This window comes from Cajanus cajan, chromosome 7 (genome assembly GCF_000230855.2).
Source record: "Cajanus cajan strain Asha chromosome 7, NIPB_CcT2T_4, whole genome shotgun sequence".
Taxonomy (NCBI): Eukaryota; Viridiplantae; Streptophyta; class Magnoliopsida; order Fabales; family Fabaceae; genus Cajanus; species Cajanus cajan.
In genome coordinates this window covers 19,798,715-19,870,803 of record NC_138523.1, presented here as the reverse complement: position 1 = coordinate 19,870,803, position 72,089 = coordinate 19,798,715, and the positions used below count along the sequence as shown (strand labels likewise).

Genomic DNA, 72,089 nt, shown 5'->3' with positions numbered 1-72,089 from the left:
AAGAGGTATGGCATGTGGAGGATCTTCTTCATGCTCCTCCTCCTCTCCCTCATGATGGGACCCATGGTCACTGTGATGAGATCCATGAATGTTATGGTGACGCATGAGTTCCAACATTTGCGCCATCTGCTCTTTGAGCTGTGAAAGCTCGGTCGTGAGCTTCTTGTTTTGTTCCTCTAGCGCTTCCATTTTCTTGATTTTCTTTGCGCGTGTGAGGACAGAGAGATGACCAGCCACTTTCTAAAATGAATGTTTATTCTAATTAGCTTATTTATGATATGAATACACTCTTGATGTGAGCTTGATAATCTTTCATTTTTGAGGCGCTGCCTTTTTAAGATGAAAGTTTATCACCCTCCCTAGGCTATTATCTCTCCACAACGGAGAATCTCAATAGTCACGAGTCTCTTTCACTCACATCGAGAGGGTATTAGTGAACCTATAAATGATGATGAGGATGCATGAGGTATTATTGATAATGATGCCTATGCTCCTTACTTTTATTATATTTTCACACATTGGTTTTTCCTCTCATGTCATGACATTTTCATGCATGGGGATTATTCTTTAGACCTTATCACGAGGTTATTTATTAATGCACAAACAATTGCACATAAGCATTTACACAAACAATTCACTCATCCACGAACAGTCACGAGCGAATCACGAGGTAGGGGTCTCCTGCAGAAAAGTGCATATTCAAGGAGGATCTAACTGTTCTCACTTGGTCAAAGGCCCCCAAGGTGCCCCCATTATAGGGACCCAATTCCTCTCGTCGTGGGTCGATGGAAAGTTCCAACGCACCGTCGGACTCAAGTTCATGGTTATCACCTTGAGTGATGTTTTCCGACAACGGTCTACAGGCACCTATAGACCCATTCGACAACCGGCCGTACTAACATCCACTCCCTATGGTTAATCACTCATGCCCCCGGGTATAGAGGGAACTGTTGTGTGCAAAGGTTTGTGTGCAGTTTTTATTTCAAACAATTGCGTAAATTTTAAAAATACAACAGTTATTTAAAAGCCACATAGATAAACATGTTATCATACAAACAAGGGGTAATAAAGTAATTTTAACTATTATTTGTTAAAAATAATCTGTCACTAAATGGGACTGACTCTCGAGGCTTCCCCAGTGGAGTCGCCATCTGTTGCCACCGGCCCGAAACGGGCCTCGGCGGTCGCGAAGACGGTCGAGCTCGCTTATTATTTTAGTTTTGAAAATGTATTGGATTATTAGAACGACTTGTTCTCAAACTGAGACCTTGTCGATCTTATCCAATTTATTTATTAAAAGTCTCACTAATCCATATTAATCCCAAGCGGGACCCTCCATGGATTAGTGGTTTTCGCAAAAGGAGGGTTCGTGGAGTCGCCACCAATGTTTTACTCAAAACATTGGAAAAAGGGATAAGGCAATTGATTTTATAAATCAACTTTGGCCATTACAACCAGAGTCGGGTAAGGGAGTCGGTTACGCGTGGGGAAGGTGTTAGCACCCCACAGCGCCCCTTTCGGGTTCCCTATGACAGATTATTTCTAAAATAATAGCGTAAAATTACTAAATTACCCCTATTTATTATAAGCGATTATAAATTAACTATCTACATGATGACAGTTTAAATATGCACACAGAAAGCAGTAAAAGGAAGGATTTAAGAAGAAACCTCTTGAAGCGTGCTTTTATATATTGAGTAAAACTGGGAAGCTTTTTGGCGTTCCCTCGCTCTACAAGCTCGCTCGCTCTCTCCTATAAAATTTTGACTATGGAAATCCGGAGGATTTCCCTTCGATTAGGTTCGAATCTCCAAGCTAAGTGCTCGGAATTCCAGAACTTCGTCGGATCGACTCCCAGAGAGATTTCTAGGGCAGAACACTGCTCAAAAACCCCAGAATACTCAAGGAGGGAGTCAAAACTGAGTGAAAAAGTGTGGAGGAACGTCCAAATGACGTCCTATATATAGGAGTGAGGCGCAATACGGCCTCTGACATCAATACGGCCCGTACCAAAATTTTGAACTACGGTACGGCCGTATTGAATTTGGTACGGCCGTACTGAAGTTCAAAAACTTCAATACGGCCGTATTGAGTTCAGTAGGGCCGTATTGTAGTTCAAAATGTTCAGTACGGCCGTACTGAACCTCTAGGAGGCCGTATTGATCTTCAATCCTCCCACATTCTTATTTTAAGCTACTCTAAGACCTCTAAACCTACAGACAATCATCCTAAAGTCTTCCAGGGTCTTCTAGGAGTCCTTTTGGCTGACTTTCCTTCAGTCTTCGAGAGTCTTCGAGTCTTATTTCCGACCCGGACAATTTTAGGGGTCTACACATATTCAACGCCATCATCTCATATCATGCATTCTTATCAAAGATCATGGAGGGATCTAGGTTTACATTTCATACATCCCTCCTAGTAATTCATTAATAAACATTAATAAAAAGAAAGGATTAATCGATGCGTATGTTCAGAATGGATCGCACGCCGTTTGTTATTAAGTGTAAACCAACAACCGCGCCAAGCGAACGCACATCAACTCCGTTGTTGGTAATCAAGACGAATAAAGGGGAAGGTCCGACACCGTTAAGGATCACTGCTCCAAGACCTTTTCCCTACGAATCGAATAAGGCTGTGCCATGGATATACGACATCCATTCTTCTGCCGACAGCGATATCTCTAACATCGCTGGACTTGGGGGCATGACTAGGAGTGGCAGGATCTACACTCCCGAAGATCTTCATGATAAAGCTCCCAAGAATAAAGGAAAAGAAAAGAAAAAAAAAAAAAAAAACCGAGGAAAATAAAGAATCTGAGGATAAAGATCAAAGGACGAAGAGGAACCAAGATCCTTCTCGACGTTCTTTAAGCCAGATCTTTAGGAAGGCCGGTTCACAAGCGTCAAGGCCGGTCGTCGTCATCAAGTGTTCTTCTTCTTCCAATAGGGATGTATAGACCTGATGACTGTTAGAGATCACTCCTCGGGGACAGCCCGACCCCCGAGCCTCGATAGGGCACATGTTTCCACTATAATTATAATAAAATCGTTCTCTATTCTTTCTTATTGCTTCTTTTCTTGCTTACAATAAATTTCTAGACCACATTATTCTTAACCCTGTTTGAATAAGCATGAATGAAGTTGAAATTGTCTAAATAACAATAAACTCGCATCATTTTTATGCGAAAGTGTGTGTGATAACTTGGAGCACCATTCCTTGGCCTCGACAAGTGCCATCATGGATAAATAAAAAAAAAGAATCCTTTAAAGAACAAAAATCATAAAAACAAAAAAAAAGGCTCGGCAGGAAACCCAAAAAGGGGGCTGCGCAAAAATAAGAGCAAAAGACCCGCTAGGAATCCCACGAAAGGGTGACCTAGGCAAAAGTTAGGGTTGCGGAAATAAACAAAAACAAAGGTCCGCTAAGACGCTACAAAAGGGTGTTTTAGGAAAAATAAGGATAATCAAAAAGCGAAAATAAATCCATGATGGTACCATGAGCTGAATTCAAAAAGAAAGGTTCAAGGAAACTATCTAAGTTGTCGAACCACAACATCAATAACAAGACTTCCTTAACTTCATAAGTGTTTAATCAAACAAGCCTAAACAAATAAGCCTACCTTGGCCAGCCATTCTTACAAAAACCATTTTCAAAACAATAATAATCCCCTCTAAAACACAAACTTTTGAACAAAAATATCTTTCCTTTCTTTTCTCTTGTCCCGAACGATTTTAGAATAATCTAGTGGAAACATGGAGATATAGTGGTCAATAGGAGGGTTGGCACGTCTTCTAAAGGAATGGAAGGATCACTGGGTCGATGACACCAATCTCGATATAACACGCATCATTCCTCGGTTACAGAAATCAGCAGCGCACAGCCCGTCTAGAGGAATGGCAAAATCCAAGCAAAGAAACGCATCGGTTAATTCTTTTGAAAAAAATAAATCAAATAGAATTAGGTGCATCATACCGCATACATGCATACAGATGATAGGTGTACTGGAAGATCACTTATTCTCTGTTTATTGAAAAAAAAAAAAAAAAAAAAAAACTTCAATACGGCCGTATTGGTCTCCTCTTTTGAACATTAACGGAAAGGTCAGTACGGCCGTACTGAATTCAATACGGGTCGTACTGACCTACTTTTTTCTATAAAAACGCCCCTTCCCCTCTCATTCTTCACAGCATTCTCATCCCTCTGCATACTTTAACTATGAGTGTATCTGAGATCTCTCCAATTCCGAGAAATGGCCGAGTCATCAAGAAAGAGGCACAGGGTCCCCGCGCAACTCGAAATGACCGCGCGGCATCAAGAGAGGCTGGAGTTCCTTGAGACGTTCGTCTTCCATCCGTCGAGGGTGCTCGACTTCAACATCCTCCAGGCAATGGAATGGGAGGATGAGGTCAGAGGCTACATCAACGCCATAGGATGGGGGTTCCTCCTTGACCCCCACCCTAAGATCTATCTGACTGCGACGAAGGAGTTTCTGGCTACCGTCGGCGTCATAGAGTCGACGAATAGCTACGGCGCGAGGGTCTACTCGGTGGATTTCTGGATGAAGGGAGGATACCGCTCCCTGACGTTGGATGAGTTCAACGTCCAGGCTGGCTTCTTTCAGCGAGCCGATCAGCTGGAGTATCGGGACGCCGTCTGCGAGTGCCCCGATAACCTGACCCCGACCGAGATGTGGAGAGAGGTCACGGGTCAGATGGATTACCACGCCGGAGTGAAGGGTACTCGGCTCCCGACCGCGCTCCGGATCTGCCACAAGCTGATCACTGGCTCCATCCACGCCAGACTGAAGAGCCCAGAGTCAGTGACGCGGCAGGATCTACTGGCTCTTTACTGCATGGCCACCGGACAGAGGGCCAACCCCGGATTCTTTTTCCTCGAGCATATAAAGAATCTGGGGGCAAGAGAGGGTAGCGACGCTCGGCGAGGATACATCATGGTCTCCACGCTCCTTTCACGACTCGCCGAGACTTGGGAGTGCCCCGATGGCGTAGATGCGGGGGAGTTGGCACCCAAGCCCATCAATGCTGCCACCCTGCTCAACATGAAGATTATTGCCAGGGCAGGGAGGCAATATGTACGAGCGACCACACACGACACCTTCAGCGAGCTCTTCGAGAACATCGAGCTCCTAGGTGATGTGGACCCGCAGCCAAAGGCTGACACCTCACAGCAGGACAGGGCCTACTTCGATGCTCGTTTCGACGCGTTGCAGCAGAGCATCGAAGCTCGATTCGACACTGCGCAGTACAGTATCGACGCCCTATGACAGGATTTTGATAGCCTGTCAGTCTGGCTGCATCGTCGCTTCCCAGACCCTCCACAGGATCCGCCGGCAGAGGAGTCAAGACCGGCTATTTTTCTTGCTCGGGCTGTGCCCTACTCTTTTCATTACCATTGTACAAATTTCATTCCATTTAACAAATGAAATTTTCCACTTTTGAATCCAAATTCTTTAGCGTCTCAATTTCTGTACAGAAAAAGCCAAAAAATCGACAAAAAAAAAAAAAAAGAAAGAAAAGGCAAAATTCAGAAAATACAGAATAACTGAGCTTGGAGAGGCTTGCCGAAATAATACTCCCCAGAGACATCTCAGCTCGCACTCTTGGGCTGAATTCCCAGTGAAAGCTATCAGAGCAAGATCAGCAAGATTCCTCAACGGAAGCATGAACATCCAGACAAAGCATCCGAGTCAAAGGACTTAGACTTCCTCAGTGGAAGATGGCTTTCCAACTCAAGCGACGAGTGAAGCTAAGCCTGCAGAGGCTTTCTAAATAATACTCTGGGATACACAAGATCCTCAATTCCCATTCGCCTACTCAGAGGCACTCCTTCAAAAAAGGGAAAATCAGAAAAGATCAAAATGACAGAATCCCCCAGCGGATAACAGCCTACACAGAGGCAACAAAACCAGAAAAATCAAAAAGAGTCACCCGAACAAGGATAACCGGGATACTCCACCAACGTCGAAAGGACGTCAGCCAATCATAAGGCACCGCTCACCCCAGAAAGAGCATCTTCGTGTCTACATCCCCAAGGAATCAGAATTTCCCCAGTGGGCACCAACTACGCAATGGAAAGTTGGGACACAAGAACCTATGAGTAACTGCACATCCCCTAGACGGATCCCTGCGTTATCCAGCCCTCAGCGGCACAAAAAATCGAAAACAACTGTCGAAGCAGCATCGTGGACTGTGGAGACAAAATCATCACAAATCCCTGGAGAGGGCAAACTCACGCTACCAAAGTGACCAGAAGCACGAAGGTATGCAACCCTGGGGAGGGCAAACCGCAGACCCTGGAGAGGGCAAACTCACGCTACTGAGGTTGTCAGAAACACCGAAGTATGCACGAGCCTGGAGAGGCGACGACTAATACTCAACTACCCCGTCGTCAGAAACACGGAGGTATGCAGCTGTCGAGGTTGTCAGAAACACCAAGGTATGCAACGAGCCTGGAGAGGCGACGACTAATACTCAGCTACCGACGTCGTCAGAAACACGGAGGTATGCAGCTGCCGAGGTTGTCAGAAACACCGAGGTATGCAACGAGCCTGGAGAGGCGACGACTAATACTCAGCTACCAACGTCGTCAGAAACACGGAGGTATGCAGCTGCCGAGGTTGTCAGAAACACCGAGGTATGCACGAGCCTGGAGAGGCGACGACTAATACTCAACTACCCCGTCGTCAGAAACACGGAGGTATGCAGCTACCGAGGTTGTCAGAAACACCGAGGTATGCAACGAGCCTGGAGAGGCGACGACTAATACTCAGCTACCCTGTCGTCAGAAACACGGAGGTATGCAGCTACCAAGGTTGTCAGAAACACCAAGGTATGCAACGAGCCTGGAGAGGCGACGACTAATACTCAGCTACCCCGTCGTCAGAAACACGGAGGTATGCAGTTGCCAACGTCGTCAGAAACACGGAGGCATGCAGACCCTGGAGAGGGCAAACTCATGCTACCGAGGTTGTCAGAAACACCGAGGTATGCAACGAGCCTGGAGAGGCGACGACTAATACTCAACCTGGAGAGGCTACTCAACAGTTTTCCCACCTGAAGACACTACAAGTCGGAAGGGTGGCCTGTTCCCCGGACAATTGGGTCAACTCCTTTACTTATCAACCGGTACACCAAAAAGCCGTTTGACTAAGTAAAGGGGGGGCAGCTATAGACCCCTAAAATTGTCCGGGTCGGAAATAAGACTCAAAGACTCTCGAAGACCGAAGGAAAGTCAGCCGGAAGGACTCCTGGAAGACCCTAGGATGATTCTTTGTAAAGTCTAGGAGTCTTAGAGTAGCTTAGAATAAGGGTGTGCGAGGATTGGAGCTCAATACGCCCTCCTAGAGGTTCAGTACGGCCGTACTGAGCCATTTGAACTGCAATACGGCCGTAGTGAACTCAATACGGCCGTACTGAAGTTTTTGAACTTCAGTACGGCCGTACCAAATTCAACACGGCCGTACTGTAGTTAAAAAAACTTAAGTACGGCCGTACCAAATTCAATACGGCCGTACTGTAGTTCAAAAACTCAGTACGGGCCGTATTGACCTCCCAGGCCGTATTGCGCCTCAATCCTATAAATAGGACATCATTTTCACGTCCTTCCACACTTTTTACACATTCCTCAACCCTCCTACTGAGTATTCTTGGGTTTTTGAGCTTTTCTCTGCCCTAGATATCTCTCCGGAAGCCGATCCGACGAAGTTCTTGAGTCATGAGCCATTAGCTTGAGATTCGAACAAGTCGAAGGGAAATCTCTTTGATTTCCATAGTAAAAATTTGTCTTTAGGGGAAAGGAGCGAGCGGACGTGTAGTGGGAAGGAGCGCCAAAAAGCCTCCTAACGTTGTTCTGATATATATAAAAGCCCGCTTCGGAGGTTTCTTTCTAAATCCTTTCTTTTACCGCTTTTATTGATTTTTGATTGTCGCATTGCATGTTTAGAGCTTTCATCATGTAAATATTTAATCTATAATCGTTTCTAATAAATAGGGGTAATTTAGTAACTTTACACTGTTATTTATGAAATAATCCGTCATAGGGAACCCGAAAGGGGCATTGTGGGGTGCTAACACCTTCCTCGCACGTAACCGACTCCCTTACCCGACTCTGGTTGTAGTGGCCAAAGTTGATTTATGAAAATCAATTGCCTTATATCTTTTTCCAATGTTTTGAGTAAAATATTGGTGGCGACTCCAAGAACCCTTCTTTTTACGAAAACCACTAATCCATGGAGGGTCCCGCTTGGGATTAACATGGATTGGTGAGAGTCATTTAAATAAAATTGTTAGCTCGATGAGGTCTCAGTTTGAGAATAAGTCGTTCTAACAAACCATCATTTTTCAAAACTTAAAAAGAGTCCAACCATCGTCGCGAATGCCAACGTCCGTTTCGGCGGGTGGCGACAAAGGTCATTTTAGTGAATAGGGGTCAAGTTGTCAGCATTAATTATATCTATTGCGGTTTTTGGCATTTTTAGCTAAGTAGGTGATTTTCTATGAATTTCATGTATTCATAAGAATTGTAGATTATTCTCTTGTGTTTCTTTTGATATATGTTTGAGCTTATTTGGATAAGTATAACTCTCTGTGTGTTATTTTCTTTGACGATGGTCAAAGGGAGACGTATGCTATTCTTGATATTCTAAGATGTTGTTAATTAATGATTAATTATGATGTGAGTATGTTGGCATGAAATAAGGTGTTGTGATGATTGCGATTGAAATGTGATTGTGGTTCGTCACACTTATGTCGGCGTGGCACGACCTTGGGCAAGAGATGCTACAGGGGTGGCGTGAGCATGGCATAGTGTGGGATGTGTGAGGCAATTAACATGTATGTCAGCGTGGCATGACCTTGGACAAGAGATGCTACAGGGGTGGCGTGAGCATGGCATAATGTTAATTGCAAGATTTGTGATGATTATGAATGAAATGTGATATGGTTGAGGTTCCTCACACTTTTGTCGGTGTGGCACGACCCTGGACACGAGAAGCTACAGGGGTGGTGTGAGCATGACATAGTGTGGGATGTGTGAGGAAATTAACACGTATGTCGGCGTGACACGAACTTGGGCAAGAAATGCTATAGGGGTGGCGTGAGCATGGCATAGTGTTAATTGCAAGATTTGTGTGTGGAAATTAGTACTTATGTTAGAGTGGCACGACCTTGGGCACGAGATGCTATAGGGGTGGCGTGAGCTTAACATAGTACAAATTATATGGTGTGATGGATTGGTGTAATTAAGAATTGTGATGTAAAAATGATGCATGATTGAAAGAATTATGTAATATAGTAATGGTTGTAAATATTTGATGATGTAATGAGTTATGATGAGACTATGTCGTGTTTGTTACTTGTGTGCTTTACATATAGATATTTTCTTTTCTCATCGTACAATATGTGGATGTTTTAGGTGAGGAAGATCTGGCTATGAGTGGCATCCAAAATGCCGACAATTGAGTTGTAGGTGTGTTCTAATATTGTGACATCGCGGCAGAGGATTTCTAGGAAATGGATTTTATATGTATTTGGATCTGTACTTATTATTTTGAAAACAATTTGTAAACTCTTAGATTTTAATTTTTCAAGTTGTATTTTCAATTATTTTGGATGTGAAAAGACAGTTATGAAGGTTTTATGTAAACCCTTTTACCAATGATGAAAGATTTATTTCTATATCTATTTACATTATTATAATATATGTGTTTGGGGTAGTAAAGGTGTCACATATTTTATTTAAATTTTATAAAGGAATATATATATATATATATATATATATATATATATATATGGAAGGCCAAATAGACCTAGTAGGTTTCAAGCCTAAAAGTTAATGACCCAATATAGTCTAGTTGGCTTGCTAATTCTAGCCAAATTGAAACATTTTTTAGATCACTTTTTTGAAGTCTAGGTTGTTTGATTAACAAGCTAACTCACTAAGATAGATTATTTTACACACATAAATTTTATCCCTTTATATATATTGTTCAATTTTTGTAACTTGGTTGAATTTTTAAAAAAAATTAGTTCAATTTTTTTTTTTTATAAATAGTTCAACTTTTTATATTGTAGTTCAGGTCAATACACCATCAATTTAATTTACTTGATTTTACCCACTCCTAGTTATACACACGTTTAAAAAATATTAATTATACCTAAACTCATATTCATATGATTAGTAATTTTAATTTTTATCCTCATGCCCACTTGCTAGTTATATATACTATCCTATGCTATTGACAATTTACTTAAGCACAAAATCAATAAATCAATAAAAAAAAATATTAATCAAGAATTTTTCTATAATTAAATTGAAAAATCATTGTTAAAATATCTAAACATAATCATACAAATATTATTAGCAACATAATAATTTGATAATCACTCTTAAATATAATGTTTTTATTCTTAAAGTGGACTAAATTAAATAATAAACATCAAGAAGAAACTAATTCTTAAACTTGGACGTCATGTGCCACTAATATTTCAAATCTCAAAAAAAAAAAAAAACACTAACACTAATGAAACATTTTGTAGGGGAGAAATCTTTTCATACTCAAAAATCATGTTTCTTGGAAATGGCTAAAATATGTATAGTTACTTATAAAGATTCTTATGAATATTTTTATATGTTTTTAGAAAATAAAGATTCTGTTATTTGGTTACAATATTACTTTCCTAAATATATAAATATTTTTACAAAAATATTCTTTATTTAAATAACTTCATTAGATATATTTTTTTTATAATTAATAAATTTTAAATAATTATAAAAATACTATATCTAATAAAAATTATATAATTATTTTATTTTATTATTAGGTTAACAAGAAAGTGATATAAAAAAGTCGTAACTCTTACTTAATAAACAATCAAATATTTTGAAATAAAAAACACAATAAAATAATTTGTTAATAGTTCATACATGAAATGTTACATTTGTAAACAAGTTGAGTTAGGTCAGGTTTGGATAAATCCATTACCAGATCAAAATTCAACAAATTAGATTGGGTTGGATTTGTGTTGTCTTTGGTTTTTTGAAATCCAACCCAACTCGACCTAACCATGGACAGGTTCGATTGGGTTGGGTTAATCAGGTCAATATAATTAGATTTATTTTTATTGTAAAAATAAATATAATTATAATATATATGAAATGTTTGATATCTTGTTGTAAATCCGATGTTATCAATCCATAAAACAAATAATAATACAAACTAAATTCTAAAATAAATTTATTAATTTGTTATATAGTTATCAGCTTAAATAATTAATATTAATACAAAATAAATTTTAAAATAAATATGTTGTATTACAATGTTATTAATCCAAAAATACAAAAATTCGTTATTCTACAAGAATGTCAAAGAGTATTGTCCTAAGCAAGTGATCATCTAAATACTAATTTATTATAATAATAATAATTATTATTATTATTATTATTACTTATTTATTTTATTATATATGACCGGGTTGAGTTGGATGAGGGGTCAAAAAACACAAAACTTGTTACTTGACTCATACAATGCCAAGTTTTAATTGGGATAGGTTGGGTTTGACTCAAACGCTAAAAAAATCAAATCTAAACTCACTGGGATGATTTGGGTCAATTCGTGTTCACAAGTTATCCATACCCGCTTACACCTCTACGAAATGATGCCCGAATTTTCTTTTTTTTCTTAAGAAACAATATGATTAAAAGTGATAAAAAAAATAAAAGAATAAAAAAAACAATATGCCTAATGAATTATTTGATTTAATTTTTTTATTTTAATTAGTTAATAAATTAATGTATTTTCTTGTTTTTGTGTTTATTGTTTAAGTGATTATGGATAAAAAAAAAAATATTAATTAGGTATGTTCTAACCTCTCTGGTGACATAACCTCAGATATATACTTCTATTACCGAGTTGATATCTCAATCTCTAACTTGTAAAATCTATATTAATCAAGTTGATATGAGAACTCAGTAGTTGTTGATATTTAACTCAAATCGATTTCATTATAATTGCATTAGTTATAAAACTGATTAAAGTGGACAAGTACGATTAACAAATAAAGAGGTATGTAATACACGATAGATAAGAATATTTAGGTGACTAACTTGATCGTCATAGTCTTTTTGCAAGTACCTCCATTGCTTGGAACAAAGATTGACAATAATCCAATCCAACATCCATTCATAAGTACGAAGGAAGATCTTATAGGATAGCCTCATCATCTAGGTTTATCTATGTAAGAATATTTTATCACCCGTCATGGGGTTGATGTAAATTTTCCTTCAATAAGCTATGGTTTCAACTCGAACTCATTCTAGAAGTGTGACAGGAGTAGTAAAACAAGGAATGCTGATGAGTCATTATTTTCCCTTATTTATTTATCTTTCTGTACTTATTTTAATTGTTAATTTGGGCTTAATCGCTTATTAATTGTACATTTTTACTATTTGGGCTTCATTGGACCAATAATTTGAATTTTAATTAATTCTGATTCACTTGGTCTAATTTTTGTTTATCAATTATTTTCAGGTTAATTATGGAGCATTTTTGGGCTTGGATATTAATTTTGGACTTCAAGAGATAAAGTGTCACGTCAGCACCATGTCAGCACTATAGTGTCACGTTAGCGCCACATCAGCAACATGCTTACATTTTTGTTAACCTTGTTTTATTCATTTTAGGGCCAGACACATCTAGAGGGGGCCCATTTGCGTTTTAGGTCTTAGGAGTCTAGGTTAGGGCTGACTTGGCAGCCACTAACATTAAGAATCTGATGTGACCATGTTTGGACAGCCTCCTTCCCTTTGTTTTTACATTTTCTTTGCTCTCTATTCTTGTAACTCGAGTTTTACATTTTGCTTTTTCTTCATTCACGTTTTTCTTTGCTTTTACTATTCTCTGGTTGTAGAAACTGAACCTTTATATTTGAAGAATAAGATTACTCATTTCTTGTTCTTCTTCTTCCTTACATTTTCGTTTCTATTTTTGTTTTTGTTTTCATTTTTGTTTTCGTTTTAATGGAAGGTTGAACCCTTGGGGTTGGCTCCTTGCTCTGGATTGTAATCTCTATTTGAGGTTGGATACGTTTTGCATATCTTTGTTCTACTTGGTCATTCTTCATTAAATCTCTGTATTAAGGTGTTCATGCTTAATGAGTTGTCCTTAATGCCATAGCTGCGTAATCTGTGAAAAGGTTCAATGTTGTATACGTTTGCTTAATTCCTGTAGGTAAGTCTTGAGTTAATCCTCGCTTAGCTGGTTAACTCGGATGGAACAAGGTTAAGTGGTTGACAGAGTAATCTCATTGTGAACCAAGGATAAGAGAGTTACAATCCAAACAAGGAGTGAATCTATTTTGCTTGCTATGTTACCTTGCGTTTTAGTGTGTTTTAAGCTGAAAAACTGAACCAAACCCCCCCACTTCGTGTTTAAGCCTTTGACAGAGACAAATGGTCCTTGGGAGACAACCTAGGACAGCTTCCTAGTACTGCATTTAATTATTTTATTTGACCGGATACGGCTTCGATCAAATACCAAATATGGACAATAATGTAACAATTCAACATTTGCTTGAACAAGTTGAACTCATGTGACAATGAATTAATGAAGCCATGGAAACTGTGTCACAAACATGAAATTGATCTTTAATCATTATGCATCGAAAATGAATATATTCAAGCCTAGTTACAACAACAACATCCACAAAATGAAGCAAGTCATCATCATGCCAAGGAAAAAGAACATCATTCTCTTTCTCTAGCGTATTCACATCATTAAGCAAATGAAGATATCAATCTCAACATCACCAAGGTCATTCTGGAGTTTGATGACATTCATTCATTGATGGAATAATGGAAATCCCACTTCCATTGGGTTGAAAGTTGCTCAACATTGAACGTTATGATGGAATATTAGACCCTGATGAGTACATAGATGCCTATATTAGCCAAATGAATCTACTCATAAATGATGATGCCCTCCTGTGTCGTGTTTTCCCTACTTCATTGAAAGGTTTAGTGTTAAGTTGGTATACTCAATTATTGCCAAGGTCTATTGACAATTTTGAGACCCTAATGCATTGATTTATAGCCTAGTACATTACTAACTAACTTTATCACATTACTTCAGCAGCCTTCGCCAACCTGAGATAGGGAGATGATGAATCCTTATGAAAATTTATATATAAAAAAACTTTGCAAATGTATCTATAAAGATCCATAACCTTAATGTCAAGGTTGCTCTACATTCCATGCTTATGGAACTCAAACCAGGACCATTTGTGGACAATTTATGTTGTAAACAACCTACCAACATAGGCAAACTCCATGCACGAGCAACTAGATACATTCAAATGGAAAAGCATGTCAAGTTTAGAGATAAAGTTTGAGGAAGAACATCTAATAAAGGAGATTCAAGGAATAAAGAAAAATGAAAATATCTAGTGAAGTCTGATTTAAAAAACCTTGTCAAGTATGAGGTATGAGATATGATTTCTATACTCCGTTAAATGCACCTCGAGTTAATATCTTCGAAGAAGCTAACAATGCAGATTTAATATATCTACCACCATTTGGACATAATCCCAATGATGCAAAAAAACCAAACATTGTTGTTACCATACGAGCTATGGTCATACGATAGAAGAATGTGGACATTGAAAGATCATATTGAAGAATTAATTCAAGTTGGATAACTTGGCCATTACATCTAACGTTCCTAATCGCACCAAAGTATTTATTGAGGATGAAATTGTGGACATGGTAGAGGTCAACAAACTTGGCAAGATCGACCACAAAAAGAACAATAAGTCACCAATAATACAAAATAATAAGTTGGCAAATGAAACAATGACAATTCTAATTTTCATGGTGTCATCAACACCATTATTGGAGGATTTGCAAGAGAGGGCACAACAAATTCAGCCTTGAAAAGACATTTATGAAATATTCACAATGTTAATTCCATGGTTAATGCCTTTAATGAATCTACTCCACTAATCACATTCACCGATGATGACTATGTTGGTGTCAGTTTAAACTAAGATGATCCGATGGTGATTACTATCTGATGTAGGGCCATTACAAATAAGTCAGACCCTAAAAATTTCCTCCTCCTTGAAATTTTTATAAGATTGGGTAAAATTTTGAAAAAGCTAGAGCTACCATTCAATGAAACCCAACCATGTGGTGGCTCTCCAAGTTTTAGTTGATAAAAATGCATAAACTTAGCTAAGGATAATTTGATATTCAGGACTAAACATAAAACCTAGTAAGCATGCAAAAAAATCCCAACTATTTGGATGTAATTGACTAGGGGCTACATTAACCTTTTTTAGAAATTCACATTCAAAATAAGAAAAAGAAATTGAAACTCTGAGGTCTTTAAAAATACATTGGTACATATAAGGGGGAGGAAATGAACTTCCAAAATATACATGCTCTTCAAGTTGGCAAGGTTCGATGAGTATTTGGTTAGAAAGAAAAGGTGAACAAATCGTCACTCTTTCTCAAAGTAAGCTTATATTAGGCAAAGTCCCAAATCTACTTCTGAACTTACCAACATCACCTCTCACTCATTCATACCTAGACATTGAAATCAGAGGATGTGAATCTTTTCTATTATTCTCTTTTCTTTTTCTTTTCTTACTTTCATTTTCACCTATGACCACCCTTTTAAATAATATTTATTTCTCTTTTCTAACTTTTCCCTTACTGTTATCTAATTTCTTAGGAAATAGATAACCTAAGGGGATTAGAGTGGGTGTGAAAAGGGTAAAAACCAAATTCCTTCTATCCTTCCATACTCAATGTTCCTAAAATGAGAATAAAAGATATAAGTTGGGAGGAGTAAAATGTTTTTACATAAAATGATAAACAAATCATGAAGAGATGAACTGACGCTCTTCAAGTATCAACAATTGAAGATACAACAGATTAGAATTGGGAATGACGAAGGAAAGAGGAAAGAAGAAGGCGTGAAATGTGAAAAAGAGTATGAGTATGAGATAGAGAGGTAGAGAAGGTAGCAATAAAAGTTAATATTCACATATTTATAAGAGTGAGAAATCCTCAAGCAAAATAGCTATTACTGTATGGCTTTATTATCCCAAAGGGTTTCAGAAATAAAAGGACACACCTTAGAAATCTAACAATTATGAGTAAATGGGAAGGACACACCTTATTGTGGGAGTTATAAGGTGGTCCAGGTGGTTTGGGGGGAGGGACATAGGGTTGGAGTGATAAGGAGGGTGTGGGTTCGAATCTCCCCACTAACAAAAAAACTAACAATTAACAACTAACATTTGCCTATCAAAAAAAAAAAAAAAAAAAAAAAAATCTAACACCTTATTGTGTACCTAACACGTCCAAATAAAATTATAATCTTTAATTACAACTGATCCACAATTTAGCTCAATTTGATCGACAAAAGAATAAATAAAACGTTAAGCTGGGATGGGTTTTTTATGAGAAAAATATTAGTACATACAAAAGGTAATTCAATCTATATACTTTTAATTTTTAAATTAATTTTATTTTGAAATATAAACATATCTTAAGTTAATAATTTAGTGCGAATAAATTTAAATTTAATTAAATTAGTTCGAGTCAAATTATTTTAAAAGTACAAAACTAGATTTCGTTAGTCAATTTTTTTAAAATTTAAATATGTTTTTATAAGTGAAAGATAAGTAAATTTTGATTTTAGTCTTTGTAATTTTTTTCTTTATTTATCATCCTTAAAAATACTTATAAACATTGATTTTAAGAATTGTAAAATAAGTAAATTTTTGTTTCGATTCATGTAAGATATTTTTCTTTGGCTCATTCCTAAAAATTTAAAATCACTATTTTTAGTTCCTAATGTATTATTTTAAGATAGATGAATAACATTTATTTTAAAGATTAAGAGCATCTTTAATAATAGTTCTTATAAGTAACTTACTAAATTTTATTTTATTTTTACTTCAAATAGATCTACGTCATATCACTTTATTTTTAAGCAACTCACACTACAATTATACAAATTTCTCGCTAATGGTGGTGTCTTATAAGAAATTCACTATTTCATATTTTTTACTTATACTTTATTTTTTGATAATTTAAAGAAATTAATTTAATTATTATTATTATTTTTAAATATTAATTTAATTAAAAATGATAAATAATATTTTTAACTTGTGAAAGTAATTTGTGTTATAAACAACATTGTTTATTTTTTTTTTTTGGTAAAACAACATTGTTTATTTAAGATTTATTATTTATTTTTAAGCAATTTTTTATCATGTCATCCCTATTCAACAAAAAACGCTAATAAAAAAATGTTGTTTATTATTAAGATATACTACAAGTACTATTCAATGAAGATTCTCTAATATAACTTTTCAGAAGAGTCACACAATAACATGTTATAATTAACAATTATAAATAATATTTAAGATGATCACTTAATATTTTAATAAACAAATAAATAGTTAAAAAAATAATTTCATAATAATAGAGACTAAAGATAATATTTCTAAACTTTAGAGGATAAAAAATAAGAAGAAAAAAATTACATAAACCAAAAATGACTAAAATCATATTTAAATTATATATATTAAATCAATAATATTTTTAATTAGTAAAATTGACCGTGTAGCTGAAGCATGGACTAGTGTTTTGCAAAGAGAAAAATCTTGGTCGCGTGTCGATGTAGAATGGGCTATTTTCTAGTGACTCGTGAATCTTGCCGAAAATATGGCAGCATTTTGACATTTTCTGAATAAAATGACACTTAGTTCTTTGAACAGTAATGAATAATAAATAATCTTGACCTTTTCCCTCATCAACCAAACATAGCCCCAATAAATTCAACTTTGGAAATCAGGAAACTTGATCCATCACCGTTGAGATACAGTCAAAATATTATATTATTAGAACAAAATCATAATCATAAGTTTATAAACGCAAAAATGTCTCCATTCATAAAATACCTTTTGAGAGATGATGAAAGAAAAGTTATAACAAAAAATTAATTAATTTGATAAAGATTCAAATTGCAATATTAAAAACTAATTCATTTAATCAATTTTTTTAATTCATTATTAATGTAAAATATCTACTTATTTATAATGCTTACAAGATTGATAGACAAATTCACTATCCATAATTATTCTATATTCATGAACGAGATGATTCATTTATCCTTGATTAGATAAGTTAATGCGAAAAATAGGATAAAACATTATGATCTTCTCTGATCCTAAAAAGATTCTGACGATAGAATTTTTTAGAAAGTAAAAATAGGAAAAGAATTAAAAAGAAAGTATTAGATTATCTAATATCTTAGATTTGATTGAACTTCAAGGATCAAACTCAATAACTTAACTTTTATTTTCCAAAATACATTTATTTTGTTTTATAACCACTATTTAATAAAAATCTAATTATTTTTTACAAGCAACTTCATTCTATTAAAACTCAAATCTTATTTCATAATTTTCAATAACACATTAATTAATTAAATTATTAATATTACTATTTTATTTTTAAAAAATTGGGTGCTATACAAGGGAAGTTGAAGTCAAAATGGAGTATATCAACTTAGGTTTACGGCTACGAGAGGCTCTTTAAACAAGGTGACAAAACCATGTTAGGTAGTGTCATGGTGAACTAGTTACCTAGCAACCTTAGGAATTGCATCCTCAGGATTAGGGACCGAGCCAAAAATTTAACTTAAGGGTATCATTTTTTTTTTTTTAACATTTATATATAAATATTCTAAGATCATAAAATTTTTTATAATATTATATTTTTATTTTCATTTTTGACACATTATATATTAATCATAAGAAAAGAAAAGAAATATATATATATATATATATATACATTTTTTTTCTTAAATATAAACTAGCATAATATCTATCAATCTATCATTTTTTGTTTTTAAATTTTAGGGGATAAAAAAATTATAGTAATTTTGATACATTAAAAAAATAATAATAATAAATAAGGTGTATAGGAACCATGTCCCTCCAAGTCTCCTTCCCTCCGACCCTGCATAGAACTAGGCATATCCACCTTATTTACTCTTATTACAATTAAGCTACATACTACATATGATGATGACATTTACGATGGTTTAAAACACGCGAAAAGCAAGAGAATGGGTTGTGTTTTCTATTTTTTTTTTCATAAGCATGTTGGGTTCTTAATAAGTTTTGCAAATTCATATACATTAGAAAATATTTGTCTTTAAGTATGATGATACAATAAAAATGCATGAGAAGATTGTGTATATAATTAACTTTTAGGTGTTGATTCAATTAAAATTTTTAGGGTTCTAAAGATATTTAAAAGGTTAAAAATCTAACATATATATATAGAGTAAGTAAAGGGATAAAAGATAAAAGATATTTTTTTTATATTGATAATACTTAAATATAAGATTACGTTTATAGAATATTATTAACTATTCGTATAATCATGAAATCAATGCAAACAAGTTTTCAAATAGAAAGTATATGTATCATGGATATATCAACAAGTCGCTTTGGCCGAGTGGTTAAGGCGTGTGCCTGCTAAGTACATGGGGTTTCCCCGCGAGAGTTCGAATCTCTCAGGCGACGTACAATTTTGTTTAGTCATATTTCCGGTTTTCTTGTTCCCACTCCTTAATTTTAGGTTTTTTTTTTTAATGTATTTTGATGTTGTTAGAGCAAGGAAGTTGAAACCAATTATTATTGATCTTGGTCTGTATCTCTCTTAAAGGATTGAAATGTTTTGTGTTAAAATTTCTCTTAAAAATACATACTAAATTGTTTGGTATTGCAACGTAGTTAAAAAAAAAAAGTGATTTAGTAGCCCAGAACGGGTCGTTCTCAATTTGGAACGGGCCGTTCCAAGCTATTAAATTGACCTGTAAATTTTGGTTGAGAATGGGTCGTTCTGGTCGGAGGACGGGCCGTTCTGGTTGGAGCACAGGCCGTTCTAGATGGAGAACGGGCCGTTCTGGAAGGGAGTACGGAGCGTTCTGAATGCATAACAGGCCGTTCCGGATGAGTCCCAGAATGGGCCGTTCTGATTTCAGAACGGGTCGTTCTGCATGTGGTTTTTGCACATGACGTAGGAGTATAGAACGGGCCATTCCGGTTTCGTTACAGGTCGTTCTAGCCACTCCGGAATGCCTATAAATAGGGGCGTGGGCCGTGAGGAGAATCGGAGATTTCTAGAGAGAAGTTTTAGAGAGAAGGTCTCTAGGTCTGTGAGCTCCTTTCTCTCCCAAATTTCTCTGTATGATTCTTTTTCTCTTCTAGACCATTAATGTCTTCTGTCTTTTCTTGAAATTCATATTAGAAAGCTTGTTTTGGGTAGATTGAAGTTCTGGGTTGAGCTACGAAGGAAAATTCTACTTTTGTTCAGTTTTTGGCTATCTGAGCCAATCTTCAAGTAAGGGAAGCTAGATTGTTTGTTGTTTAGGTTGCATGTGAGTTTAGAAACTCAATTGATGCATGAATGCTGAGAATCCATAGATGGATTGAAGAAAATCTTATTTTTGAGATTTTGAGAAAAAGGAGGATTTTGATGATTTTGATGCATAGGTTGGATGAATGTGAGATTTAAGTTTATTTTGAGTTGTATGGAGCCTATGCATTGTGTTTTGTGTTTGCATGTGGCTGGATGTGTTGGCTTGGATGAGAGTTTTGAAACTCTCTGACTGAGAGCAGGTCGGGCGTGGGTTGAGCGTGCCAGGCGTGGGAGAGCTTAGAGCTCTTAGGTTGGTATTAGGTCAGGCGCGAGCTGACTGCGCTGTGCGCAATTATATTTATAAATAATTGATTTAAATTGATGTTTATGTACGTTTAAAGTTGAAGTTTTAGATCATGTATGTATGATATATGATGTATGATGAGGTGTGATTCATATGTATGCTTTGTGATGATACGTATGAATGTTTGAATATGATATGACATGTGTATATGTTCATATGAGTATGTTTATTGATCATAATGGTAGGTAGACCATTTATGATGTATGATGCATTATTGCATGTGATGTCTTATGACATGTGTATGATTGTTGATCATGATGGTGGGCAGACCATTATGATGTATGATGCATGATTGCATGTGATGCCTCTGGCATGAGTCTAGCCTAGGACTTGAGGAGAGGAAAAATATTTTTGAACTGGAAGAGCTCACATAGAGTCTCTTGAGAGTGGTGCTTGGATAGGCCACTGATATATGAGAGTGGTGCTCATGGAGGCACTGGATTTGGGAGAGTGGTGCTCAGATAGGCCACTGGGTTGGGTGAGTCTCCTCTAAGTCCTTAGCTAGTGTTAGAGCGGGGTATGAGGTCGAGGGTTATTCCCTTAACCAAGTACTCGGGAAGGTGTGTGGATCCTTGCGGATAATCGGTGGGAGAACTCCACAATTGACTTGGTTAATGCATGACAAGGTCGTGGTAAGCCCCTACCCAACTGTGCTATACCTGACGGTGGATCTGGACTTCCAAGTGTGTAAGTGACATCATCCGAGTAAACCCGAGTGAGGATTATATCCTGTTTAGCTATGACCGAGCCGGCGCATTGGGCGTGAAAACGGTTGGGGTGGTTTCGGTAGGATGGAATGTCACTTATACAGCTCTATTGTTATGGAGATCTCCTAGGTGTATGCGTGACGACGCATTAGATAATTGATATGCATGGATATCTGTCATGAGTTGCATGTATTGCATGATTGTCATGATGATGGAGTGTCTGGTGTTTGACTTCATGTTTGATGAATGGATGATTGATTGAGATGGAAGGTTACTTAAGGACTTGATTGGGATGCATGTGTAGTATAGATTTTTATTCTGTACTTATATGATTGATTTTTGAACTCTAGCTTACCCTTCTGTTTCCAAGTGGTGGGACTGCGATGATCATACTTGGTATGGGAGCAGGTCAGGGATAGCTTGGAGTAGAGGTGACCGCTGCGAGACGAGGAGTTGAGCCTCGTGTTTTGAGTTACCATTTTGGGTAACAAGTTTTGTCTGTGCTTGACCGGCACTAAGGAATATTTTGGGATGACTGTACATATATGGTGCTTTATTTTGTATACAAAAACTTAATTATTTTGATCTTTATATTTATGCTTGTATGTATGTGTTATCCAGTTTAATATTCTCTTAGTTAACTAGTTGTAGTGCGATTCCACTACGTGTAGAGACCATGGCGGGTCGTTATAGGTATAACTGAAAATGGATTAATCAACCGTATGTTAAATTCACTAGGCCCAAAAAGAAATCATTACAACATAAAATCAAAACGAAAGTGGATGAATTAACAAATCAAGAAAAAAGTACTACACCCTTGTACGTGATTTACTACACCCTTGTCAAGAAAAATTACTACACCCATATAACCTTCAACAACCTTAGTATTTTGATTTTCTACTTGGATTAAGAAACATTTTATATACAGACTAAATTATCTTCATACAAATTTTTACAATATTCTCGATTACTTACTCATACCACTCAAAATAATATTAATATTTTACTTAAACTAGCCTTAATTACTAAATACATATAACCCCAAGCGTGTGGTTCAACTGTAAGGGTTGATCTACGCTTAAGCAAGGTCAGGAGTTCGAATCCTGCCTCTTGGAGTTAGCTATCCCACCCTTTGAGGTGCCTCCAACGTAAGGAGGAGATTAGTCATGCCTATCGGCAGTGGACACTCCAAGGACGGAAAGAAAAAATGCATATAAGGGTGTAATTTAAAAAATTACAAAAATTACATAAAGATGTAGTTTTGAAACAAAACTAATTAAATTGGAAGAACCAAAGCTTTAAAACGAAGGAAGTAACAAATTATTAATCCAAGTAGTATTAAATTTTGCTGTAAAATAAGTAGAATTAAATTCAAATTCTTTAAGGTATCAAAGCAAGTTTTGAAAATAAAAAAAGAAATGTAATTAGGATAAAGGATTCTCAAAAATGTTGCCAACCAAATTTAAGAACTTAATTAAAATCCTAAAAAACTCTTATTAATTTATTTAACTATTTCTTAATTTCAGTGACTATAACTTATAACAATATATATAAAAAAAATACTCCTTTTAGTTTTCACTTTTTTTAAGACAATTATACTCTTGTATTATATTTTATTTTTTCTCACCAATTTATGTTTAAAGATAAAACAAGAAAAAATATATATAAAAAAAATGTCCTTTTAAACAAAAAGTAACTTCCCACTTATATTTCTCAGAAACAATAATTTTTTTTTTTTACGAAGGCTTCCTTTTTCCATGCTAGTTATAATATAATAACGATATATATTTAAAAAGGCTAAATTGAACAATTACTCTAAAAGCAACATTACGCCATGGAGTAAAATTTCTCCCTTAAATTCAACTATAACAGAATGTTCTACACTTCAGACTATTGTTTGTTGAGAAATTTATAGATTCATGATCACAATTTTATGCAAAGCTTTCGCATTTGGCCAATTCAAATTCTTGATCAAATCCCCGTCTCAAAAACGACAAATTTAACTGAATTTCAAACACCAAATTTGGAAACTGTTTTGAATTCTTTGATAGTACAGGGAAACACCGAACAGAAACCACAAAAGTAATGTGCAGTCACCTAGAGGTTTGAAATTGGAAAAGATCATGATTGGGTTAAAGGTACAATAATTATCACTTAGGAGTGTCGGTATGAAGTTTGAAACCTTGAATTTCATATCAATTAAGTCTCAAATTCCGGGCAAAAGAATCTTATCATTATTACCCCCTATTTCCATTACAAAACCCTTCCAAACACATATGCAAGAACTAAAATCATCTACTGCCTCAAAATATTTCCTAAAATTCTATTGAAATAATCCAAAACAATCATATTCAGCAATCTTCATTTAGATCATATGCAGCATGTCATATAAGTAGGAACATGCAGCTGGAAAATTCATATCCATAATGACATTTCACTCTTGTCTTAATTTTGTAAAAGACTGGAGCAATTTAGCTCCAGTTTAAAATTTGAACTGTTTGTATAACGAGTTAAAACAGTGACAGAGTACACCAGAAACAATTAACAATGATGATCACAAATCACAAATCTAACTAGAGATACATGCGGCAGGACCTTGCAATTGTGCAAGAGGCAATTTGCTAAATCATTGCAGAAGACACTTCGCTTTCGCAATAATATGATCCTTTGCCAATCCAATAATCTTCCCTTACTGAAAAGAAAAAATCCATAAAAAGAAAACAAAAATTCTACAGCACAAACAGTATCCGGAGACTCTCAAATTCCAAAATTAAACACAGCCCTTATCCTTTGGAAAATGAGGTCCCGCCACCCTCTCTGTGTGTTCTCCACCACAGTTGCATTCCCATATCTGCATTTGCAAGCAACCACATCACCTCAGTAACTCAACCGAGCAACATAAAGTTCCAAATCAAAACCAAAACGATGAAACGCCAACTCACCTGTCTTCTTCAGGCACATCACTATGCGTGAGCTTAACAACAGTAACTCCAGTTTCAGGCTCCTCAAACACAATCCTCACCTGCAAAATTCGCAACAATCAAACACTCATTTCACATTCAAAGAACACAGCACTTTTGGTATGTTGCAGCAAACATCTTTTAATAAGCTCACTATTTTAGACATCCAGAACTTCTAGATAACGTATTTAAGCTTAAAAAAATAGCATACCTATTATCAAACTGTTTTTAGTTTATTTCCATAAATCATTTGATAAAACTTATCAAAGTAAACATCTATTTATTTCAATGAATCTCGTAATTAAATTAACTACATATATTCATACATGATAAGAATTTACTAAATAACCACTTAATTAAACTTAATACCCTAGAGCAATGGAGATCTTGCATCACAAGCTCAAGCTTCTTACACAAACTAGAGAATATCATTTTGATGTTTTATTGTAAAACTTATTAAGAATACTTTTTGGAAAAACTTGGTTTGAATTCTCAGTCGAAAAAGTTTCATGTGAAAGAAATACACTTAAACAGTGTAATCTAATTATAAATTGTGATCTAATTTAAAACAGTTAACTTTTATGATATTTCCTCCAATAGTAACATCTAATTTGATTCCTAACTAGTCAGCATTCAATTGGTTGCGAGCATAAAATCTCAGTCTTTAGTCTAAAGGTGTATCAACAAAATAAGTTCTTTTTAACTATCAAAATTAGATTCCTTTTGTTTAGTCACAGGTACAAGTATCTTCTTTCAGAGAAAATCACTATAAGACTCTAAATGTCATTGTCTCTCTCAATGAAAAGTCGAACAAGGAACTATATCCTTCTGTTAAACTCAACTACAGTGGTCTATCAAACTTAAGTTTAGAATATGTTCATATATCACTCTTACTACTAAATTCTGATTCCACAAGAACTCGCATCACATTCTTTTTTTATTGTCAGCACCAAGAATATCCACACTCTTTCCTTCTTAAGTGTAAAGATCACCTCTTTCAACAAAGTGTTTTCCATACACATGTAACCTATTTGAATAAATTTCTCCATAAACACTTCTAGGAGAAAAAAATAAAATAGAAAAATAAAATAAGTTTTTCTATAATTTAAAACTAGATTATACATAAATTAAAAATACATTTTGAAGTAATATGTGCAAACTTTTACAAATTAACTTATACATAAGGTAATTTTAACTTATGTTTATTTTATTTTATCTTATCATCTTATTTTTTTCTCCTAAAAGTATTTATGCAAAAGCTTATCGGAACAAGTCCATGGTCAAGAATCAATACCTAACAACATGTTCAACAAACCAACCATGCTACCCAGTAGGTTACATTACATCACACATTCTATTCTTTTCTCCTATAAGTCCTTATGCATAAATTTATCCAAACATGTCCATGATCAAGAATCAATACCTACCAGCATACTTAACAAACCAATTATCTATCAACTGTTTTTTTGTCCATAAACATAATCCACGCAACATCATAAAGCTAACAATCAAGAACTAATCTTCGTACACAAAACATGACTTCCGACGACCAAACATTATTTTAACATTGCCAGGTCAACTCTTGTGTTCCAAGACAGGTCTTACAACCACGAGATTGGTTACATTACATCACACACATAATATCAATCTAAAGAAGCATAATAGTGTATTTGGCTGGGAAATTTAAATGGAGTAATTCATTTATTTGAAAATTTTCAAATTCTTTAAAGTGAAATACCTTGTTTGGATGGAGAATTTATAAGGAATATGAAATTCAAGCATTTGTGAAATTCCTTGAAATAGTAGAATTTCAAATTCTCTCAAAAAAAGTAAGAATTTAAAATTTCTCATTTTTTTTTTATTTCACTTATATATTTTATTTTATCTCTTATTTTTTCATGTTTTTAATTATTGAATTTTCAAAAATATTTTTAAAATTATTAAATATTATTTAATATTAATTTTTAAAATTATTATAAATATTTACAAATTAGCTAATATTTATTTTTATAAAATTTAATTTAAAAATATCAACATATAAATATATTTTTAAAATTAATTTTACCATGGTGGAATCAAATTATCATATCCAACCCAACAATTTAAAATTTGATAAATTTAAATTGACTTATCCAAACAAAATATTTTAAGAATGATAGAAATTGAAATCAAAGTAATTCAACTACCAAGAATTTAAAATTTCTTGAATTTGTAAAATTCATCGTCCAAACACACCCCCACCATAAAGGAAAATGACAAACACAAGAAAATCCACAATCATGAATTCTCACCGTTGATTGCATCCCATGAGGCCAGCTCCCGAACCTCCACCTCTGCACGATCAACTTCCCTTCCTGCAACTCAAGATTCCTCCCAATCACCGACCCATCGAAAATACTAAACTCCCCACCAACCTCCCTACTAATCCTCGCATTACTTTGCGTGAACCCCTTCCACATATTCTCATCCATCATTATCTCAAACAAGTCCCTCGCCCTGCACCTAAACCTCTCCGTCAAACTAATCACCTTACACCCCTTCTTCCCCGCACTCCTCTTCTCCGCCGCAGCGGCACGCTTCGCCGCCTTCTTCGCCTCGAGCTCCTCCTTCACCGGCCCGCCCTTCGCCATGCTGGCCTCCCAAACCCTAACCCTCTCCAGAATCAGCTCCTTCCCCTTCGTCGCCATAACCTCCTTCAGCTTGCTGGCGACCTCGCCGTCCTCCTTGACCTTGACTCTCACCTCGGGATCCTCCCCGGCGTTTTCGTCGGCGAGGTAGGGGATCTCGGCGGCGCCGGAGACTTTGGCGTTATGGAGCTGGCCTTCCCAGGCGATGAGGAGGCTGATCTCGTAGCCTGGGATGACCTTGCCCTTGCGGACGTTCACGTAGGCCTCGCCGTCCAGCCTCTGGAGTTTGGTGATGGTGACGGAGGCTTCGGCGGCGGTGGCGGCGGTGGCCACGGCGACGTTTGTGAGGTGGTTCTTGAAGAAGGCTTTGGACCATTCTAAGCAGTCGGTCTCGGCCCAGTGCCAGTTGTGGACGTTGGTGCCGTCGGGGCGCTCGGCCACGATCCACCGCTTGTCGCCCTCGCCGAACCTCGCCATGTCTGAGGGTTTGGAAGGATCTAGAATGAGACGCTGTTTAGTGTTTGGTGTTTGGTTCCAGCGAAGGGGGAACGCAGAGAAAAAGAAGAGAAAAAGAAACGCTGAAGAAGAGAGCGAAGAAGGATCTAGAAGAGAAGAGAAGGTTGAAAACAAGTTCGGACTTTCGGTACTTTCAGTTGCAGGCCAGGTAAAAGCCGCCAAAGGCCCGCGTCGTCAAAGTTCGAACACTCACTAATTTTCAACTTTAGGTACTCACATTATTCTTCTATTTATTTTATATTTAAGTTTAGAATTTCAATTTAATTTAATTTAATTCAATTCTGCTGAGGTTTTTTTTTCCTTCAATTATTCTTTTATTTAGATTTTTAAATCTTAAGATACAATTTAGATACAACATGTTTGAATATAAATTTAAAAAATATTAAAAAAAAATTATAATAAATAAAGAGTTTATATATAAAAAAGTTCATAAAATTATTTTTAACTTATTGTTTAACCAAAAAGTTGTGCGCAATTTGAAATCAAATTTTATTGATGTATATAGTATATATATTGAATCTTATATATTGTATATATTTCATACCTTTTATAATATATATATTTAGTTTTTGCTTAAAGTCGAATTTTCATAAATGCAATAATTTGTTGGATTATTGCATTTTTTTTAATCAATGATAATAGTTCTTCATATTATTAAAATTGTGAAATATCATATTTAATAATAGTTTTATTAAAAAATAACAAAAATTAGATTTCATAAAAGAGATTACTTCTTCTTAATATTATGAATCAACACTAGAATTCTTATTAGGAGATGTGCTTACATGTAATATCTGTTTTGAACATAATTGTTTTTAAAAGAAAATACATGTGAAAAAATAAAAGAGAATGTATTAAAATTTAATAATATAATATTTTAAAAAATTAATGAGTATAATTTTATTATAAAAATGTTTCATTAATTATATTAACTAGTAAGTATTTTAAATTATATTTTAATGTTTTGATAATGTTTAAAAAGGATAAAATATGGTTTTAATTTATGTAAATATAGTTAGGATAAGATATTTATATATGACACTTAAAAAAGATTACAAGACAATAAACATATAAAAAAAAAAATAGAAGAGTTCAAAGATTAATCAACATTTTTTTCTAGAGGAAAATTTAGAAGGTAAAGTAAGACCATATGCAATGTTAAAGTCAACCACTAGTTTATTCGAGAATTTTCAATAAGATTACTGATCATCTACCCCATATCCAATGAACAACAAAAGTTTGAAAAGATATAACACATAGGGGAAGTAGATTTGATTCCAAGTCCTAATTAGTAAGAGTGAAAAGACTTAACTAGTTATGTCACTTTTTCAACATCTTTATCTTCAAACTTATTTGTATATATAGGCATATAAAAATATAACTGTTAAATATTATTATAGTGTCTTTGTGTTATGTGAATGTCAAACCTTTAATGTTGTGACTTTTAAGCTTATAAGCTTAATTTGTTTACTCAATAAAATACTTAGGATTGTAACATAATCTTTCATCTAACAATTTTTATAAGTGTTAAAATAAACATTATATGCTTATGCAATGTAAAGAATTTATATATTATTAACCAATTGAAAATTATCATGTATAGTAAGTTTGTTAAATTTTACAATTATAAAAGTTATACCTAATATAATTTCTTATTGGTTAATAATAAAATAATTTTCACAATAATAACGTATACAAAACAAACTCTAAATTTCTATTGTTTGTTTAAGAGAATTAAAAAAAAATGAGGATAAAATTCCCCTTCCTTTTGACATGAAATAAAAGTTTATTCATTTTCCATTTTTAACGGGTATTTTAGTTATGCAGTAATCATGACATAACTAATATGTAAATTTTATGTTTATAATTATTTATCATAAAAAAATAAAAACTATTAATGTCATATAATTAAAATAAATGTATATCAAATAATCTCAACAAAATCTAATAAGTTATTTAGATAAGAATATTAAATATATTCAAATATAATCATTGACAATGAAATAAATTAAAAATTAAATTATAATTATCTTTTTTAGTATGTTTCATCAATCACTACAATAAAAGAGGTCCTTAATAGCACATCTTAGAAAACATTCACCTATTACAAGTGTTATTATAAGGGTGGAGAGTACATTACACAGTGCTACTTCAAAGACATGTCGTTAAATATTGATATTTAGATAACATTTTGTAATAAAAGCGTTGTCTAATTATGGGTAAAAATTATGTCTCCTTATGCACAATGTTTCTTACATTATCTTTAAGTCAATAGTGTAGATGAAATTACAAGGTATGTTGTCCTATTATTCCCTCTATCTTTACTATTTATGTTGCCCTTTCTCCTCGCCTTTTCTTGTAGATAAAATTATGTTACGTTGCCCATTTACTCCCTTTACCTTTATTACCTCTATTGCCCCTTCTCCTCACCTTCTTCTAAATCTCAATTACTTTTTATCTAAGAACCATGCTTGCACATCCTTTTGTTCTTTCTCGCTCTCCCAATTTAAATTGTAATCATTTTGATTATATTCCTTTTGGGTCTAGGGTTTATCTCTCTATTAGATCTTTTTGATTCATTTCTTTGTTTTGGTCCATCACTCCCTCTTTCCCATCTCATGGTTCATAGCCACAAAAACCTTAGGAGATAACAAGCCTCCCATTTGAGATAGATGAAGGCCACATGAAATCCTATCAAACATAGAAACTCCTGAGAAAGAGGCTTCCATGAAAGTCAATAAATCAAAGGATGTGCACGATGAAAAAGACAAAATTAAGAATCAAAACATAAGAATGAAGGATATAAAATAGGATAAAGTAAGCTTTAAAGTGTTGATATTGTGGTGGTCGCATAACTTTGTTAGTGGTTTGTGGGCATTGAGTTGGTGTTCATTTATAGCTTTACAACTAGTGTTTGTCATATAGTATAAAGATGTTTTGTTGATTGTTATGGTGTAACTAGTTTTATTGAATGCTTTAGTTTATTAATTTTGAGATTTCAATTAACAAACTTGTTTCTAAATTGCTCTATGTTTAAAAGTAACATGCATGAACATAGTTATTAAGTATTAGTGGTGGCATAGTTAAAGATTGTTACATGTTATGATTATGAGGTTATTATTCTATTTAGAGGTAATGAAAGTACTATATTTAATTTGATGCAATGCTTTTTGTTAGGTTTAATTGTTTGTTTTCCATTGATTTTTCTTTTTGGATGAGCTTATGTTTGTCTTGAAGTCAAAATACAAATGATTGGTTGATATGGAATATCCAAATTATGGTTGAAATTTGTAATGACTCTACACTTAGTATAATACAATTACAACTTAGTGGAAAATATAAAGTAAGTAACTATACTAGGATTTTCATGCAACAATACTCAGACATTCATACAACAAATATATATATATATATATATATATATATATATATATATATACACACACACACATAACTAAGTCTATATAGAATTAGCTCGTCGATTACCTTCCGAACACTATGCACTTTTTTAGTACTTAGTTAGAGATTTTTGCCCCTAACCTTGTACCCTACTCAATTGGTTGCTTCTAAACCAGTATGGTTCAACATAACCCTTATGTTTTTCAACATAAAAACCTAAAAAAGACAACTTAAAACAACTTCCTATTCAAGAGTAATTTTACTCATTGAAAGGTTTTCAACTTTGGAATATCAGAGTATCACAACTTATATCTACACAATGAGATAATTTAATTTCTAATAAAAAATTTCCTTTCCTCTAGTTTTTATACAATTCAACTTAAATATGCATACATGTCTTTACAACTTATCAACTTAATCGACTTACTTCATATAACTTACAACTTAATCAACTTCCAACAATAGGCAACTTCCAAATTAAACAACTTAAAATATCATTATATATCATTAGAGATCAATACATAATGAATTACAATCAATCATCAATATATATCATGTAAACCATCAACATACTTCAATATTTAATCGACTAAGTTAAAAGTTTCATTCAGCATAACCACGTCCGACATCATTCGCCCTTCATTAGTGAGGCAAAGAGTGTTTGGCTTACTCATTCCCAATGTCAAACTACCTACACTTGGCGAGAATGAGACATAAAGTCCCTATGTATTCCATGTTCGGGGTTACAAAATCCATGTTAGACATTATTTAAGAAAAGAACATCTATGTGACCTATGTTTAGCACTACAAAACCCATGCTTTATGTTGTTCAATCAGAGAGTCATTGACTTAATTACCCCCAACACTACATAACACGCGCTTGACGTCACCAAGTCGAAAAGTTTCTTGAGCAATCACACTCATCGCCTTTCATTCCACTCCTGATATGACCAAGTTAGAGAGCTTTTAACTAACTCATGCACCATGATACCAATCCTGTGTTTGACATCAATGAGGTTGAGAGCCCCTAACTTGCATCACACCTAGTGCCATGGAAATTTCTGCACTTGGAAAAATTGTAATTTTGGCTTAACCTACAAGAATCTCAAAACAAACCAACATGCATTCTCGATTTCAACATATATACACCTTAAATAACACAATTCTAGTACAAGAATCAACATGCAACCACAGATTTCAAGAATCACCCATTTTCATCCAAACTCCTTTAATGCAGCACACTTAAACAAAAAGTTCTCCCTTCTTGAATTCAATCAATATCAACCATCACATAATGAATCCAAAAAGAAATCAAACACTATAATTTAACAAGCATCAATCAACAAATTTCTCTTACCTCAAATCACTCTAAAATGAGAAGAGGAAAGGAAGAAAGTAAGAGAATCTCGAACTCTTCACACGATGACTCGACCTTGATTCTCAACCCTTAAATTTAAATCCACCAATCTAACACTCCTACTAAGTGATGAGGTTCCACTTGGTGAATCCTCAAAGAACACCTTCAAATCCTTCTCGGTTCCTTGGAAGTATGGCAAGGAAGGAAGCTCCAAGAAGCATCAATGTGACCTAAGCTTAACCAAGCCAAGTCGGAAGAAGTAAGAAATAACCTAGCTCTACAAAGAGCGGAGCTCAAGGAGGGTAGAGGTAGGTTAAGAGTGACTTTCGGAGGGAGAGAGTTCAATGTGAGAAATCTCATTCATAAATCCAAAAGTAGCTACAATTCTCGGCCATATAGAATATATAGGGAAAATTAGGTTAACGTGAACCATGGGTTAGCCTAAGGTTAAGTGAAACCATGGTATGGTTTACTTAACCTTAGGCGCCCAAAATTTGAATTCAAAATTCAAATTTTGGAGCCAAACCCGGACACCACCCATGTGCACCTTATTTGGAATGTAATTTGTCTTCCATTTGAGTTGCATTTCGGTCACACCATGTGCATGTGTGCACATGGCCGAAATGCATACCAAATGCAAAGCTAATTACATTCTAATGAATATACACATGCAACCCTAATTAAACTCTAAATTCAAATGCCCATGAAATGAAATTCCTAGTCTAAGTGGTCAGAAATACAAGGCCTAAAAGAAATACAAGTCCTAAGGCTCAAACCTACACTACTCCTACTCTACTTGGGCTTGAGTCAAAGCCCAACTAAAAAGTGTGATGGGCTTTCCTTGAGCTTGGGCCCATTCTTCTTGGATCCTTTTTGCCATAGTCCTAGTAATTGGGCCCTTGGCCCATGGGCCTCCTCCATCATCCCCTCCCTCTTGAAGAGGATTTGTCCTAAATCCAAAGCATCCTCCTCTTGGGTAGCAAGTCCTGTAAAAAGAGACAAATCAGAAACGTTAAAACTAGGACTAACACCATATTCAAAAGAGATCTAGGACATAGGCATTATTATTTATTTTTCTAAGGACTTGAAAGAGTCCATCTCCTCTAGGACTAAGTTTGGACTTTCTTTCGGAAGGAAACCTATCCTTCCTAAGGTGCAGCCAAACCCAGTAGCCTTCCTTGAAGACAACTTCCTTTCTTCCCTTATTATTGTATTTTGTATATTTTTCTGTTTGGGATTGAATATGATTTCTAACCCTCTCATGCAAATTTTTTACAAATTCAGCCCTAGGTGTGCCTTCTTTATGGATAAAGGAAGCAACATTTGGAAGGGGCAATAAATCCAAAGGAGTGAGAGGATTAAATCCATAAACAATCTCAAAAGGAGACATGTTGGTGGTTTTATGGACCACCCTATTATAGGCAAACTCTACATGAGGGAGATAGTCATCCCATGACTTTTTGTTGCCTTTGAGGATTGCCCTCAACATAGTCCCAAGAGACCTATTAACTACCTCAGTTTGCCCATCAGTTTGGGGATGACATGTGGTAGAAAATAGAAGTTTAGTTCCTAGCTTTGCCCACAAAGTTTTCCAGAAATAACTAAGGAACTTAACATCTCTATCTGAGATTATAGTTTTAGGTAACCCATGTAGTCTCACAATTTCTTGAAAGAATAACTTAGCAACACTACTTGCATCATCCACTTTGTGGCATGGAATAAAATGTGCCATTTTACTAAAACGGTCCACAACCACAAAGATGGAATCCTTTCCTCTTTGGGTCCTAGGCAAACCAAGGATGAAATCCATGGAAATGTCTACCCAAGGAGCATTGGATATTGGCAAGGGGGTGTATAGTCCATGAGGTTTTGTGGTAGACTTAGCTTGTAAACAAGCTATGCAACTACTACAAAATCTTTGAACATCTCTTTTCATATGAGGCCAAAAGAATTTCTCTCTCAAAAGTGAAAGAGTCTTCTCAATTCCAAAATGCCCCATGAGCCCACCCTCATGGCTCTCCTTTACCAAGAGTTTCCTAATAGATCCTTGGGGAATACAAAGTTGATTTTCTCTAAAAAGATACCCCTCAGAAAGATAGTAACCTTGATAAGGTTTTTGAATACATAGGGAATAAAAATTAGCAAAATCAAGGTCTTTCTCACACAATTCCTTTATGTCATCAAACCCTAGTATTTGAGAACCTAGGATATTCAACAACACATGTCTTCTTGACAAAGCATCAACTACTACATTTGTATAGCCTTTCTTATATTTGATGACATAAGGAAATTGCTCAAGGTACTCAACCCATTTTGCATGCCTCTTATTTAACTTATGTTGACCCTTCAAGTATTTAAGTGATTCATGATCACTATGAATAACAAATTCTTTGGTCACAAGATAATGTTCCCAAGTGTGAAGGGCACGAACTAAAGCATATAACTTTTTGTCATAGGTAGGGTAGTTCAAGGCAGCCCCATGAAGTTTTTCACTGAAATAGGCTATGGGATGGCCACCTTGTAACAACACAGCTCCTATGCCAAGTCCTGAAGCATCACATTCTAGCTCAAAGGTTTTGCTAAAATCAGGGAGAGCTAGAACAGGTGCTTGAGTGAGTTTTTGCTTAAGCTCTTGAAAAGCTAAATTATGTTTTTCTTGCCACAAAAAGACCACATCCTTCTTCACCAACTCATTGAGAGGTGAAGCTAATGTAAAGAAGTTAGGAACAAATCTTCTATAAAAGCTTGTCAAACCATGGAAGCTCCTAACTTCACTAACATTAGTAGGAATAGGCCATTCTTGTATGGCTTTGATTTTCTCGGGGTCCACATGAACCCCCTTTTTGCTTACCACAAACCCTAGGAAAATAACATTATCCACACAAAAAGTGCACTTGTCGACATTGGCAAACAAGTGATTGTCTCTAAGAACAAGTAGGACTTGTCTTAGGTGATCCACATGATCACTTAGACTTTGGCTATAGATTAAAATATCATCAAAATAAACAACTACAAACCTACCAATGCAATCCCTAAGGGCATGATTCATTAGCCTCATGAATGTGCTAGGTGCATTAGTAAGCCCAAAAGGCATTACTAACCATTCATATAATCCAAACTTAGTCTTAAAAGCAGTTTTCCACTCATCACCTTCCTTGATTCTAATTTGGTGATATCCACTTTTAAGATCTATTTTGGAAAATATGGATGACCCATGCAATTCATCAAACATATCATCAAGCCTAGGAATTGGGTGCCTATATTTTATTGTGATGTTGTTGATGGCTCTACAGTCACAACACATCCTCCATTTTCCATCTTTTTTTGGCACCAATATGACAGGTACAGCACAAGGGCTTAGACTCTTTTGAATCCAACCCTTATCCAACAATTCTTGTACTTACTTCTCTATCTCTTTAGTTTCTTGTGGATTGGTCTTATAGGCTGGTATATTGGGAAGACTAGCCCCAGACACAAGATCTATTTGATGCTCTATTCCCCTAAAAGGTGGAAGTCCCACTGGGCCTTCACTAGGAAATACATCATCAAATTCTTTTAAAAGATTTTTAACTTCAATAGGTAGAAAAGTTTCCAAAGAACTTGTGGTAGTGCATGTGAGTGTTCCTCTACACATGAGGATATGAGAAGATGGTTCAAGTAAGAGAGAGGTTTTTTTTTTAGTTTTTGTATCAAAAATCTCTCCTTGGACTATCTCTAGAGAGGGAACACTAGTCTCCCTAGAATCCTCTTGATTACTAGTTTTTAGAAGTATTTTTTTCATTTTTTTTATTTTCTTTCCCTTTTTATTGCTCACGTTTGGCCTTCATTTGTACTTGGTCTTCCATCACTTGTGAAGGTGATAGAGGATGAAACACAAACTTCCTACCCTTGTGAGTGAAAGTTATTTTATTAGTTAGGCCATCATGGTTGGTTTGCTTATCAAATTGCCATGGCCTACCCAACAAAATATGACAAGCTTCCATGGGAACTACATCACATTTGAATTTATCTTGATAGTTCCCAATAGAAAACTCTACTTCCACTTGTTGGTTAACTACCATGTCCCCATCATCATTGAGCCAATGAAGTTGATAAGGTTTGGGATGGGATGTGGTAGTTAAGCCCAACTTTTCAACCATCCTAGTGCTACAACAATTGCACCAAGATCCACTATCCACTATGAGAGAACAAGCTTTGTTTGAAATATTACATCTTGTGTGAAAAATGTTCTCTCTTTGGGATTGTGTATCACTAGGTTGGTTATTGAGGACCCTTCTCATCATAAGAAGTTCCCCATTGTAAGGGTAAGTGACCTCACATGACTCTCCCTCACTTGCTTCTTCTTCATCCTCACTTGAAGATGGAGAAGTAGTAGCTTCATCTTGGCTACTATAAATGTCTTGGCCCCTTAGTATCATGACCTTTTTGTTAGGGAATTGAGAAGCAATGTGGCCTCTCCCAAGACACTTAAAGCATTTTATGTCACGACTTAGTGCTAGTGTGTGAGGTGTTTTTCTTTTCTTTTTCCTCTTTTCCTTTACCCTTGTCTAGATTTTTGGAGGAATCAAAAATATTTTTCTTGTCAAAAGTTTTTCCCTCCCTCTTGTAGTCAACCTTTGAGTAAGTAGATGAGTATGAGCTTGTTTTGAAGTTCTTTCTCAAATTTTGTTGTTCAACCTTGATACAAAGTTGAACCAAATCATTCAAATCTCTATAAGGTAGAAGCTCAACCTTATCCCTTATCTCAAAAGTTAAACCACTCAAAAATCTAGCAATGGTAATATCTTCCTCCTCCCTAATGTCAGCCCTCATTAAATACAACTCCATGGTTTGTCTATATTCTTCCACAGTCATGTTTCTTTGATGGAGTCTTTGGAGCTTGTTGATAAGCTCCCTAGTATAATAAGAGGGAATGTGTCTCCTTCTCAAGGCACTCCTTAATTCATTCCAATATTAAATTGGAGGATCATTATGGAGATGCCTATCCCTAACAAGGGATGTCCACCAATACATGGCATGGCCTTGAAAGCTTAAGGTGGCTAGAGACACTTTTCTTTCTTCACTCACTTGATGGCAAGTGAATATTTGTTCAACCTTCATTTCCCAATCAAGGTACCCCTCAACATCATCTTTGCCATGAAAATAAGGGAGATCTACCCTAGAGTCCCTAGTTTTAGGGGTCCTATGAACTCTTCTAGGAGGTTGTTGGTAATGATCACCTAAAGCTAGGCTATCATCATGCATAGATTCTCCTATGGTTGAACTATGGGCTTGGGAGCTATGTTTACTTCTATGTCTATGATGCAATTTTTCTTCTTTTTCCTTCAATAAACGAATTTTCTCCTCCAAAAGAGCAAGTTGAGCCTCTCTTTCAAGTTTTTCTTTAAGTCTTTGTTTAGACTCTTGCTCTTTCCAAATTTTGAGTGATCTTAATTCATGTGATACTTTGGCAATGTCATTGTAATCACTTGAATTACTATCACTATGAGGAGTAGAAAATTCTTCCATTATAGGAGAAAGATTTCTTTTAATGAAAGATGTTTTGAAAGAAATTTTTTTTTTTAAAGGTTAAGACTAAGTACTTGGAGGACTAAGTATACAAATTGAACTTTGGAGGGAGGTGAGCTACAAAGAGCCACTTAATAACCAAGCCTCTTCAAGTAAAAATTACTAATCCTCCTTGTAGTTAATCTCCACCAAAATCTTTTCAATGAAAAAAAATATTTTTAATGAATTGTGATATATGATGAACTAGACGAGTTAACAACTAAACCAATAAGAATTGCAAGAATTTAAAAGCTATCTAAACGTTTTCCTAAGGTGAGAGCTTGAGAGGTACCAAAGACTAATTAAGGACCACTCCCACCAAGTCTAACGAAAATATGAAACTAAGGAGAGATGGTTGTGTACCAAAGACACACCCAAGACACTCCTAAAAAAAATGGCCAATTACAAGGTAACTAAAAGCTGAACAGAAATTTAAACAAGTGGCTTCAAGTATTTTCAAAAACAGCCACCAAAAATTAGTGAAGAATTAGAGACCAATTTTTGCAAGGAAAATTCAATTAGTAAGGAAAAATTTGGTCTCTAAATCCGTCACTAATTACTCTATTTTTTTTATTTTTTTAAAATTCAATTACAAATCAAATGAATCTCCAATGTGTCTCCTCGGATGTGTGTAAGTCCAGCAGCCACAAAATTCCAGCCAGAAAAGTGTTTAGTGTTTGAGTGTTTGGTAGCCAATCCAAGAGCTCTCTTGGTCACCTTCCTCCTCCTTTTCTTAGTCCTCTTTTGATGACCCTTGTAGAACTAGCTTCTATGGAGATAGACTAGGTCAAAACTTAGGTCACACTTGAGTACAAAAATGAACACAAACATCCAAGAGAATTGAGATTTAAGGAAGACAAGAATGGAGTTTCGAAGAAGACAATATAGATGAGCAAAGAACAAAGAATTGGCTAGAACAAGAATGAATAGACCTAGATAGGTTCTAGAATGGAATAACAAATCAAAACACTCAACAATGATAAGCTGAAATATATGATAAAGAATTACACACAACTAATCGAGACACTAAACAAGTCAACAATCTCCTTTGTTTGGCTTTTTCTTTGAACACAAAATTAGGTTTAGCTTTTTTTTTTTTAATCAAATTGCTTTTGCATTTCTTTCTTTTGAACTTTGTTCTATATATATTTTTTTATAAATCTTTAGGAGATGCCTTTTTCCTTTTTAAAATGTTGAAGCACACACTCTCGGTCACACTTTGTTTTAAGCACAAAAATCGTGTCAAATTTGAACTTCAAATGACAAAGAAATTAGGTCAAATGTAATGTAGATTCAACATGCTTTTTTTACTTGCTTGTTTGTTTAGCACATGCCACGGTTTTGGCTCCTAAATTCAAATTTCAAATGGATTTTAAACAAAAATTTTCAGCAACTAGAAACTACACAAGATCAAACTCACGGATAGAGAAAAAAAAATTGCAAGACATTTTATAATATAGGAAACTTAAAAACTAAGAAAACTACTAATGAACTAATAGTAGTTTATGAACTCAATTCAAAACAAAAATTATGAGCACACTAGGACTAAAAGGATCTCGGCCAAATCCAAAAAAAAATTTCAAGATGAAAATGAAAACACAAAGTTAAACAAGCATAGCTAGGAATGATCAACAAGAAAAGAACTACACATTACTTCTAGACATGGATTCAAAAAGAAAATTACTCAAACACTCAATGACCGAAAAAGATTTCAATTAAAACTCAAACAAATCAAAAAGATCATAGGCAAAAATTTCCTAAAAGCATAAGAGAATGGAGCATGATTCATGAAAAGCAATTGAACATAAACGCATATATGAATCATTCAAGCAACATGATAACTAGATCCATCAATTTTTAGGCACAATTAGATCTAGGAAAGATTAAACTCAAAATTGACAAGAACACAAAGATGAACAAGGATGAACCACGGATCAAACAATCAAAAGACAAGAATTAGAGGCTTATCTCTTGAAGACCGAAGCTCTAGATACCACTTGATGAGGTTCCACTTGGTGAATCCTCAAAGAACACCTTCAAATCCTTCTCGGTTCCTTGGAAGTATGGCAAGGAAGGAAGCTCCAAGAAGCATCAATGTGACCTAAGCTTAACCAAGCCAAGTCCGGAAGAAGTAAGAAATAACCTAGCTCTACAAAGAGCGGAGCTCAAGGAGGGTAGAGGTAGGTTAAGAGTGACTTTCGGAGGGAGAGAGTTCAATGTGAGAAATCTCATTCATAAATCCAAAAGTAGCTACAATTCTCGGCCATATAGAATATATAGGGAAAATTAGGTTAAGGTGAACCATGGGTTAGCCTAAGGTTAAGTAAACCATACCATGGTTTCACTTAACCTTAGGCGCCCAAAATTTGAATTCAAAATTCAAATTTTGGAGCCAAACCCGGACACCACCCATGTGCACCTCATTTGGAATGTAATTTGTCTTCCATTTGAGTTGCATTTCGGTCACACCATGTGCATGTGTGCACATGGCCGAAATGCATACCAAATGCAAAGCTAATTACATTCTAATGAATATACACATGCAACCCTAATTAAATCCTAAATTCAAATGCCCATGAAATGAAATTCCTAGTCTAAGTGGCCGGAAATACAAGGTCTAAAAGAAATACAAGTCCTAAGGCCCAAACCTACACTACTCCTACTCTACTTGGGCTTGAGTCAAAGCCTAACTAAAAAGTGTGACGGGCTTTCCTTGAGCTTGGGTCCATTCTTCTTGGATCCTCTTTGCCATAGCCCTAGTAGTTGGGCCTTTGGCCCATGGGCCTCCTCCATCACTAAGTTAGAAGGAAAATGATTCTCTCCTACTCTAGAGTCCAGGGTTTAGGGTTTAGAATTTAGGATTTAGGTCTATCACTCTAGTTTTCTCTAACTTTTCTTAGGATGTGAACTTATAAAGTTCACATCTTAAGAAAAATCCTAAATACCCTTCTTTAAACTTGGTCAACTTGACCTTGACTAAAACAACCTCAAAAATAACTTAACACTCAAGGATCTCTTGACCCTTAGAGTTCTAAAATAGTTATAAACACAACATATCAATAATTAAACAACACATATCATAAAATAAAATAATTAAATAAAGCACATAAAGTTAATAGTGTTACAAAATATATTTTTATTTTTTTATAATTAAAATTTTGATTTGGAAATTTTATTAAATGATTTTTGTTATGGTTAGTTCTTTTTTCCTTGTTTTATAAATCAATTGTTCGAGTTGAGCTAAGGGATTCATGAAAATTTTACTGATTAAATGATAGAAATCCTTGAAAGAAGTGTTATAACACCTTAAGTTCCTTAAAAAAGAGTATAAAGGACATGGAGCCTTCATTCGCTTAGTCTGCCCTAAACCATTGCCAACTTCAACAATGATGGGTAACACATTGATGACAACCTTGTCAATTACAATGACAAACTCAAGTCCTTTGGCATCCTTGTCAAAGTTCTCAATTTCTTGGTCTTTTAGATTCTACTTCAATTTTATTCTTTTGCTTTTTTTCAAGTTTCAGTTGACAATGCTAAGTTATATAAGGTGACCAAGAAATCAATGGCAAAGTACAATAGTCAAATCCTAGATCGGTTAATCTTTTTAGTGCATTTTTAAATAAGATATTGAGTGCCAAATTTGAAGATATATTTTTGGAAACAATAGGACAATGAAAAAACTTTGTAATGTTTAATAATTGTCATATTGATAGCAGCTAAGATATGATAGTTATTGGGACCTTGAACATGGTTGGTTCTTTTGTCTCTTGCTACCTCACAACATGTAAAGGTCTTATTTCTCTTGCATGTAAAAGAATTTGGATAACAATAAAAAGTAAACAATTAGCAACAAAGTTTTAAGTTTCCCCGGCAATGGCGCCAAGAACTTGATGGGATTGTGAGGCAAACACATCAAGTCACTATAGTATAGAAATTAAATACCAATTGTCAAACCTCAGGAACTTGAAAGATACTTACAATTTATGATATCATAGTAAAAGCTTGAAATAGAAAGATTCACAGAAATTATAAATATGATTATGTTCATATTACGATATTGGAATTATTAAAAAAAAAAAACAACAAAGCAGCAGTAAAATTGAAAGATAATAGTATGTAAATCTGTTGGGATTGAGTTTCACCAATCTCACCCTATGTTCTCCTAAGATCATCTATATATGATTTCTATTATCCAATGTTATTGAGTTCATTAAATACATTCCAAATCAATTTCTTGCATTTAGAAATTCTAAGAAGTCTAACTCAATAAATGATTCCTCTATTTATAAAATTAGAAACCTTGCATTAAGTTTAAGAACTTGTTCGAATAACAACTCCAAATTTGTTCCTAGCCTTTAGAGTTGTTAGGTGATTTGATTCAAAATCAAATTTAGAAAATGTTTTCCAACCAAAATCCAAATCAAAGATCAAAGATGAGTGATCAAGTCACCTTACCATTGAGAATAGAATCAAAATTACTAACACTAAATAATAGATCATCATATATATAAATAAAAAAGAAGTACATAAGAGTTTGATGGATTGTTCAACCCCAACAAAAAGAAAATTTATCCACTCTTGGTGATGAGAGCTAATCCAAAATGCATGGAGAAGGTGTAGAATAAAGAAAGATCCTAGAACCCTCGTTCCTAGTTGATTCTTGGACTCTTTGCTTGCTTTGTAATTTTCACTCAAGTCTTAGTGGTTCTCCCTCTTTTTTTTCCCTCCGAAGTCCTTATATATGTGCAACAAAATAAAAAAATTATGAAGGAGAGAGAATGAATTGCTCAACCCTTTTTCCAAAAACCTAAGCGGTTTGGAGGATTCTTCATGGTGAAGCAACCTCAATGGTTAAGCCTTTTTGAATTCGCTAAGCCCCTAAGAAACCAAAAATATATACCCCTTTGAAGCCAATCCGCTCAACCCTTTCAAAATGACTAAGTGATTTAACCTTTGCTTCAAATCTTGCTTTTTGCCTCTAAATGACTCAACCCTTTAGAAATGACTCAGCCCTTTAAAAAAGGCTAAGCTTTTTGCCAAACACCTAATCGGATTGGAGTTTTTTGAGACTTTAGATTTTCATTGAATCCTACAAGATATAAATCAAGAGTTTAAGTAAAATTTTCATGAACTCTTTATAAACTAATTAATTTATACAACTCTCTTGAATTTTGTAATAGTTTAGGCGTAAAACATAAATTTTTTTGAAAAAAAACTAGTTAGGTAAGTGTCAAGAGTTAAGTCATTTAGGTAAAATTGACACTTATCACAATAGAAAGTAAACGCTCACCAAAACACTTTGTTATTATGCATATGATCATAAGTTGGATTTAATGAAGAGTACGAAAGAATCAAAGTTACACAGGAGACAAGTTTGTAGTATATTATAATGGATATACGTGCTAAGTAATAGACCAAAAAATATGGTAACTTGCATTTGGTTCTTAGAATTTTCAATCCAACTTGTACTGTAATTTTATTTGCAGTGGTTGAGAACTTTGAAACATGTGGAATAAGTATGCTTGAAGAGTTCAAGAAGACTGGGTTGCGAAAAGAAGGATACAAGTAATTATTTCCCTATTATATCTACTAATTACAAACTAAGATTTTCTTATAGCATATTAAAAATATCTTCATTTAATATTTTTATGTTGTTAGATATATTGCACCATTCAATTTTTACTTGAATGTAGCTTAGTTCCTTATTTTTACTTATAGAAGTTCAATGATAGTGCTTTTTTTTATGTCAGATTTTCTTTACTTTTACTTTTATGTTTGTTTGGTTATTAGAATATATTTTTCTTTTGATTGATATATTTGTGAATTGTGTATTTAATCTCAATTGAAATCATTAAATTTTATGTATTTTCTTGTGATTTTGTGTCATGCTGAAGATGTGACTCAAGCTATTATGCAACAACGTAAGGAGCTAATTATAAATTATTGTCTTTTTATTTTCCTTTTGTATTCAAAACACTATTAAATTTACTTCTTGTTATTAATTTTTCAGTTCTTTTGTTTTGGATACAATTCATCATATCTTATAAAAATAATAACTTTCAAGTAAGGATTTAGAGTATAAAAGCTTATAATGTAAAAATTGATGTTGTACATCCTTAATTTGAGGACATACCTAAAAATATTTGATGTTCTAAATATGTGTTAGCATAGACAACATTTATCTAAAACACAACAAACATTGTCTAAGGACGCCATTAGATAGTGCTTGTTTGAAAAAAATATTTTCTAACAAGGTCCTTAAATAACACTTAAAAGGTGCTAGTAAAACAAACTCCTCTTTAACAATATAGAGGCATAGACAACATCTGAAAGTACTATTAAAGACCTTTCTTAAATGTTATTAAAGGCTTTCTTTTACAATATTGAATATAGTCAAAATTAATTTATTAAGAGAAAATTATATATGCACTAACCATATATTGTCATCTAATCACAAACTACCATATGTGCTGAGTTTGTTGACTTTGTAATAACCATCCTAAAAGTCTCACCATATTGGTTAAGGGTAGACTCTAATTGAGTTCAATTAGGTTTGAGCTTAAAAATCTCAATTTGTTATAAGCCAACCAATAAATAATATAGCTTGTCATTGCCTATTTGAATCGTTGAATTTAATCTACTTCGAGTTGAATCAAGTTAGGATGAAGTTGGTGGTTATTTTAGATCTAGTTCTTTTGTCATAGTAAGGATTCATGTTCTTTCCACATTTCTACAATGAATATTATGTTCACATTCTCACACATCTTCCCAAGGTTAACTCCATGAGTTTCTATGCGTTCGATCTTAGTTTCTTGAATCCCGTGAAGGTTGTCACTACTCATAGATGTAATGACCTAGAAGATTACTATACTCATGCTATAGCATAATGACTAAGTAGCAAAAAATATAAATATCTTTTAACCTATGATTCACATGCAAGTAATACTTAGATATTCATGCAACAGATATATGCATAGGGTGTAGAAAACATAATTCAATCCCTACTTATAACAACTTGAAAACATAAAAAGCCCCTCTTTCGGGTTCAATAAAACCCTGGACATATACATACAAATACCAATATTAGAAAGCAATAAAATTTTAAGTGTTAGTCAAGTATTTATACAAACTTGTAACAGACAACCTCCACAAAATGCCATGTCCTGCACGACCAACCATCATGTTCACCATCTAGCCTAATCCTAATCTACTTCCATAGCAAGTATAATCATTGTAGTCTAAATCATGAGAAAACAAGGGTAAGCTTGTGTAAAAATATAGATGCAATAAGTTAACTATATAACATCATCAATAATAGCTACTCAACAATCACCATAGTTCAACTTAAACAACATAGATAATCAACTTACTAGATAGCTTCTCAACACATATATAATTTAAAAATAGACAACATTAACAACTTCACAAAACAACAACTTTACTATTTAACAACTTTATGTGTCATCATGCATTTTCAACTAAAAGATCTCTAACAACACAGGCAAACAATCAAAGTGGCTTGATTCTATTGAATCACCATGTCTGATCCCTAAAAAGAGATCATGCCAATACAATGTCTAGCATACCAATGTCAAGTCAACATAACATTTAGCATACCAATTCCAATTCAACACCTTTATTGATTTCTCGACTATTGTCACTTAAACTAAGAAAGTCTAGTCTTATGAAAAATAGAACAACTTGGGTATAGTTATACCATCATATAAGTATGCATTAACTAAATTTGTATGAAATTAATCTATCGACTACCCTCCAAATATTGTATACCTTTACAACAATCAATTAGGGTTACCCCTAACTTCATACCTTACTCTATAGGTCATTTCTACAATAATATGGATTGACCTAGTCTCCATATTGTTTCAACTAAGAATATATAGTAGACAACTTCTAGAAATAATGCTCCACTTTAGAAGGCAATTTTCTCTCTAAAAGAGTTTTTATCTTTAGGCTCATAGAGCAACACAACTTATATCCATACAATAGGATATTTCAACTTATAAAACAACTCACTCTCTTCTAATACTAAGTTCAAATTCACAACTCAACAGCATGCATCATGCATCTTCTCAACACCACTCAGTTCAACACAAATAATCTCAACTCATTCAACATATAACATGAAACACTTTGAAATATTAGCCAATTCAACTCATCAATTTCACATACTTCAATTAAACATTCTAAGCTACTCTCACTCATTGAGGAAAATGCATTATGAATTTCCTTGTTGGGTAAGCTTTGGCTTGTCAAGCAAATAAACTCCACTAGAGCTTATAGCTAGATGACCAAGGCTTGTTTATCAAGCCAAACCCCCTGTGGGTCCTTTCATAGGGCACATGAAGCCTAATTGGTCGAGCTTACCCATAAAATCATCTTTTTGTTAGGTGACACTTCTGTCGTAGACCGAGATTATGATTTTAGGCAGGTTTTCTTCAGCCATAAATGTGTGTCGGGCGCTATAAACATCTCATTGGGCGAGAACAGGATTTCACCAAAGAGAACTCATCTTATCACTTCAAATCTAGCTAACATACAACACAATCTTAACATGAAACTTGAAATTCACCTTCAACCCACTTCATACAACTTATAAATCAAGACTTCATGCAATAACATTATGATTCAAAATCATCATTTTTCTTTAAAAACCATAGACACCCAAAAACCTAGAACCAAAACTCAACAACTTCTCATATTCAACACAAATGCCATCAATAGGAAATTCAACTCAACAATTAACAACAACAACTCAAGAATGTGAAGAATTACAAATTTCTCTTACTTCAATTGCTCCTGAAATCAAGGAAAATGAGAAGAACAATAAAGAATAACAAATTGCAACACTCATTATACAATAACTTTTATTTATGATTCTCAAGTCCCCAACTTGGTTCTCTACTTTTACTACGCAAACTCAGCTCCAAGGAATGATATAGATGCTCCTAGTTGTGACACCCTTATTACCCCAACACATACATTGTAATAATGTAATTAAATTAAGAAACATAAACTTTCAAAGTTGGTAAAAGGGTTCACATAAAAACCTTTAGAAACATTTATCAATAACCAACATAATAATTGAAAATAAAACTTGAGAGTTTACAAATTGTTTTCAAAATCATATTTACAATGCCAAATCCATATAAAAATCTATGTCCTAAAAATTCTCTGCCCCGATGTCACAATATCAGAGCATACCCACAATTCAACTGTTGGCATTCTAGATGCCACTCGTAGCCGGATCTTCCTCACCTAAAATATCCACAATTTGTACGGTAAGAAAAGAAAACATTTATATGAAAAGCACACAATGAAAAATGCAACATAATCATAACTCATTATAACTTAATATTCATAAATATTTTAACATATCGTATTTTAATCAATCATGCATCGTCATCAAGTCATAATTCTCAATCACATCAATCATCACAAATCTTGCACTTCACACTATGTCAAGGTCACGCTACCCACATAACAATCCAAGGCCGTGCTCACCCCTGATATAACACTGTGCCAAGGTCACGATTCCCCTGTAGCATATCTAGCCCAGGGTTGTGCTCACCCTCGACATGTTAACCAAGGTCACGATACCCACGTAACAATCCAAGGCCGTGCTCAACCCTGATATAACATTGTGCCAAGGTCACGTTACCCCTAACCTAGGGTCGTGCTCACCCCTGACATGTTAACCAAGGTCACGATACCCATGTAACAATCCCAGGTCGTGCTCACCCCTGATATAACACTATGCCAAGGTCACGTTACCCCTAACTCAGGGCCGTGCTCACCCTTGACATGTTAACCAAGGTCACGATACCCATGTAACAATCTCGGACCGTGCTCACCCCTGGTCATAGGTGTGAAGAACCACAATCACATCTCATTCACATTCCACACAACATTTCATAGTTCAATTCCATATCACATACACAATTCCTTATCACATACACAACAGATAAGTCTAACAAAATAAGGGTTTACACACCCTTCAAGCAATTCACATCTAGATCATTAATTTTATCAAATAATATAACAATAACATTCTTAAATTAATATAATAATCAATGGAATTATCAATTTAATATAATCTTAACATAAACGGTAAAATCCTCAATTATTCAAGAACCTAACTCACAGGCACTTTTCTACAATTTCGTTCTCTCTCCCAGATCATCATTCTTACAAATTAAATATATATTTCTCATCCTCAACATATAACGAATCTAATGGGATCATCAATTTCTCAAACAGAAATAATCCAATTTTTCCAAAACCTAGCCTACAGGCACTTTTCTATAATTTTGTTCTCTCTCTCAAATCATCATTCTTACAAACTAAACATATATTCATAATCCTAAATATATACAGAATCACATAAGACCAATAATTCTCCAAACAGAATTAATTATAAAATTACTCATAATCCTACGAGCTTCCTCTTCTACCCAATTCCCTCATGTAACTTTGCATACAAATAATCCTTTTTTCCCCGTACCTTGATAAGTAGTAGTTGAACCTACGCAAGATCTGGTTGGTCTCCCTCACTGGGTTTCCCTCGGTCTTGAAGCATAAAGTAGAGGGAAAGAAGAGAGAGCAGAAGAAAAGAAATTAGAAAATGAGAGGTGTGCTTTTTGGGAGTGGCAGAGTGCTCTATTTATAGGCATCAGACTTCGTCGGAACGGCCCGTTCCAAATCTGGAACGGCCCGTTCTGGACCTTTAACTCACAACTAAAAAATCACATCCAGAACGGCCCGTTCTCAAACCAGAACGGCCCGTTCTGGGGGTGCATTTAATACTCACAACAGTCATATTTTAGAACGGCCCGTTCTCAACTCTGGAACGGCCCGTTCTCAATTTGGGAACGCCCCGTTCCAATTTGGGAACGCCCGTTCTCATCTAAAATTTGTAGACAATTTTTGTATTTTGGAACGGCCCGTTCTAGTTTGGGAACGGCCCGTTTTGGGATACAAAATCACTCTCGTTTTAGTCGTTTGGAACGGCCCGTTCCGATTTGGGAACGGCCCGTTCTGGGCTACTAAATCAACCATATTGGGCCTTTGGGCCCTCAACCAATCTGTGAAAATCGGGCTGTTACACTAGTGAAATCAAATGAAGAAAATGTCCTTGACCCCATAGCTTGTCTTCTCTCTAGAATTTAAAGAAATGAACTTATGAAGTTCAAGTTCTCTAAAAAAAACCTTATATATCTTCTTCATTCTTGGTCAACTTTAACCTCACCATAAAAGAACTCTAAACAACTAAACTTACGAGAATTTATTAATCTTTAGAGATTTGAAAATAACAAATAAAACAATATATATATATATATATATATATATATATATATATATATATATATATATATATATATATATATATCATACAACACAACGTTATAATGGAAAGACAATTCCCACATCCCTTAATCGTTTTTCCTTAAATTGGGTGTAGGTTAGGTCACTTTTTTCCCAACCCTAATATTGATTGATAGTGTATTTTTTGTACACTAACAATACATATTTATTAAATTCATATATTAAAACTAAACTAGGCAAAAAAAAAGCCCATTAGAAGAGAAAAAGATAAATTATTCCTAAGAAATCAAAGAAAGAGATGAATAATATTTGTTGGCAGAAAATGTAAATTACTTCTTTTAAGAGAAAGGTTTAAACAAAATTGAATACGAGAGAGAGAAAGAGGTATCAAAATAATTATTTTGAATTATAAATAAAGAACATTTTAGAAATAAATATTTTTAATTAACACAAAATATTATCATATTATTTATTTATTTATTTCCACTTTCTTTTTTTTTATTTATTTAACAAATAAAAATAAATTTATTTTTTTATATTCATCAAAATAATATCTTTTCTATAGAACATTCTAGTTCAAATAGGTGATGAAGAAATAGAATGATACAAGAAAGTAATGAATAAAATGTTGCATATATTATATCTTTAAGAAAAAATTGATGGAAATTTGAAATTAATTTGCACATGACAATATATTTTAATATTAAATTTCATATTTACATATTTCTCATTTGAAGTTATATTTTGATTCATTAAAATATAATAATATTTATTTGATGAAACGTAATTAAGTTATATCTTTTATTTTTGAGCGTTTGTCCTAAATTACTTAATGATAATTTCTTTCATTAAAACAAAGTATTTTTACTTGAGCATGAAGTTTTACAAGATATCAAAATTTTTTCTTTTAATATCATATAAAATTATCATACGTGATTTTTTTTAAAGATTTCATATAAAATAAATTGATAATGCATATTATATTTAAAATAACAATTATATTTTCTTAATTTTTTTTATTTCATTCAATTTATTAAATGGAATTTAAATTTAAAATTTTATTTTAACTTATGAATTATAGGTGGATATATTGCAAAACAAATATATGCTATTTTTTTTAGAAAGGAAAATATAAAACACATGCATGCTAAAGAAAAATGGTAGATAAATATATTTTTTGCTCTTCTTTTTCTTAACATCATTCACTGATTTTGACTTAATTAGCAATAAAAAATATTAACCAAGTTGATTTGATTGAATTTTACATCAATGTAAGAGATTTCACATTAGTATGACACATGAAAGTGTACATATCACTCATTAACATGCGGTGATATGAGAATAACAAATCAAAGAGATTGACCATTAAAATAGTAACAAGCGAAGTACATGCATCGTGGTGGCACATACACAACCCTAGAAAGGTTAAGGTTGAACAACACTTGATTTAATTAATTAATTATTATTTTTTGTTAGTAACCGATTTTGTCGGGAAATACACCAACATGTGCCTTTTGTTCACAATGATGCTTCATTTCATTTGGAAGAAGTTGGAAGAAAAACAATTTTCTTCCTCTTCTTCCCTTACATCCTGTTATTATATAATATTCTTTTCATTATCCTTCGAGATTCAACATCAACTGTATATTGTCTTTTTGAGATTTCTGGCTTGTTCAACAAGTCAGAGGTAATGTCTTTGGTGTATAATTTATTATTCTTCCTTGTAGATTTCAACCTTGTTAATATATTTTATGCTTGGTTGATTGTGTAAGTTCAACAATGACAAAACAAATCCATAGCCATGTAATTTCTCCATCTTTACATTTGTCTTTTTTTTTTTGTTGATATTGGTAAACATCTCTATTTATTTGGAATATTTTAGGTGAAGGAATAATTTATGCATAAAGAGGGAATTTAATTCTCAAAATAAAAGAATGCAAAAATAAATTGAGGGGTTGTACTTGTAATCCTTGGTAACTTTATTTTTTCTTCAAGTTATCCTTGAAAACCAAGAATTTTATTCTTCTCCTTGTACATTTGAGCTATTGTATCAACTTATCATATATTAACTTTGTTTAGTTGTATATGATACCATTAAATTGTATGGCTTGATTTTGAATTTAAAAGGCTAACTTCCTCCTTTTTAATAACTTGTATTTGGTAAAAGAAATTTGTGTTACAATAATTTCAGATCATTCATAAGACATCGTTCACATTGAATGGCTTATTGAGACTAGTGCTTCTATTAGACTATTTTGAGCTATGTTGTGTTGCGGAGGTGCAGAAGAGGATTTTGGCATTCCACCTACAAACCAATATAGTACATCACCTAGAAAGGGTAATACATATGGTGGTGGAGGAGGTAAAAAAACTTATTTTTTTCCCTTAATTTATTCATCATTTGTATGATTTCTCTTTCTCCTATTGTTCCACTTTCAATAACAATTTTTTGCTTGTTGATGAATGAAAAATATTTAAAACTCAAAACATAAGATTAAAATCAATTTGTCTATTTGAAACTTTTTCTAAAGTTTTTCATATTTCTCATCATCCATTATAACATGTTATACAATATTTATAATTTCCTTCTCTGTTACTAAAAAACATGTAATTGGCAATTTGACAAATGATACAAGACACATTGAATGATAGTACTGAGTGTTTTATGACTTCATTTGAAGAATCATAATTGCATTTTGAACTTTGCTTGTAATAGATGAAAATGTAGGTAATGATTTGCAAAAAACCTTAAAGTGTAAGTTAATTTACCTTGTTTGAGAAATAAAAGAGTAAATGTGAGGAATGAAAGAAAGGAAAATATATAATCTAAGTTTTAGGAATGCCCATAAAATACATTGAAACATGAAATAGATATGGATTACCAATTAATTAAAATTTTCTTTATATTTTCATAACCATCATCTATAAGTTATTTTACACAATTTATAGGGAAATAAATTGTATTGTTATAGTTTACTATCCTAATTATTCAAATAACATTTACATCGATAGAATAGTCCAATTATGTATATTGTTTTCACATGGTTTTCAACCTATAGTTAAGTAATTCATTATATAGGTAGAGAAACAATTACATTTGAGTAAAATTTCAATATAGGTGGTGATAGAGGAGAGCCAAGGGGAAACCCTGCCAAAAGTGGTGCTCCACAGAAAGAGTTGCCAATTGAAATACCAGCTATTTCATTGGATGAATTAAATCGATTAACAGACAACTTTGGTACAAAGGCATTGATAGGAGAAGGTTCTTATGGAAGGGTTTACTATGCAACGTTAAGTGATGGTATGGATGTTGCAATCAAGAAGCTAGATACTAGTTCTTCGCCAGAACCTGACTCTGACTTTGCATCACAAGTAAGTTTTTTCTATAAAAGATTTTAAATCATTAGGAAATCTTTTAGCTAGTGAAATTGTCGCAATTTACATAATGCCACTATTCATCATGCAGTTATCAGTTGTTTCAAGATTGAAGAGTGACCATTTTGTGGAGTTAATGGGATATTGTCTAGAGGAAAATAACAGAATTTTGGTTTATCAACATGCAAGTTTGGGTTCTTTGCATGACATATTACATGGTAGACCTAACAAATACTAATGACATTTTATATTAAGGCAATGATTCTTGTGTTGTAGTTAAACACTTGACTTTTGATGTTGTAGGAAGAAAAGGAGTGCAAGGGGCTGAACCTGGTCCAGTTTTAAATTGGAACCAAAGAGTAAAAATTGCATTTGGTGCGGCAAAGGGACTTGAGTTTCTTCATGAAAAGGTTCAACCTCCGATAGTTCATCGAGACATTAGATCTAGCAATGTCTTGCTCTTTGATGACTACGAATCCAAGATTGCAGATTTCAACTTGACAAATCAGTCTTCTGACACTGCAGCTCGACTACATTCAACAAGAGTTTTAGGAACATTTGGTTATCATGCTCCAGAGTATGCTTGAACTTTACCTTAGTCTTAGTTTGATTAGAGATTCATTTTTGTTACATGATGCATGTTTAATGCTTTATTAGATAATACATGATCAATTTATATGCAATTATGTCCTTATTAACTTGAAAAGGCTTAGTTTTTTAAGATGAACTAAAGAAAGCAATTTTTGAATCCTAAATGAATAATATTAAAAACATTTGTGTAGATAGCAAAATAAAAGTAGAACATGTTCCTATATAAGATTAAAGCTTCGTAGCCAATATTTAGTTTCTTATCTTAAGTAAATACCATTTTTGTTAAGTAATTGCATGTTTTCAAATTGATTTACTTTAATTTGCAGGTATGCCATGACTGGGCAAATAACCCAAAAAAGTGATGTTTATAGTTTTGGGGTTGTGCTTTTGGAACTTTTAACAGGAAGAAAACCAGTGGACCATACAATGCCTAAAGGGCAACAAAGTCTTGTAACTTGGGTATGTCTTAATCACCAACACACAACCTTGGTTTAGATGAATTTTTTGCCCTTTTTTCTGATGTCCTTCAATTTTTTTTCATCATTACTTATTCTTTTACAAATGTGATTCCTAATGATTATAGGCAACTCCAAGATTAAGTGAAGACAAAGTGAAACAATGTGTGGATCCTAAACTAAATAATGACTACCCACCTAAGGCAATTGCTAAGGTTATCTCCCTTGTTCTTTCTTTTAACTTGATAATCATTTCATCAACAACCAAATTTTTTTGGAAAAGCTTATTTGAACTTAGTGGTTTATGACCTTCATATAAGTTTTTTAGTTTAATTATTTAACTTTTAAGAAGAATTTTTTTTGATAGGCAAGAAGAAATTATTGATATAGGTTATTTTTAGATTATTTCAAAATATTGTATGATCAAGCTTATAAATAATTTTTTTTATTTAATAAGAGAATTTTGAGCTTTTAATTTTGTTATCTAATTAGAATTAGAGCTTGACCTTAAGAACTTAAACTAAAATTTAATGTAAAACTTTATAATGTGAATTATTGAAGTAAAACTTTAATTTTAGTTAGAGAATAACACTAAAAATACCTAAGGATTTACATTTAAGTTTTGTCTTATTAAATAAGTCTTTAAGCCACATTTGCTTAATGCCCCTAATATTTAAGATAACATGAGGTTGTGACCAATCTTTGATGGGGTTACATAGTTAGCCACCTAATATTCAAGATACTATAAAGTTTTAACCATTGTTTGATGTGATTATGTAGTTAGCAGCAGTTGCAGCGCTTTGTGTGCAGTATGAAGCTGATTTTAGGCCAAATATGACTATTGTTGTCAAAGCTCTCCAACCACTTCTCAATTCAAAACCGGTTGGCCCTGACCCTAGTGCTTGACATTCAAATCAGACTTAATTATGTTTCAGCGACTAATCAATTTTTGTGCAACTTCCTACATAATGAAGCTAATCCTAATCTTGCTTTCATTGTTCTAAAGGTTGTATTAAGCTAATCAATGTTGATTTTGTCTTTGTGACCTCTTGTATTATTGGAAACACATATGTATTATGTGGATAATGCATGAAAGAGACCATAATTTTTCCTTAAAGAATCAAAGGTAAGAAAAAAGAATGAAAGAAGATCCTTCAACAGAATATTCAAAATTTATTTTACATTTTTATTTAATTTTATGTCCTTGTTATCATCATGATGGTGATGATAATTGTGTCATACTTTGTGTGGATTTGAGCAATCAAGGTTTGATTGATGGATTTAATGACAAAAAAAGAAGGAAACATTTATAGGTTTTAAATTATCCATTTTCAATTTATTAATTCATAATAAATAAAATAAAAAATAATATTACTTTTTCTTTTATTTTGGTCCATAATAATTGATAAGTCATCATCTTTCAAAAATTGAAGTTTGTTTCATATTGTCACATAAGAATAAAAACATTAATTTTACTAAGATCTTTTTCTAATGTGCCGTTAAGCATAAAAAAAAAAAGTTGTAGTATCACATCATATTTAATGCAAATAGTTAATATTCATATATCATGCATGCTTATTTCATAATTTAGTTCCTAATTTTAAGACCTAGTTTAGAATAATTTTTGTTCCTTATATGATACATGGTTCATATTATCTCATGAATTAATTATATTTAGACTAGAATAATCCTAATTAAAATATATTCTTTTAATCTAATGGAATACATTAATAATAGATTCTTTAATGGAGATGTATTATAATGTTGCCTCTTCATATACTCAAGCTTTAGAGATGAGGGGTTTAGTGAAAGGTTGTAATTAAGAGAGAATAGTAGTATAAGGATAGTTTTGATACAAATATAAATAAAAATGACAAATTTATTATTATCAACCAAATTAACTACTTTTATTAATCTTGCTTACTTAGATAATTAAGTTTTTAAATTTAGAAACAACAGTAGTAACATTTTTTTTTCTTTCTTAATCTTGGTTTTTTTTTTCCTCTTCCTTTTGAATCATTTAGGTAGACAAATCAAATATAACATCAAGACTTAGTATGTGAGATTAAGGATCACTTAAGCATATTGATCGACCTCAAAAAAAGAATCATGACCAATCGAATAGGTCAATCTATATTAGATAAATAATACTCACTAACTTACGTCGACAGGTATAGACCTATCCCATGGGCCTATACTAAAATGAGTCTAGAATCTTCCCACACATAGTTAAGGCATGATAAGCTCCACCCTCTCCCCACATATGTGAAACGCATCATCCATGCCACCTCTTGCAAAAGGAATGAATAATTATAAGTTAGTTAAAGAGCACACCCTAAAAATAAGGTTGATCCTCTCAATCATTCTATATCACACGTAGTAGGGTTAACTTGGGTTTCTTGAGTTCATCATTGGCTTTAAGACTCTCTAGTTTGTGTGTCCTTCAATATGAACTTTTGACACTCATCATGGAGTGTTGGTGTAAAAAAGCTTAAGATAAGTGTACCTTATCACAGTAGTAACAATTAATAAAGTCTAGATATTATACCTAAAAGGAGCTCAAATCTCATTTTATTCTATCGTGAATGTAAGTGCAAGAGAATGCTCTAAACATCTCATAAATATATAAGTAGTTAAAAAATATTACATAATAATAAAATTAAAAAATAGTTCTAAATTTTGGAGGAATAAAAAATAATGAAAAAGTCACAAAAACCATAATTAAAACTTCTTTATCTTTTAAAAACTAAAACCATATTTAAGTTGATTTAAAATTATATGAATACAAAAATAAATTACTTTTTAAAATTTCTCTCATTTTCTTATGAACTAGACAAGAAAAATTACTTCCTTTTCTTTCAACTAAATAAAGTTTTTTTACTCCTTCCATCTCCTCCCTTCGACATCCTAACTTATTTTTTATTTATTAAAATTCCTCTCCTGCCCACTCTTTTGAATTAATTAGGGTTTAGAAAAAAAAATATTTTATCTCCCAAATAATTATTTTACACAAAAGTTTTGTTTTATTTTTATGTTCTAAAACCGTGAAGTCTATAACACAGGATTTAAAATAGTTGTTAATAATGTAAAAAAAAAAAAGTTGTAGCAAAAAATTGTGAATGGCAGATCCAAATGTCTTGTTCAGCATCCACGTGCGACGCTTCAAGGGGGAGGCAAAGCAAGTCCCGTACTCTACTCTGTTCTCTATTAACAATTATAAAAAAGAATTTAGTATAAATAAATTTTACAACTTTTTTATCATTTAAATAATTTTTTTTTAAAATATCATTCTTTTAATACATAATTTTTAATTGCATTACTTCTATTTATAGCAATAATAATTTTTAAAAATTATAAAATTTAATATAAATAATTATTTTTAATATATATATATAATCAAATTTTTTTTATAATAGGTAATTGCTGCGTAGGAACATATTTTGACGCTTCCTTCCGAAAATAATGAACACTATGTCGTCACTGTTGCACGAGCTTACCAAAAATGACCACACTTTTCAATTTGTCGTTTTTGCCATCTCACGAGATTATCGCAGGGAAATAAATTGGAGAAATAATGACTATTTTCGTTATTTCTTAATAAAAATAAAAAAAAATGTTATCTCTTAACTTAAAATTATTATTCTCAAATTGAGATTTGTAATAAAAATTCCCGTTTATTCATAAAATAACTTTAACGCTTTCTATTATCTTTTTTTCTTCTTATTTTTGTTTTATAATAAATACATTTTAGTTGTTAAAATGGAAATTAATTAAAAATTTAAGTAGATTATAAAAATATAATTGGTAAAATAGTAATTAATATTGTCTTAAATTTAAAAAATGACAAATAAATAAAAATAAAAATATAGTTAAAAACTGACTATTAAAAAAAATGGGGGAGTAGTAATTTAGTTTTTATATTACTATGTGATAAATATTTCTTACATTATTAATATTTATATTTCCTTGTTCTATAATAAATGACATGCTAAATTATTTTACGTATGTATATTGAGAAAAGTTAATAAATAAATAAAATTATAATTTTATAAAATTAATTTTTTTATTTTAAAATTAACCTACTATTAACTTTGTTCATTAAAAACAATGCAATACAACACCATTATAGAGGATATTATTTAAGATATGAATGAAAATAAAATAATTAATATTATATTAAAAAATTAGGATGAGACTTGTTTTGAAATAATTTTTTCTTTTTACATTAGGTTTATTATAAGATAGAGGGAGTAATAAATATTCTTATGAACATATTAATCATAATATAATTGAAATTTATAATTAATAAATATTTTGAATATGAATATAAATTATCTTTTAATTTAATAATATAAAATCTATGGTTGGTTATTTTAATAATTGATATTTTTTAAAATTGTCAAAAATTAATTTAAAAATAAATATAAATAGAGTGAATAAAAAATGAGAATGATTTAAAATGATTGAATGATTAAATTTTTAGTTATTTTAAGGAATTATTTGTCAACTTAATTTTTGATAAAAAATATGTTTATTGGAATTTTTTTTAATCACATTTTTTTTATTCACATGACTTGAATTTAATATATTTTCTTAAGAAGATTGACCTAATGCAACTAGTACCAACAAATTCTTGGTGTTAGATGTGGAAAGTGAGGTTACACTATCTCTCAATTTTATGAATTTTAATTTATAGTATACAAGTTTACTTTCCTTTTTATATATAAGAAACAAAAATCTAATTCATCATCAACACCAATGAAGATGGTTAATTTAGTTAGTTGTAATTAATAATATTATAGTTTAAAATTTTATTTAAAAAATACTCATAAAATTAAATAGTATAAATGATAGTTATGTTTAATGATATTTTTAATTGATTTTTTTAACTAATAAGCAAGATATATTATATTGTTAGTTATCTAATAAATATATTTACTTTCATGAAAAATATCAGAAGATACATTAATAAATTTATAATAAAATAAGAGTATAATTGTAACGACCCGGCTGGTTACTACACACAGCACAGCACACCAAAAACACCACACAGAAAGGAACAAGTGTATACATATAGTGTCTAGAATATATATATATATATACAAGGTCCAAGTCTGGCTAGAGTTAAAGTGTACAAAATACATCAATCACTACTACACCGAGTAGCTAAAACAACAAAACACCCAAAAGGATCAGCTCTATATGCCAGCTGCAGACTTACCACCAACCACCAACCTATCCCTGCTCTGCTCCCATATAACAATATGATCATCGCAGTCCAAACACAATGGAAACAACAAAGGGTAAGCTAGTGAAAAGAAATCAACATACATATATAACAATATGAATGGTAAACAGCTACAACTATCAGCACATCAACCAGCTTATACTACATCACAACATTCAGCAAATATCAGCACCGCAAAGCGGCAATATCAGCACTGCATAACAACAATAACAGCATCAATCTAGTGGCTATAACAGCATCGCATAGCGGCAATAACAGCACCGACTTAGCGACTATAACAGCACCACAATAGTGGCTATAACAACACCACCATAGCGGCTATAACAGCACCACAATAGTGGCTACAACCAACATACGGCTCAGTAATATACAGCACAGCCAAACAACTCACAGCCCAGCTAACATAGCTCACAACACAGCACAACAAATCAGCATACAGCACAGCTAAGTAGTATTCAACACAACTTACTACTCACAACTCCGTTCAACATTCTATAGTACAGCCATAATATAATTCAGCATTAAAATCATCAATAACAGCCCAGCTCAGCACGACAATATAAATCTATTACAACTTAACATCATTATTCAACATTTATTAACAATTTCAACATAATTCAACAACTATCAGCATATACTTCCACATCCTCATATGCGCCCAGCGCACTCATAGTCGCGCCCGGCGTGACGCAACCAGAGAGCACCAGGGGCCAGTGCGCCCGGCGCAAGAGTGCTCGCGCCCGGCGTGACCCAGCCAGAGAGCCCAAGGCTCTCACGCGCCTAGCGCAATTTAGATTGCGCCCAGCGCCTGCTGTAACACCCAATTTATTATTATTATTATTTTAATGGCATTTTCGTAATTTTAATAAAGTTATAGGGGTATTTTGGGTTCCGGAACGGCCCGTTCCAAAAGTGAAACGGGCCGTTCCAAATGTTGAAAATGTGAGGTTTTTGTAGTCCCAGAACGGGCCTGGAACGGGCCGTTCTGGTATGGAGAACGGGCCGTTCCGGAGGGAGAACGAGCCGTTCTGATTTTTGGGAACGGGCTGTTCCAATTTTGGAACGGGCCGTTCCAGTTGAAAAAATTGCCCATGTTTGAAGGATCCGGAACGGGCCGTTCCGAAATTAGTACGGGCCGTTCCGGGTGCATCAGATTGCCTATAAATAGGAGGCAGGGGGTGAAAATTTTATACTGAAGTGAGAAGTAAAATCTTAGAGAGAGAAAGAGGAAGAGAGAGAGAGAGAGAAAGAGAAAGAGAAAGAAAGAGAGAGAGAAAGGAGGAGGGAATCCAGAGGAGGAAGCTTTGCCCAAGTTTCAACTCCGCTTATCCAGGTAAGGGGGGGAGTGAGAACCTCGCTCAGGGGTGTGGGGATAATTGTTGGATAGTTGTTTGTCGGATTGGCCCCAATCCCTTGCCGTTGTTCTGTCTGATTTTCTATTTACTCTATTTTGTTCTTTGTTGAAGATGCCGTTATTCTGTTTGATTTTCTATTTACTTTACTTTGTTCTTTGTTGAAGGTGTCGTTGTTTTGTTTGATTTTCTATTTACTCTACTTTGTTTTTGTTGAAGGTACCGTTGTTCTGTCCGATTTTCTATTTATTCTATTTTGTTCTTTGTTGAAGTAATAAATGAATATGGAATTAATGTTAATAATAAATGAGTTTTAATATGAAAAATAATGCTCTCTGTGAATACCTATGCGGACCTTATGAGGAGTATTGATGACATGACCATGTGAAATATGGACAAATGACATGAGACCTAAGCATGGACTATTGAGACAAATATGATTATGAGACTATAACAAATGAGGACATGATGTACATGATGAAATTATGTAATAAGTTAAATGTTGAGTCAATGAGATTATAAATGTATGACATGCATCATATGCATATATTACTCCAGGTGTGCCGTTGAGGCCGCATACCCACGACTAACAAGGTGTACCTTATGGTCACCCACGATGTAACATGCTAACAAGGTGTACCTTATGGTCACCCACGACTAACAAGGTGTACCTTAGGGTCACCAACGATGTAACATGCTAACAAGGTGTACCTTAGGGTCACCAGTGATGTAACCAGGTGTACCTTAGGGTCACCAACGATGAATTGTGAAACTTCCTTATGGCGCCACATGCATGCATTTATGAGTCGAGTCCATGATATCATTGCATGATAAATGAGTATATATGTGATATTGATGATGTATGTGTATTGTTTATATGTGACTTATATTTGTTGTGTGTGTGTGGGTGCTATCTAACCTTTATTTCTGCACCTGAAACTGAGTGAGATGTTTCTCACTCCCTTGTTGTTCTTGTATATGTTTAAATTATGTTGCAGGTGATCAGCATCATGAGGATGTTGGTGATGAGGCTTAAAGGCTTCAATTGGGCATGCTCTGATAGGATGTGACATTGGGGCATAGTTAGCTTAGTTTAATATGTTATTGTTTTAATAACTTTAGTTTCTCTTCTTTTGTAATTTTCTAACGAAGAGATAATGTAGATAACATGTATAATTCAAGGAAAATATATGTTAAGAATTGTAATTTGAACGTTCTTGATAAAAGACCAAGATGTACATTTTTTTTATATTTTTTTATTATATGATTTGGGAGTATAAATTAATTCCTAACCAGGAGGCACTGCCACCTTTACTGGAGTTAATTTATATTTCCTTTATTATTATTTGTATATATATGATTTCTTGTTTTACACTAAATTGTATTGAAAATCTTAACTTCTTTTCTTTTATAATTTTTACACTGGGGTTATGATTTATGAGTTAGGAATGTGAATCTTCTACCTTGTTATATTTGAAATATTTGTCAACTATGAAAGATTTTATTTACCCAAAAAGAAGAAAAGAAATATTTTATTATTATATTTGTTGTATATTAATAATGGGGTAGAGGGTGTCACACCTGCCCAGCCAGAGACTCCAAGGAGTCTCACGCGCCCGGCGTGCCCAGACCCTCGCTCGGCGCGGGGAAGGCAGAGACCTCCCCTAGGTCTCGCGCCCAGTGCAATTCAAATTGCGCCCAGCGCCCCTATGGCAGAGACTCCCAAGGAGTCCCCACGCCCAGCACGATAATGATCGCGCTCAGCGCGGAACCAGAACCCCAAAACATGTCACACACTGATGGCGAGCCCGGCGCGGTCCAAGTCACGCCCGGCGTGGGCCATCCAGAGGCTCACCTTCTCAAGCTCGCTCGGCGCACACATCTTTGCGCCCGACGGACTTGCCTAAAAGGAGCCTCCAGGTGGTCTCGCGCCCGGCGCGAGGAACGGCGCTCAGCTGAAGCTCAGCAACAACCCACCAAGTTCAAAAATTTGCCCAAAACCTGCAAAAAATTCACTCTTCCAGTACATGCAATCCATTCAAAGTACCACATTTTCAACCAACAACTTAAAAACACCATCTTTTTACACATGCAATCACAAACAATGAGATTCCCAAAATTTTTCTCAAAAACCTCAAAACCCCAAAACTCCATTTTCAGCAATCTCAACCAAAAACCTTCAATCATCAAACAACAAATGAGTTTTTGGACTCATTTACAGCCAAAAACAGCGAAAACCTAGCTTCCCTTACCTCGGTACAAGAATTCCGAGCTCCGGGACGAAGAAGACAAAGAAGAAGAAGAAGAATAAGCTTGAGGAGAACTCTGCACGGCTCAGCTAAACCCAACACTAAGCATCAGCACCTTGAATCCAAGCAAAGAGAGAATGATCAGCCAAATGAAGATTTGAGAGGGAAGAAGAGAGTTTGAGTGAGTGGGAAGAGAGTTGGGGAAGGAAGAAAAACGGAAATGGGGTCTCACAATAATTGTATAAATGACAATTATCAATAAATACATTTAATTTAAATAGACTCATATTTTTATAATTAGAACCAAAATAAGATTATACAAAAGGAAAAGGATAGTATATTAGTATATTATAATATAATTTTTAACAAATATTTTTAAATATACTTTTATCGTTGATTGAAATATTTAGAAAATTTCAAAATAACTTATATTCTATGTTCCAAATAAAATATTTATAATTAATAATGGAAGTGTACTAAAAAATAGTATAGCCCCCAAGAAGAAAAGTAATATTAGAGAAATATTTGATCTCGGTTATAAAAAGAGATGAAAATTCGTATTGTGTATTTAACTATTTGTGTGGATTATGTTGTCAACTTTTAGATTTTATCTATACATTTATACATATTATTATAAATATAATAAGAATGATGTATGTATTTTAAGTCTTCATTTTTAATAAATTATTATACTCTAAAAAAAAAAGAAGAAAACTTCTCATATAGGTCCTTTGTTTTTTTTGCTCTTTTCTTATTATAGGGTATGACCTTTCTGGCGTTTTATTTGCAACAGAATAGTGTGGAAAGGTAATACCATAATTGATGTGTAAATAATTTTTTTCCAATTTTACTTTTATAATGACTTTTTTATAAAGTAAAATTTTCTTATTCTTTTTTTTTTTATTATTTTCAAATTTCTCTTTATAATAGTATATAATTTTTAATAATCATTCATACTTATATAAATTTTATTATTTAGTATTTTTTTAAAAATAATTTATAAAATATCTTTTATATGCTAGTAGTTATAATTTCTATATTTTTAGCGAAGTTAACGGAATTTCTGAAATTTTGCTTCCACGTCTTATACGTGAATTAACATTAAAAATCACGTAAAAAAATCAAAATATGAAAAGAAAAAAAAAACTAATATTAGATTCCCTTAAATGTAGATAAATTTGACGTGATAGATAATAGATAATTGATTATGAGTTAATAATAACTTAATATGTCACATTCTGATAAGAATGGGACATTTGTACTGTATGCTAAATCTGGTCAATTTTAAGATACTGTGCAGTAATAATAACAACATAATGTTAATGTTTCTAAAATATATTTGTGATCCCGGTTCATTATTTGTAGCAATAAAACTCGACGTATAGTACTTAATTGAGTTTTTTTTTTAAGTACATTGATAAGTATTTAATTTTTAATCATACATGAGAAAAATATTTTGTTTGAAACTTGAGAAAAGTAATCAATTCTAATAATTTTATATTTTAGAAGATATTACTTTCTGATCGGTACAGAATCTAATTCATTTGGATTATGACGTCATTAGTTTGAAAAACTCTTTTATACAATTAAAACAAAGTAATAGTCAATAAAAGAGTTAAACATAAATGATTAATGTATTGTGTGTTTGAATGAGAAATTTTATAAATTTAAAAAAATTTAATTTTTTATATTTTAATTATTTTAATTTTAATTTGTATCATTTTTAAAATATTTTGTTTATATAAGTCAATTCAAATTTCTTAAATTTTAAATTGTTAGATTAGATATGATAATTTAATTTCATTATGGTAAAATTGATTTTAAAAATATATTTATATGTTAAGATTTTTAAATTAAATTTTATAAAAATAAATATTAACTAATTTTTAAATATTAATAATTTTAAAAATTAATTTTAGATAATATTTAATGATTTTAAAAATATTTTTAAATATTCAATAATTAAAAACATGAAAAAATAAAAGATAAGATAAAATATATAAGTGAAATAAGAAAAAAATATGAAAAATTTTAAATTCTTACTTTTCTAGAAGAATTTTAAATTATATTATTTCAATAAATTTTAGAAATACTTAAATTTTAAATTTTTTATAACTTTTTTACCCAAATAAAATATTTTACCTTAAAAAATTTAAAATTCTTTAAACAGATGAATTACTCTATTTAAAATTTTCATTTAAATATACTATTAAAATTTAGTATTTATTTGATCACACTTTACAAGACTTTACTTATCTCATATCATAAGTTTTAAGATATCGATACAAAAAAAAAATAATAAAAATTAATAGCCATATAAACGATAGTACTAATTTGAAAAATTAAAGGGTGGAATAGAAAAAAGAAATTATATTGTAAGGATGCAAATTTCGTGGGGCCCTGTTGAGAATTAAAATCCAATAAAAGTCGTGTACACCGAGAATGCCACATCTCTACATAAATGTTCATGTACCCACTTTTTAATTTTTTAAGGAAATAAAAAATGCACCAACTATTTTTTTTTTCCCTAGGAGACCATATTTATACGTTGACTTTTATAAAATAATTATATAAAATGTTAGATTTTAATGATGTATATTTCAGAGATAGAAGTTTTTACATTATTAATTAAATAAAAATAATAAATTTTAAAATACTTGTAATTAAATTCAACTAATTTGTCACTATTGTTTGTGATTAATGACATACTATGAATGCATATTCTATTTTCACGAAAAATTATACCTACTATATTGTTTAATAGTATAAATTATATTTTTTACACTAATAATATATAAAAATTAAACTCTATTTAAAATTTATATGTTTAAAAAAGTATAAATTACATTATCAAGGCATGTAACATTATCTAATTGAGTTTTTTTTTTTTTTTTTTATGAATATAATCTACACATTATTAATATGTGCTTCGTTAGTTAAGAGAATGTGAATGTAATCATAAATTTTTTTAATTTAAATTTCGTAAAAGTTATATGCATTATTTCATTAATTTCTAAAAAAAAAATAACTAGTCATCAAATAAATCTTCTAAAAATTAAATTTCTTATTTCTCATTTTTTTTACAAAAAATTATTATTTCTTTTAAATATTTTGATAACACATCAATCTTGAAAAGAATTATTTTCTTGTAGCTCTTAATTTCTACTAACAACAAAATCTTACTTAACTGAAGTGATAATAAAAAGAATAAAAATAATAATTTTATTGACATTTTTTTTTTTAAGATAATGCAACAATAAGATAACTTTGGAGGACCAAATCAAAGTTTTTCCTATTATTGACTAAAAAAATTTGCTATTTGAAAACTATTTTAGAGGATCTCTCTCGCTTTTTACAATGTGTTTATTTTAGTAACGAGTACATCGTACATATTGAAGAAAAAGAAATATGTAGTTGACTGTAAAAGATAAAAATATATATTGATTAAATACACATATGATATTTTTTAAAAAATTAATGACTTTTTTTTTAATATATAACAATAATGAGATATAAACGTAAAACCTTATATAAACTACTTAAATTTCTACCATTAGGTCACTCTAATGAGTTTTTTTATTATTTAAAATAACTGCATATATTATTCACATGCATATATTATTCACATTCACATATGCATAACCAATCAAATTATTTTGTATATTTTTACTATTGAATAATGGCAGGGGCTAAGGTGCACTATTCTATTATGTAGTGTATAATTTTTATTTTTAACATTCAAATTAATTTTACTCTCACATTCTTATGGTGTATCTTTCACATCATATTTATTTTCGCTTTTGATATCGGTCCATTAATTTGTAATTACAATACCATCCTTATTCTTTAGGCCCTTTCATTGTTGTTAGGGATGACAAGTAAATTTGTATCTATCGATAATATTAGAATTCATTTTGACTTTGACGAAGAATACTTGATTTAATTAAGTATGAATATCAGTAATATTTTATTTATCAAATTAGGTACAAGGACAATGATGAGTATATAATTACTTACCTTGTACCTATACCCATTTTAAATTTTTAGAAACTTAATTTATTTTTTTAAAAAAATTACTTGACATTTATGTAATTCTTACTCTATTTTAAATTTATGTCAAATGAAACTTAATTAATGTAATTTTGTAATTGCTATTCTATGTTAATTTTTTTTACATGTTTTTTTACAAACATTTAATTAATTTATAGGCGAGATACTTGATGAGGACAAAGATGGAAATAGAAATTTCATACCCATCAGATGTGAGGACAAAGATGTGTATAAAGTATGAGAACAAGGACGGGGATTGAGATAATGAAATCCACATTTATTCTACTCTGTAGTCATCCTAATTGTTATTATTAAGGATGAAGCTTCTCAAACAAATCCTCCCTTTACCACTATAGAACCCATCCACCAATCCGTCGAAGAGTCCTCACTCACTTCAACCCCTCCCGTGTCGATGATGCTTGTCACAACTCCTTCATCAGATTTGTAGAGCTCTTTCTCTTTACCCCATTGCTAACAATAACGATGTCAAAAGAAGCTCAACGCGACCTTTCACTAAATCTATTACGATAGTGATGCTTGAACCAAGAACACTATACATTCACCATTTCAACAACTTGCTAAAAGACAATGATCTCATTTTGCAAACTACCTCCACCAATAAATTCGAAAGTCGAGAGAACCTTAACTACATGTCGTTTCACTAGAACTCGATCTTGAGTAGCTACATGTTCATTATAAGTTTGACATAAGGGAGGGAGAGGCGAGGAGGGAGGAAGAGGCGAAGAGAAAAGACAAATAATAATAATGCAGTGCTTCAAAGTGTATCATAAGATTAAGTTAATCCAATGATCATCAAGAATGATGCATTGTAAACTATCTATATAAGTGATCAACGATAACTTTCGTCTTGAATAATACTCTTTATTAAGAGAAAGAATAGAGATTAATAATATTGATAATAAATTTGATTGCACATAAAAATAAATATTTACCTAATTTAGTCTTTTATTTTGTTTTGTGTTGTACAAGCCAACTTTACATATATAAGAAGTACTTACACCTTTTTGGCTCAACACTTAAGGATTGCGGATCATCTCGATGAATAACCTAATTAACTTAACATAAAAAGTTTTAGTGCCTTTTAGACTCATTACTTAAGGGATTGTGCACCGTCTTAAATAATTCCACCAAATATAATAAATAAACTCAACGTAATTTGACTAATTGAACATAACATCCATGCCCAACACAAGGATGGTAAATAAGCATACTAAATGACCTCTAAATTGTAGGTTGTTCATCGATACAATTTTTGAAAAAAAGAATCCATTTTATAAAAATTAACTATTCAATTAATCGAATTATTTTTTTATTAAGTAGATTGATCCAATTTTTAAAAAATGGATTGAGATTTTTTTAATTAGATTAGTTTGGTGGAATTCAATTATTCATTTTATATTCATATATAGTTCAATTTTCTAAAAAAAAAATAGAATTGATCCACTTTATAATATGATTTAGACTGGTTCAAACGCTTGATCCTTCCTTGATTCCCGCATAATAGGACTTGTTGATATTTCTTGAGTTCATAATTTACTTTGAAATTCTTTCCTAAGTGTTTTGTGCTATGATGTATACATATACAAAAATGTTAGAAAAAAATATCCCCTTATTTTTACATTATCATCCAATTATAAGTTATTGCTTTCCCTTGAATAAAAAAAATTTAATTATAAGTTATTATGTATAATAAATTTATTAATATTTATGATGATCAATTTAAAATCACATAAAATGATTATTAATAAAATAACGTAAAATCTTTTACATTGATAATGGCATGTTTTTTATGTCTGCTAAACTGAAAAAAATTATACATAAATAAGGTGCACAAAATCTTAATCTTGATCAATAACAATGCATGCATAATTAAGCTTTTTGTTTTTAGTGAAATTTACTACTCACAAGTCACAACTGTTAAATACACATATAGCATGTTTGAAATGACATATATGACGTGTGTAACCTTCTATTTTCGGGTCAATTTCACTACAAATACAAAAAACCACAACAAATTATTTGATTAAACACCTCACATAATTGGAACCAAACATTCACATAACCAATTTCTTTTCCTTTTCATTTAATGCGGTACATTGAACACTCAAACACTCATTTATTTTATGCTCCTTAGGTAAATAATACCAATCCCCTCTCCTTTTTCTTCTTCATCATCATTTTTTACACCCTAATTCACTCCATTTCAAGAAAAAAATGTTCACAACAAGAATAAGAACGATTGTTTTTAATTACCCTATTATAAATGCAAAATATTCACTCCATAAGGAAAAAAAAATGGGGTTAACCAATTTGAATAAATAGAAAAATAAAAAAATAAAAAATTACATTACATTTACATGAATAACGTACATAATTTACTAACCATGATCACACGCATGTGAGATGAAAAGTGAAGAAAGAAAAGAGGGTTGGTTAAGTTTTAACGTGGGAGTGCGAAGGCAAGATCTATAGCTACCACAACAGTTTCATTTTTCATTACCATAACCATTACCGTTTCTCATCCTCCTCCAAGTGTGTTCTCTCGCTCTGTACAAAATATATAACAAAGGCGCACACATATATATACACATACACATGACACAAACACGAGGTCTCACATAACACCAAATCTCATCACCATCGCCATCGACCATAACCCTCTCTCTCTCTCTCTCTCTTCTCTTTCTCTCTCTAAATCTCTCCCAATTCTCTTTCTCTCGATCCGCCAATTATTAATCCGTTGCTCGCTTCGGATTTCGATTCGGATAAAAATAAAATTCGACCAATCAGGTTGGATCCTCAGGGAATGGGAGCGTTCTTCGTTGGTGGATGAATCTCGCTGAGTCCGAACCGGAAAAATGCCTGCGTTACCGAACGGGAATCACCAATTCAGTAGTAATGGATTCTGGTCGAAGAATCGTGACGATGTTAGCTACAATCAGCTCCACAAGGTACTCGATCCGATTTTGCTTTTTTTTGTTTGTTTGTTTTTTTTTTTTAATAATTATTTTGTGTTCGTTTTTGTTTTTATTGGTTCCGTGGTTTTTGTTCGGTTTGTTAATTCGGATGGTGCTGGATCACTGTTTGTGTATTGGTTGCGGCTTGCGGTGGTGTGGTAATTAATAATGAGTTGTTTGACCTTGTGTTGGATCTCGCAGTTGAAACGATTCGGTGATTGATTTTTTTTTTTTGGGGGTTGGGGTGTGTTATCACTGTTGGATGCAATTGGTTTGTTTTTTGATTCGGGTTTTTGTGTTTGACGAATGGAAATTCGGTTTGCTTGTTTATTCGCATTACTGTGCTTGGTGGAGGTATATAAAATGAAACTGATGTTACATGCGAATCTATGATATTTTGAGTTGAGTAATATTCTGATATGTGTTACTTTTTAAACAAGCATTGCATTGCTCGAGGTTCAGATTCCTGGTGCTTTTTTAGGTGAGGACATTGGTTATAAATGAGTGTAAGCAACTGGCAAAATTGTGGGAATAGTGGGGGGAGAAGAATGAACATCCATTTGAATTGATATTTCTGATTGGATAAACTTTTCTATAAGCTCTTGTAGGAAAAGAAAATAAGAAGGTAAAATGAATTGAGTTTATTACTCTATAATTGCTTACTGTGAAGTTTATCTAAGTAAGGTCTAAGTTACCAAAAAATAAGAATTTTTGCCTGAGGATGAACTGTGCATGATATCAGTTTTTATTTTCTTTAATTTATTTTGTGAGATAGAATTGCAATTTGTGACGAGATGAATGAGTTTCTTATTGTGTTTCTTGCTTTCATGTGACGTAGTTTTGGTGTGAGCTTGCAACACAAGCTCGGCAGGAGCTCTTGAGGATAGACAAGCAAACCCTTTTTGAACATGCACGGAAAAATATGTATTGTTCCAGGTGCAATGGGTTACTTCTCGAAGGCTTTTTGCAGATTGTTACGTATGGGAAATCTTTGCAGCAAGAGGGAGTGGGCCCTCACTTTCCTTGCGGAAGACCTGGAGGTTTGAAAAACCAAAATAATGGTGGATCAACTATTTGTGATGTAGTCCAGGATGAAATTCAAGATCCAACTGTCCATCCATGGGGAGGTTTGACCACAACGCGTGAGGGTTCACTGACACTTATGGACTGCTACTTGTATTCAAAGTCTCTGAAAGGACTGCAAATTGTAAGTGTGGTTCATTTGTATTGGCTTCTCGTGCAGTCCTTTCCCCTGTTTGTCTTGGTAGCTTAACTTTTCCTCATATCAGGTATTTGATGGGGCACGTGCAAGGGAGCGGGAAAGAGAACTGCTTTATCCTGATGCCTGTGGTGGGGGAGGTCGTGGTTGGATAAGCCAAGGAATTGTGACTTATGGAAGAGGGCATGGGACAAGGGAAACATGTGCCCTGCACACTGCCAGACTTTCATGTGATACGTTGGTGGATTTTTGGTCAGCACTGGGAGAGGAGACAAGGCAATCTCTTCTAAGGATGAAGGAAGAAGATTTTATTGAGAGACTCATGTACAGGTGCTTATCTATTTGTACACTCCTCAGATAAGTGATAGCTTGTTATCAGTGGATTAATAATATAAATTCTTGTACTAGAAGCAGTTATACAGTTGAAACGGATATACATGGGATGAGAATCTGAGACATGCATCAGAAGGGCTTAAAATATCCTGAATATGACATTTCACCAGGATCAAACGTTTTGTTCTCCTGAAAATTTGGGGAAGAAAGAGAAAAAAAAAGTTTTCTGCTGTTTGATATTCTTATCATTCCTTTGCAAGTGGTATGCAATGGATTAGCTATCTGCCAGATTATAGAACAATGATCTGTTGGCTTGAGGTTAAAAAGTTGAATGGTGGAACTTTATCCTAGACATGGAGTTCAAATTGGATTAGCATCATACATCAAATGCAGTAAATGAAGAGTAAATGGTGCTACATTAATGGAAAACCTTGTGTCAGTTACATAATTAGGCAGATGAATGGAACATATTTTTGTGTTTTGTTGACCTTTTAAGTTTTAAGATGAGTCCTTAGAATATTGTCAAGGATAGACTGTATGAGCAGAGCTGCTTCTGATATGTTGATCAGTGATGCAAGGTCTTCAGTTCTTCTCTGCTTCATAATGCATATATTCTGTCTGCTTTCATCTGGTCCTCTAGCTCACCAATCAAGGGGGCAGCCAGTGGTTGGATCAATATTTCATTCCTTGCCAGAGCCTGTCTGCTTTTGAAGGTTTTGTTGTGAATCTTGCTTAGGATAGTTTAGATGATAGCAAAATGAAATCATTGCCCCAAATGGTTATAGTGCAGGCTAGAATTATGAGTTTGACATCAAGACCTGGCAAAGCAGGATGATTTAGATTGTTTAGAGGAAAGCCTTCATTTGTTCCTTAATGGAAGGTATGGTCAATTGGATAGTAGGGATTTTCTGGACTGTATAAATGAGTAATTGGATAAGAAACGTGACTTTGTT

The 72,089-nt window shown here is 33.1% G+C and overlaps 3 protein-coding genes and 1 non-coding gene across 8 annotated transcripts in view; 3 read left to right on the top strand and 1 right to left on the bottom strand.

Annotated features, from left to right (window-relative positions):
- Nucleotides 1–19,543: 19,543 nt before the first annotated feature.
- TRNAS-GCU (transfer RNA serine (anticodon GCU)) lies at nucleotides 19,544–19,625 on the top strand. The gene has a single exon. It is a non-coding gene; the product is annotated as a tRNA-Ser (tRNA).
- Nucleotides 19,626–23,866: 4,241 nt separating this feature from the next.
- LOC109789648 (uncharacterized) lies at nucleotides 23,867–27,598 on the bottom strand. The gene is made up of 3 exons (XM_020348661.3): nucleotides 26,786–27,598; nucleotides 24,477–24,556; nucleotides 23,867–24,385 (listed from the first exon to the last, which is right to left on the bottom strand). The coding sequence occupies exons 1-3, from the start codon at nucleotides 27,596–27,598 to the stop codon at nucleotides 24,292–24,294; spliced, it is 987 nt and encodes a 328-aa protein (XP_020204250.2). The 3' UTR covers nucleotides 23,867–24,291.
- A 107-nt stretch (nucleotides 27,599–27,705) lies between these two features.
- On the top strand, nucleotides 27,706–54,870 carry LOC109789646 (protein CYTOSOLIC ABA RECEPTOR KINASE 4). 5 transcript variants are annotated; one of them, XM_020348656.3, is made up of 9 exons: nucleotides 27,706–27,846; nucleotides 43,430–43,508; nucleotides 51,478–51,648; nucleotides 52,405–52,658; nucleotides 52,753–52,879; nucleotides 52,965–53,238; nucleotides 53,579–53,711; nucleotides 53,836–53,922; nucleotides 54,488–54,870. In XM_020348656.3, the coding sequence occupies exons 3-9, from the start codon at nucleotides 51,549–51,551 to the stop codon at nucleotides 54,611–54,613; spliced, it is 1,101 nt and encodes a 366-aa protein (XP_020204245.1). In that variant the 5' UTR covers nucleotides 27,706–27,846; nucleotides 43,430–43,508; nucleotides 51,478–51,548; the 3' UTR covers nucleotides 54,614–54,870. The 5 variants fall into 5 exon arrangements, with proteins under 5 accessions (XP_020204245.1, XP_020204246.1, XP_029125323.1 ...); XM_020348657.3 differs by lacking the exons at nucleotides 27,706–27,846; nucleotides 43,430–43,508 and adding an exon at nucleotides 50,816–50,973; XM_029269489.2 differs by lacking the exons at nucleotides 27,706–27,846; nucleotides 43,430–43,508 and adding an exon at nucleotides 50,818–50,973 and having other exon boundaries at nucleotides 51,536–51,648.
- A 14,240-nt stretch (nucleotides 54,871–69,110) lies between these two features.
- Nucleotides 69,111–72,089, top strand: part of LOC109789645 (uncharacterized) — an 8,931-nt gene continuing 5,952 nt past the window's right edge. The window contains exons 1-3 of the mRNA XM_020348655.3: nucleotides 69,111–69,578; nucleotides 70,423–70,791; nucleotides 70,874–71,133. Coding sequence (XP_020204244.1) covers nucleotides 69,486–69,578; nucleotides 70,423–70,791; nucleotides 70,874–71,133 — 722 coding nt within the window. The 5' untranslated portion in view covers nucleotides 69,111–69,485. The remainder of the gene's footprint in view (nucleotides 69,579–70,422; nucleotides 70,792–70,873; nucleotides 71,134–72,089) is intronic.

Bases quoted from the DNA above. Each gene is read 5' to 3' on its own strand.
- LOC109789648 (XM_020348661.3), bottom strand. From the start codon at position 27,598: ATGGCGAGGTTCGGCGAGGGCGACAAGCGGTGGATCGTGGCCGAGCGC. The intron at 24,557-26,785 runs GTGAGAATTCAT...CGAATTTTGCAG, and splicing joins CTCATGGGATGCAATCAACG to GTGAGGATTGTGTTTGAGGA. The intron at 24,386-24,476 runs GTGAGTTGGCGT...TTGCAAATGCAG, and splicing joins GATGTGCCTGAAGAAGACAG to ATATGGGAATGCAACTGTGG.
- LOC109789646 (XM_020348656.3), top strand. From the start codon at position 51,549: ATGTTGTGTTGCGGAGGTGCAGAAGAGGATTTTGGCATTCCACCTACA. The intron at 53,712-53,835 runs GTATGTCTTAAT...TAATGATTATAG, and splicing joins AACAAAGTCTTGTAACTTGG to GCAACTCCAAGATTAAGTGA. The intron at 53,923-54,487 runs GTTATCTCCCTT...GTGATTATGTAG, and splicing joins CACCTAAGGCAATTGCTAAG to TTAGCAGCAGTTGCAGCGCT.